Below are 72,089 nucleotides of genomic sequence, written 5' to 3'. Positions count from 1 at the left end.
CAACAAACAATCAGTTCTCTACTTCAGTTTTCTGACCAGCTAGATGGTTGATTTCCTTGGTTTTCTTAATTCTGCCTTACTCATGCATACTTGTGGCTGGACAAGTGGCATGGATCTATTCTAGTAAGAAGGTGGGAATTTTGTGGTGAAAGAGCTTGAGATAAAAAGAGAAATTTAAAGGGAAAAACATAAAGTTAGTGCATGGCACTGGGGCAAGGGTAAGCAATGCACACCTCCTTTAAAGAGACAAAGTCGTCTAGATGTTTCTTCATATTGATTTAAGATAAACCACAAGCTGTAACATTAATCTTCTTAATGATGTGATTTCCCCTTAAATTTACTTTAATTTTCTGGTAATCATATTTACCTCCCTCTGTTCCAACTAGCTACTGCTTTGAAAATACATTTTATTTATTTATTTATTATAAATAATAATGAGAGAGAGGGAGAGAAATGGAAAGAATGACCAGTCCAGGACCTCTAGCCACTGAAAATGAACTCCAGACACATGCAGCACCTTATGCATCTGGCTTTACATGGGGAGTTGAACCTGGGTTCTTTAGCTTTGCCTGCAAATGTCTGAACTGCTAAGCCATCTCTCCAGCCCTACCTACTGTTTTGTTTTTTTTTTGACCACATCGAAGAAAAGAGAAAGAACCAAAACAACTGACTCCACAGACGGACCACTCCTAGGTGAGAAGGTGACAGCTTCATTCATCAGGTCAATGATGTTCAAGAAGCAGTAGATAATGACCCAAGACCATGACTTTGGTTTGCTCTAGAATGTTCACCAAAGGTCCGTGGGTTGAATGCTCATCTTTCAGCTGCTACTGGGAAATAGTGAAAACTAAAAGAGGTGTATTTTGGTAGGATACCACAGGACATTCAGGGTGTGCCCTAGAAGGGGGTGGAGGATGCTGGTTTCTCCTGGCCAGCATGTATGCAGCCAGCTGTCTGCTCCACTGCATTCTCTCAGTTATGGTATCCTGCCTCATCACAGGTCTCCAGGAAAAGGAGTCCACTGACCAAAGACTGACACCTCTAAAACCATGAACCAAGCAAACCTTTCCAAGCATCACTTTATTTCTCTCAGTCTAACCCTAACCCAGGAGCTGGGTGGCACAATCACTAACACTGTGAGAAGACTGCAAACAAGGCTGGTTTCAAGTTCAATGGCAGCCTCACCTTTAGTTCATATAGTTTTTTTCTTTCATTAATATATTGTTACTTGACTGTGCTATTTTTAATGCAGATGAAAGAAAGTTAAATCAGTAATTTTTAAGGTTATTTAAATAATATATATGATATGTAAATACACATGTGTATAAAAGTAAAACAAATAAACTTTCTGAAGTTTAAGAATAGAAATATTCAACCTAAAAAGCATTTTATTTTCTGGGAGTCTGTTTAATACAGGAAATGGTGAACTGATCTGGATTCTGCTGGCTGACATGTATTTTTCTACTACTTCTGCGATTAATTTATCTGTGTTTGGGAAAAAACTATCGATTTATTTCCAAGATCTTAAATGCCTGTATACACACATACAACCACAGGTATGCAGCAGCAGCCTTATAAATCTTGATTGCCATGGCTGTATGAATGCAGCAAAGGCTCAACACAGATGTCTCTGGAGTGAGCAACACATCAGAGTGAAGTCCTCAAACTACTGACAACTGGCTTTTAGAATCTGCCTCCAATTCAATTAGTTTTATTGATTTCAAACATGTTGCAAGAGAAAAAATCTGTTCAGTTTTATTGATTCTGTAGGAGAAAACCTGTCTTTAAAAAAAAATTCAGAATATTAAGTGGGAAAAGTTGTCTTCAAACATGCTTCTATGAAGTATCTTTAGTTAAATGTGGAAAAATGACAGCATTCTACAAATGTCAGATGTTCTAATATATTTTATAATTTTTAAAATGCTACTGGTCTGTCCAGTATGATTAACATCCCTTCAGAAAAAAGTAGACACTGTCACATTTTGTGATGGCCTTTGCACACTATGTCATTTCGGCAAAACACCACATGATACTGAATGCAATGTGTATAAGCACGCGGCCCTCGGGCTCCTGCAGATAACTCATTGCGTGTGTGAGAAGTTACACCCTTCCGTATCTGGTATGACACCGTTGTGCGATTTCAAACTGTACTCCTTCCACGATTGAACAACAAATCACAAGCTACAACACTTTCATTTAAACAAGCAAATTCAAATGTTCTTCAAAGTAAAGTTAAATATGATAATTCCCTCACATTTCTTAACCATCTAATATGCTTAAAATCATGCTGCATTCTTTTTTATTAAGAAACTTTGTATGGACACATCGTGTGTTGGTATCATCACTTCCCTCCTTCCTGCCCCCACTCCACTGAGGGCCTTCCTTAGTGGGGTTGCTGGTATTCACCATGGGTTGTAGGTTATGGGTTGTGAAGCAACAGTCAGTCACTGTGGGGGCGGGGCAATGGCCTTGGATAGTCAGTCCCTCTTACTCTGAGGCTCTTACAATCATTCTACTCTCCTTCTACAAAATCCTCCGAGCCTTGGTGAGTGTGTTTTAAGCTGTGCTTTGTGACATTTTAAGTGTCCTCAGTGGCTGTCTCCACCACCTTGGCAGAAGTTGTCAGGCTCACCATGGAAGCAGAACTCTCTCATCCGTCAGTTCCTCTGTGGTCCCACCTGGAACCTGGCTGACGTGTGGGCGGTTGTTCATCTCCTCTGTTCTCGCCGCCTTCTGCTCCCAGTGAGCTAGCTTCCCGCAGGCTAACTCCTGGCTGCAAACTTAAAAAATAGTTTTATTTATTTATATGTGGGGAGGGGGTGTGCCAGTGCCTCTTACATCTGCAAATGACCACTCAATACAGGGACCACCTTGTATGTCTGGCTTTATATGGGTATTGGGAAACTGAATTCAGGCCAGTAGGCTTTCTAACCAAGTGCCATAAGCCACTGAGCCATGTCCGCAGCGCCATGCTGCGTTTGGTTTTTTGTCTGTTTGATTTTGTTTTTTGTTTTTTCAAGGGAGGGACTCAGTCTAGCCCAGGCTGACCTGGAATTCACTATGTAGTCTCAGGATGGTCTCGAACTCATGGTGATACTCCTACCTCTGCTTCCCAAGTGCTGGGATTAAAGGCGTGCGCCACTGTGCCCGGCCCATGCTGCAGGTTTTATCTTTCTGCCTTTTTCGTTTTTGTAACGTAGCTGACAGTGTTTTTGAGTGCTGTGCTATCTTCATGTGGTCGGTACTATTAAAATAAAGCATCGAATTATGGGCAATTTATAAAGAATAGACACAGTTCTCACAGTTCTGGTGGCTGGAAAAGCCCACAGTTGGGGAGACAACAAAGGCAAGGCTATTTGCTTTGTCCCTACATGATGGAAAGTCTAGAGGCAGCATAACACTGTGCGAGGCCTTTTCCTTGAGGGCTTAACCACGCCCTCCCAATGGAGTCCCTACAGCCTAATCACTAAGAACTGTGGGGATGCTTTGCGCTGTTCTCTAGCAGAAGACCGTGATTTAGCTCTCTGGGAGTACTCCTGTAAATCTAGATGCACGATCCGCAGGGTGCATGTGGTGAGAGGAAACTCTGAGGGCAGGCCTGCCCTTCCTCCTCACTGGAAGAAGAGCCTCTCTTTGTTACTGCTTTGAATTGTTGAAGTGTCACAAGACTGTATAAACTTTCAGGGGAAAACAAAAACACACAAAAAACATTGCCCTTACAATGGGTTAAATATCCAGTATATAAATTCAACTTAAATAGCCATTAAATAATGTAAGGTAATATGGAAGAAGGGAACAAAGTTCCACCATGAGTTGTCCAAAATAGGACCAAACCGCTTCTGAAGGCTGTCGAACAAGTGCCTTCAGGAAATACGCGAACTGTTTGACTGATCGCTGACACAGCCCTGAGCTGAAACATATGCTGCGATTTAGTAATAGCGCTACCACGTGTGTTCCTAACCATCACGCGCACACGCTTTCACTGACACGCCGAGACTGAAACGCCCATGGCTGCTGTGCTCATGAACTGGAACGGCCATCACCAGTGAATGAGAGAGGAGCGGCGCTGGGCACTCATCGACTGGAAGACGACGCAGCGATGAACAGAACCGCAACGCCAATGACTCAGATAAACATGTGCAAGAGAGGACACGGGACAGAGATAGCTCATTTTCTCAGAGACATATGCATTTCCTAGTTGTTGAGTCCCATGAAGAAAATATAGTACTGTGGCCAGTTCAAATTTGGTCTCGTTCTTGGACATGGGATGTGGGTGTAACTCAGGTTCACTTCAAGCAGGAATCTTAGCCCAGGCAACTTAGTGAGAGTCTTAGCTAAAACAAAAAGCAAAAAGATTATTGGGAGTATGTAGGTAGCAGAGTGTGTTTCCTAGCATAAAATAAGCCCTGGGTTCAATACTCAGTACTGTGAAAGAAAATAGAAAGATAGTAGAAAGAGAGAGAAAGAAAAAAGAAACTAAATATAAGTAAATATGTATATAGCCATTACTGAATATTGGCTTTTACCTCTTGTTTAATGTTTTTCCTATAACAAAAGGGTAGTTTATGACATTTTCCTATAGCATTTGACTATGAAAGGGGAGAAAATAGTGCTTCCCAGAGAAAAACTGCAAACAAGACATGGGGCATAAAAACTATTTTTCAAATCCCTGGCCTGTTTGGACCAGAGATGAATGCACTTTCAAACTTCTGTGCTCGTCAGGAAGCCACCTACACGCATCCCTGCCCTTTCTTCAACCCCTGAAAACCGAAATGGTTGTTATGAACATTCTGACTTGAAAGTGAATTGCTCAATGTTCAAAGTTTGGTGTTTTTCTTAAAATAAAAAGAGACCCAAGGGCTAGAGAAATAGCTTAGTGGTTAACAGGCTTGCCAGCAAAGCCAAAGAACTTGGGTTTGATTCCTCAGTACCCACATAATGCCAAATACACAAGGAGGCACATGTTTCTGGAGTTTGTTTGCAGTGGCTAAGAGGCCCTGGCACACCTATTCTTTCTTTCTCTCTCTCTCTCTCTCTCTCTCTCTCTCTCTCTCTCTCTCTCTCTCCCTCCCTCTCTCATAAATAAATAAAAATAGAATGTTTTTAAAAAGAGAGCTAAAAAACAAAAAGAAATACCATCAGATCCTACAGATGAATAGGTGTTAATTGGGTGAAGAAAGCATTTCAGTTCAGCTCAGAAGAGAGAGGGAGGGAGAGGGAGAAGGAGAGAGAGAGAGAGGGTGAGGGGGAAAATGATCAGAACAACAACCACTGAGTACCAAAACTTCCACAGCTTTGGATGGCGCGCTATTAGGCTCCTTCTTTCCCAAAGCAAAGGGAAAATCGTAACAGTTAAGTAGAGATGACGTCCTTGTATCAACCCGTTCAACACGGTCTCTGTGGATTCTGAATTCTGGTGACATTTGGCATAAGCCAGTACAAGCTTTGACGGACAGGAGATTATTAGGGTTACTCAGCGGGGATTAAGCTAGAAGGCTGGTGGGAAGATGGAGGGAATGAGTCACGTTTGAGAGAGACTTCGCAGGAAATTGAGAGACAGTGAGTGACTGGACAGTTGACGTAAGGGTGAATGTCGAGTCTGACTGGGCTGAATGTGAATGGATGATATTCAATGAGTGCGGACAGGGAGCTGTTTTGAACATTTGACGTTGAGCTTGTCAAATTTGAAGTTCCCACACCGTTTCCTTATTGATGCGTATGATTTATTGGTCCTCTCATGCTGCAGTATTTTTGTTGAGTATTTTAATGTGTGAGTATGTTGTAATTTGCCCACAACCTTTCCCATTACCCTCACTAATGTCATGTTCAGATGAAGTGTTCACAAGCTTGAGGCTCAAAGTTGAGTTTAGTTGATCCTCAGCACAGAGTGAAACTGTAGAGGTGACGTGTTATACCAGGTACTCACTGACGTACAAACAGGTAGTCAAGCAAATAGCAATTTGAGGGGCTGTATAGCAATAGAGACTGGACTGAAGCCTACGGGACAGCTAGAAGGTGTCTACATGTCAGCGTCTTGATGCACATACGCACTGGGAGATGAAAGCACCGGTTGTCCCGTTCTCCTCTTTATGAGATTCCTGTCAGGGTTTGCTCATTTTTTTTTTTTTTTTTTTATGTCTTGGTTTCTCTGATACAGTTTTAAGATGCTCACATTTAACAAACTTCTATGCACCCACCATCAAAATGGAGCTTTCGCAAAGTCTTCTAAAAACTTTCTTCTGGTTAAGTGAATTATGTAATAGAAGTATGATACAAATTGTCATTACACTGGAAGCATATTTTCTTATGACTCCAAAGTGTAGAAGTGTGTCATCTTGTCATCTGTAGTAGATTGAAGGTGCAATGTCACCCTTCGCCTTGTGTGTTTGTGATTAAGCCTCCTGCCCAGTGCCCAGCTTATGGAGCCTCTGAGAGGTAGAGCCTTGCTGAAGGAGGTGTGTCCTTTGGGGCAGAAGGTTTACTAGGCCAGCCTACTGTGACTTCAGGGTCCGCTCACTCTTGCTGCTACCTCCCAGCTGGCGTGACAAGATCATATGGACAGCCTCTGTTGTGCCTTGCTTTCCTGGCCACAAGTAAACCATCCCTCGATGCTGTAAGATAAAACAAACTCTTTCTGCCCATCAGCTGCTTTTGGTCTGGTGTTTATTCTAAGCAACAAGAAGGCAACAGCTGCAGAAGACTGAGGCTTCCGCTGTGGTCACAGATCACATTCTGTGCCAGTTCATCTTAACAGAGGAACTTACTCAGATGTTTGAATAACGTCCTGGATGGCAACAAGAAATCTACCAGAATAAATAAACAGAAGTTTTCATTGTTCACCAACTTTTCTGAGCCTGAGGAAAATGGTATTAGTTTATTTATTTGAGAGCAACAGACAGAGAGAGAGAGAGAGAAAGAAGAAGAGAAAGAGACAGAGAATGGCCACACCAGGGCCTTCAGCCACTACACACAAACTACAGAAGCATGTGTCACCTTGTGGATCTGGTTTATGTGTGTGCTGGGAAATTGAACCTTGAACCAGGGTCCTTAAGCTTCACAGGCAAATCTTTAACTGCTGAGCCATCTCTCCAGCCTGAGGATGATTTTCTTATAGCAATGTGAACATGAGAACAGATGAGGAAGCAGTGCAGTGGTTCACATGATGGTTACCTAAGGACTTTGGGAAGAGTATACTTCAGTGCCACCATATCCTGAAAGACGGTGGTGGCCTCCTGCTGTTTGGGACCAGATGTCTTGTCCCAGCCATGGAAACTGTGACTGCTGCACTCTCCTGTTTCTGCTCAAGGGTTCGTTCTGTTTAGAGGGGAGCTGCTTTACATGAACAAAAGTCATGCAATCAAAAGAAAAAGAAAGATTTCAGTAAAACTCCAAGGTCAATTTTAATTTAAAAAATTACTAATCATATTTGAATAGGAATGTAAATTGAGGGGTGATATTTTCAGCTTACTAAACATAGCTAATGCAGCAGAGAAGCAGTAAAATCATTGCCTTATTGAAAGTCGCAGTTCCTCCTTCTGTAATATCTGGTGCAGGCCAGGCAAGCCACAGCAAATCCACATTAAATACGAAGACTGGTAGAGGATATTTGGCCTCTGAGGTCTCCACAGCAGCAGGGGTGGGATAGAAGTGGGTTACTGAATCCTAAATACCTCAGCTCAGAAGAAATTGTCATCATTATGATAGAGATTAGGAGCAAGGTAACCTCGTATTTAGGCAGATCATTGTTTAAAATATATTTATTATTTACTTGGAGAGAGGGGGAATAAGGACAGAGAGAGAATGGGCACACCAGGGCCTCTCAAACAAACTCCAGATGAATGTGTTCCTTTTTGCATCTGGTTTTACATCAGTACTAAGGAATGAAACCTAGGCTGCTAGGCTTTGCATGCAAGTGCCTTAACCACTTAGTCATCTCTCTAGGCCCTAGGCATTTCATTTTTAGACTCATTTGTACTTAGGATGTATGTCCAGAAAGGACAAAATGTCTACATGTGATGGTAAACAGTTTGAAAATTAAAAAGCCCTCTGACTCATCAAGATGTTCAGCTGAACACTTTTTGTTTGTTTGTTTGCTTGTTTTGTTTTTCGAGGTAGGGTCTTACTCTAGCCCAGGCTGACCCGGAATTCTCTCTGTAGTCTCAGAGTGGCCTTGAACTCACAGTGATACTCCTACCTCGGCCTCCCGAGTGCTGGGATGAGAGGCGTACACCACCATGCCTGGCACCTTTTCTTTTCTTTTTTTTTTTTTTTTAAATATTTTTTAAATTTATTTATTTGAGAGAGACAGACACAGAGAGAAAGACAGGTAGAGAGAGAGAATGGGCGCACCAGGGCTTCCAGCCTCTGCAAACGAACTCCAGATGCGTGCGCCCCCTTGTGCATCTGGCTAACGTGGGACCTGGGGAACCGAGCCTCGAACCAGGGTCCTTAGGCTTCACAGGCAAGCACTTAACCGCTAAGCCATCTCTCCAGCCCACCTTTTCTTTTCTTAAAAACCCAGTTTTTCTACCTCTTTGGAACCTTTGGGGGGCTCTCACTAAGTTTGTGCTCTTCCACCTGATCTCTTGACCCATTAAGATCCCCACGATACATTCAAATTAGCAATACGCTCATCCCAATTTGATGCTTAACTTATGTTAAGACAGGAACCAATCAGGCTCATCCTTAAGATACAAAAACCTTGGGTTCAGAGGGCTTCTTGGAAACCCACTTTCTTGGATCCCCCTCTCTGCAACACAGAGCCTTTCACTGTTACTTCTCAATAAAACTTGCCCTGCTTGCCCTTCTGTCCATGCTTTTCATTCTTCATGTATGTGAGGAAATGAACTTCAACCCAGACAATCTGTACCAACTGCACATGGATTTCATTGTTCAGAATTAATCACATGAACTCAACAGAATTTTAAGGGGAGCTGGGGAACACAGGAGATTCAAACTGGGTGAATGGTGGCTTTCTGCACCTGTGATCTTACGTGGGGTAATTTTTCCAGGTGGTTGTATTAACTTTTTGAGGGTTCAGATAAATACTTCTCAAACATTTGCTTAGCATAGACCTTGTTTTTCTTGAAATATTTAATTTGTGCTCACCTATCCATTATGTGCACTCTACCTCTTATAATGTTCAGGTGAGACTGATCTTTCTCCAATAACAACCGTATATTTTGTGATAATTAGATGAGAACGTACAGATGGAAAAGGAGAGGGCAAAGAATAGGTGGATGCGGGGAAGGATGTGGCAGGAGAGTGAGGAGGGAGAAGGGAGGTGGAGAAGCAGGCAAGCTTGGGGGAAGGAGGCAGCACTGGGTCAAGCCTCCACCCAGCCACAAAGAGTGCTTAACGTTTTCCTAGCACTGGGGTGGAGCGATGGCTTAACAGTTAAGGTATTTGCCTGCAAAACTTAAGGACCCAGTTTCAATTCCCAGTATCCACATAAGCCAGATGCACAAGGTGGCATAGGCCTCTGGAGTTCGTTTGCAGCGGCTGGAGGCCCTGGCGTGCCCATTTTCTCTCTTTACCTCTTTCTTTCTCTAAGATAAATAAAATTAAATTAATTTAAGATTTTACTAGCACAGTATACTACGGGTTGAAAAACAAGACAAGGTCTAGAAAGTCAGAGGTTACATATGCTTGTAAGCCTTCCAGCATGAGTTCAATTCCCATCACCCACATAAATCCAGATGCACACATCTCTCAATCAATATGCACCTACGACAGTAAGAGACTGAGGCTGGAGCATTGAGACGTTTGCAGGCAGCAGCAGTAAAGCAAGAAGGTGGAAGGGGAGGAAAAACACCCTTGGGTTGTCCTCTGACTTATGCATGCTTGCTGTAACACATGAACGTCCATCCACACTCATCATGCACATACATACAAAGATATACCTGCAAATAAATCACAAATTTATATATAAAAACAGACAATAGGGTTCAGAGCAACCACAGCCATTGGGAGGTGGGTGGCAGGGAGGATTCCCAAATCCTATACATAAGCCAAGTTGGCATCTCTGCAGACTGCCTAAACCGTTCATAGGAGTGGCAGACACCAAGCCCTTCAGGTAAAGTACATGAACTGTCTTGAGGTTTGAGCTGCTGCCCAAGACAGTTTGCTACTTGAAGCAAACCAAATCAAAGGGATGACTCAAGCAAACAAAAACACCCACAGTCCTTGGAATCTTGGAATGCAAGGTTTTCACTCCATATAAGGAATGTTAGTCTAAACTAATCAACATATGAAGAAGTAAGCAAACAAGGCCCATCCTCAAGGGGAAAGCAATAGATTGACCTTGATCCAAGGTGATCCAAAAGTCAGAGCCAGAACAGAATGTTAAGGGCAACTATTACAGCAATGTTTGCAGACATAAATTAGGTTTGCAGAGAACAAAAAGTCAGAATTCTAAACAGAAATGCCAAAAAAATGGAACAGAAGAACATAATTACATTTCTAAAACAATGAAAAGCACAACTTCAAGAATAAAATGTTCAAAGACTTCATAGCAAAATAGAAATGATAGGGAAATACTCTATAAACATAAAAAAAATTAAATGAGCTAGACTATACACCTAACAGGGATAGGTGGCATAGAATTAGTCATTAAAGTGTCATCGTAGTCCCCAAAGGAATGACAATAAGGAATAAGGAAGAAAATATTTCTGAAGAAATAGCAGGCAAAATATTCTCAAATTTGGTGAATGATCTAAATTTTTATGTTCAGAAAATTCCATTAACATCAAACAGAATGAACGTAAATACTGTCTAGTTACACCACTGTCAAATGTTTGGAAACCAGTGGTAAAATCTTGAAGGCTGTCACAGAAAAATGACACACTGAATATAGAGAAACAGTGGGTCAAATTGTTGTAGAGTTCTCATGAAATACTGAAGAGGCAAGCAATAATGAGGCATGTTTAAGTGCTGACAGAAAAGCCATCATCCCAGAATTCTATGTTCTTATGAAAATAGCTTGGACAAATGAAGAATAAAACAAGACATTTTCCGATTTACAAATATATATCTATATAAAATATACAAATATATATAAACATGTATATGTACATATGTATGTATGTGTATATATATATATATATATATATATATATATATATATATATATATATGGTTTTTACCTCTAGCAAATGCATCACTCCATGTAAAGATAAAGCTATTCTGGAAATGAAAATAAGCATAAAAAGATACCATGTAAGCAGCAAAGCTAAGGAGATCATAGTGTTTATATTAAAAGTGGATAAGCAGTCATACCATGTACAATCTAGCATCTAAACTAAGGATGGGATTAAAAATTTGTCATATAAGATAAACTGGCATGGGAAGACAGCTCAGTGAATCAAGTGCTTGCCGCACAAGCATGAACACTTGAGTCTGGCTCTCCACGTCCCACATAAAGTCGGATGAAGTTATACTGTGATGAAAGAGTGTCCAGAGACGCCAGAGATGGGTGCGGAGACAGGAGAGCCCTGCAGAAGCTCACGGACCAGCTAGTGGGGAGAAGGCAGTGGTGGAAAAGGAGACCCCGCTTCTGTCAGGGTGGAAGGTGAGGGCGGCACCAGAGCTTGTCCACAGGCGTCCACATGGATGTCCTGGCATTGTGCACCTGCACTTTCACAGACACCCCACACAAAATAAAGAGAACCAATTCATAATAATAATATCACTTTATCAGAAATGCATAGTTTCATAAATATTTATACACGTGATAGAAATTCAAAGAGCATGAAGCTACTTGTGAGAAATGTCATAGAAAATGATACAAAATAATGAGGAGAATTGATATTGACAGAACACCCTGCCTCATAACAATGCAAGATTATAAGTACACATAGTCATTTTTCCAACATAGCCACATATTGAGTCAAAAGTTAGTCCTTACAGACTGAAACAGTGTAAAAATCATACCATATATGTCTACTGATTAAATGAAATAAAAACCTAATAGCATAACACCTCTAGAAAAGTCTTATATGTATTAATAAATACTAAAACATCAACATAATCCATGAATCAAATAAGAAGTCATAGAGATATTTCAACTCTTTAGATTTAACTGGAAATAAAAAAAAATGCAATAGGGGCTGAAGAAATGTCTCAGCAGTTAAGGCACTTACCTACAGAGCCTAACAAGCTGTGTTTGATTTCCCAGTATCCACATAAAGCCAGATGCACAGTGGGGCATGAATTTGGAATCTGTTTTACAGTAGCTGGATGCCTTGGCGCTCTCTCTCTCTCTCTCTCTCTCTCTCTCTCTCTCTGTGCGTGTGTGTGTGTGTGTGTGTGTGTGTGTGTGTGTGTGTGTGTATCTTTTCTATCAATCTCTACTTGCAAAGAAATAAATAAAAAATTTTAAATAAAATCTTCAAAATTTTCTTGGTGCATTTAAAGTAATACTCAAAAAGAAATGACAAAAGTAAATAGGAAGAAATAATAGAAAATAGAAATTAGTGAAACAGAAAGGACAGTTTCTTTGAAAAGATTATACATCTATACAGGGACGGACAGTGTGTGCCTGGTATCTTAGCTGAGACAGGGGAATTGCAAGGTTGAAGCTAGCCATGGTTATATAAAAAGAAAGACCTTCCACAAGAAAGCAAGAATGAAATAGCAGAGGATAGGCACAAACATAACTCCTCTGGATAAAGATTTTCTAGTTTTATGTTTTCCAACTTGAAAATGTTGATGCACCTTACAAGTAACAAAAGTTGTACCTCACCAGATTCTGGATGGTTTACCCCACAGCACTCTGACTTTTTTTCTTAAAAGTCCCCATTCTCTCTCTTTCCCTCTTTCACACACACAAGCACACTTAAAATGACTATACATTTAATTTAATGTACATATGTATGCTTAAAATCTTAAATGGAAATCTTGCCCATGACTCTGGAATGATGTTGACTAAGTTAAACAATGATTCAGTAAGAAAGCCTGGCAAGCGTCCAGGCAAAGCACCTAAGCTGAATAGTCTGAAGCCAGCTTTCTTGATGTCGCTCCCCTTCCCGAAGTGTTTCATCACCTACTTGTCTCCACAGCACTCTCAGCTCAGTAAGGTCTATGGCGTGATGTAAGGTGTCCTGCAAAGGCCCACGGGGCCAAAATCTGCTCCCCAGATTAGAGCTCTGAGAGGTGGCAAAGCCTTTCCAAGATAGGAAGTCTTTAGGTAATGGAGGAGGTGACCTCCAGAGGGACAGTGGGACCTCAGTCCTTCTTTCTCTTGCTCTCTAGCTCCCAATCGCAGGCCTGGCGCAGGCCACAAAGCGACAAGGACAGTCAGCCATGGACACTTATTTTTTCTAAGTACATTATCACATGTGACTTAACATAATGGAAAAACATGGCTGTTTATTTTGCCCTGGTGCTGGAATAAATCAGAAAGCTCCATTTCTTTAGTCTGCATTATTTATATTTGACCAGGGTTTCTCCCTCGTATTAATGGGTCATATCCCTAATATTATTTATATTTGACCAGGGCTTCACCCTTGTATTAGTGGGTCATATCCCTAATATTATTTATATTTGAACAGGGTTTCACCTTAGTATTAGTGGGTCATAGCTCTAGCATTAAATTATTTCTTTATATTTCCCTGTAGAGTTACCTACCATTTTCTTCATGGAATTCACGGATGTAGGAGATAAATAAATGTACAATCTGTAAGTATAAGGATGATCCCCAAGAGAATGGCATTTTACCTAATATATCACCATCTCTATGATCCAGTCACATATCACAACACAATTTAATATAATTCATCTGAATTTAATTCTATTAAATTGAGGTGCCACAACTTGTCTACATGAAAGGAAAAGAGGCATTTGAGGTGCTCATTTACCTGAAGTATTTATTCCCAAATGTTGTTAATGACTAAGACACCCATTCATAAAAATAAAATTGGCAGGCCACCTGAAATCAATTCAGCTCAGATTGAGTATGGTTGCTAGTCACGTGTGAAAAAGCCACTGCTGGTTCTATCTCACCCAGCCTGTCAAGCTCACTAGAGTATTGATTTCACTAAGCACATTCAAATTTAAATTTTTAAGAAGAAGAGAAAATACCAAATAAAATGGGGCTAGCATAGTATTTGAACAGAATAATAATATTGCAAACATGAAGAACCATAAATTCCCTCAGGTGCAACTTGTGGAAATTACCTTTAAAAGGATCATGGAATATGGTTCCCTTAAATAAAGCTTAAAATTAACAATTTTCTTTCTCAACCAAAGTTATAAATCTATGCACTTTAAGCACTATTTTATGCCTAGGGAAGTGAGCAGAAAAACATGTGGCACTTAAAATGCATATGTACTGAATATTGACTTCATAAGCATCAGCTTACTTGAACTGAGAAGTCACTGGGTGTACTGCATAGTGTTAAGCATTTGGCAAGGTAATTCATCAACTAAACCAACTTCTGCAAAGGAACTCAGTTCCCAAGATGAATAATAGTGAACTGATGAAAACACGTTTGTCTTCAATTCTATTCAGAAAGGGGAACAAAGGCTCACCACTCACTTCCATGTGTTCCAGCACTTATATACGAATGGGTGAACAAATTTTATATTTTAATACTTTGGGGCTCTGTCTGTGATCTAACATACGCATAGGATCATGACTCAACTTTAATTGTTACCCTCTATGTTACAAGAGAAACACACCCCAAGAGTGGTGTGGAATGTCAATACCAAGGAGCATGGATCCTGTGAATGACTTACAGCAGCAATTTTGCAAACCACTTGCTCTATTTCCATTCTGGCAAAAGAAAGAAAGAAAGAAAGAAAGAAAGAAAGAAAGAAAGAAGGAAGGAAGGAAGGAAGGAAGGAAGGAAGGAAGGAAGGAAGGAAGGAAGGAAAGAAAGAAAGAAAGAAAGAAAGAAAGAAAGAAAGAAAGAAAGAAAGAAAGAAAGAAAGAAAATATCCTTATCCCTCCATCTTTTGCAAGAACTCGTATCCACACGCAGAAAAGCCAAATGCCTCCTGCACTACAGTGGGAGCTTGTGATTCAAATCTGGTGTAGATAGGTATCACTCTTGGTCCTCTCAATCATATTATGTAAAGTAGAAGGATATTTTATCTGGCTCCCAGCTGACCCAGTATAAAATGTTGGCACAAGGACTGAATGACTGCAGTGAACCATCCCACTCGAAGCAGAGAGAAGAAAGCAAACACAGACACAGGTCTATGGTAGCTCTGAAACCAGGATGAATGTAGTCTGGAATCCTTCACCAGAGACTGCAACGTGTTTACTGGTTAGGACTCTTCTACTTGCTGGAGTGGAATCCATGTTCTCTCCAGAATCCCATGCTACCCCCTTGAAATTTCTGGCTTCTTCCTGGAGCACCACTCATTTCCCATGAAAGGTAAGTGGCTAGGTTGGCAAGCGAGGAAATATCTAAGTATATATTTAATAGAAATGTGGTATTCCGAGGCTTCCATTTCATTTGAACCATCTTAGGTATTTTTGCAGTGGCCACATCTGCTTCCCAGGACATCACAGAGTATCATATGACTCTTGCCCACTGAAAGGTCCTAAAGCTGATTCCACATATTTTGTTTTATTTGGTTGTTATGGAAGCACTCCAAGTCTAGGTATCATTTTCTCTGTAAGACTTCCTGCAAAATAAATTGCCTCCCCATATCAAAGCAGCAATCATTTCTTGAGCTCTCTGCTCTGTAGGTCACGTAGGTGGTTCTGCTCTGGGCTGCCTAAGCTTGTCTCATGTCCTGCACACATGTGACAAAGTGTACATCAACAGTGGCTTTTTACATACCTGGTACCTGACAGGAGAATATTTTCACGGACAGTAGCAGAGGTCCAAAAGCAGGAAGGTGAGTCCTGGTGTGGAAATGCTTCTGATATATGCTTCCGTTGAGTTTGCTAATAGATGTATATGTGTGTGTATATGAAGTGCATGTGTGTGCACGTATATAGTGTGCATATGTGTACATGTGTGGTGTGTGCATAAGTATGTTTAGTTGTGTGTGAGTTCACATATGTGTAGGAGCACATGTGTGCACATACGTGTAGATGTTGACCTCAGATGTGTTCTTTCATCACGCTCCACTATATTTACTAAGCCACTGCCTCTCACCTGAATCCAGGGCCCACCAATGCAGTTAGTCTTGGCAGCCCACTTGCTCAGGAGATCTTGAGTCTTTTGTCCCAAGTACTTTAATCAAACATGGGTCACCCCATGTTTCAAGGGAGCAGCATTTACGGGGATGCTGGACATTCAAACTCAAGTCCTGATGCTTGTGTAGCTGGGGTTCAGTGACTGACTGATCACCCCATCTCTGGACTTACTAGTGTTATACTGGCTAATAAGTTATGTAGGCAAGCCAAGAAATTCTTGTAGCAATTTTTTTGATAACATCTACCATCAGCTGTTAGGAGACTGTACATAAAAGAATGAGAAATTGCCTAGTTATTACAGCATGACCAGACCCAAATCATGTGAAATTTCAGATCATAAATCTGGAGACTTATTACCTAAAGACATATAGAGACAAGGTGGATTAATTTGGATTCATAAGGGTGTAATTTAGTGGGCTCCAAACTACAGCTTACATGAATGATGAGTCAGAAACACAAGGGAAAGAATGCAATTCCCATAGAGGCATAGTGGTTAAGATGATTGCCTGTGAAGCCTAAGGACCGAGATTTGATTCTCCAGTACCCAAATAAGCCAAGGTGGTGTATGCATCTGGCTCCCATTTGCATTGGTTGGAGGCCCTGCACTCCTATCCTCCCCCTCTCTCTCTCTCTCTCTCTCTCTCTCTCTCTCTCTCTCTCTCTCTCTCTCTCTCTCCCTCCTCTCTCATTTTTTTAAAAAGAAAGCATTTCTCCACTCAGACTATCATCATCTTACACAGTCACAAACCCTCTTCTAAATGCAGCTAGACATAAGCAGTTCATTTATTTGTTTATTTTTATTTGAGAGTGAGAAGAAGGAGGAGGAGGAGGAGAAGGAGAAGAGAATTGTCACACCAGGGCCTCTAGCCACTGCAAACCAACTCCAGATGCATGCGCCACCTTGTGCATGTGGTTTACATGGGTACTAGGGAATCAAACCTGGGTCCTTAGGCTTCACAGGCAAGCACCTTAACTGCTGAGCCATCTCTCCAACCCAAGCATGTTCATTCTTTGAAATAACTCTTTTGTGGGATTTATTGGTCAGCCACCAGAGGGTCTTAAACAATAACTGCTCTCCTTTTCTGAGCTTTCTCTACTCAAGAATTCAATAGAACTAGGATTCCTTGTTTTCTCCAGATACAGGCACTCATACTCCCAGGTTTTTCTCCCGTAAGAGTAAGCCTTGGTGTCAAAAAATGTCCAAGCTTTTGTGTAAGCACTTAGGAACACTCCTATTTTGTTCCTGTAGAACTCTACTAAGGCAACTAGAGATCATCCTATATGCAATTACCTTTTCTACATCCAGCTAACTAGACTGTTTCTGAGATGTCCACAGAAGTATGGACACAAGCAGAGTATTATGCTCAGCTATGACCTTCCTTACACAATTGGAAGGAATGTGATTTGAGGTCACTAAACAGATAAGCCTTTGCTTAGGACAGAGACTGATACAAGAATGAAATAACTGTAAAATATTTAGGCCCAAGAGCCTAATATGACCTGAGATTATACCAAGGCCAGCATCAACTTTCCAGGATGCCAATTTGTTTGAGTTTTCACTTTCTTAGGAATGCAAACAAATATAAGTAAAATTTCTATGTATCTCAATGAAGAATTCAAGGTGAAGCAAGGACCAGGATAAATGTGTAGAAAACTACAGAAGCATAGAAAGCGAAGAGAAGAAGAAAAAGATGTTCTCTATTAAGAGGAAGAATTTGCTGTTTTTCAATATCTTTTACAAAGCACAGCACAGCCAAGCTCCAGTAACAAATTATTAATGAACTGTTCCCTCCAGGAATTAAGGGTCATTTAACTCTCGAACCATTCTATCAACTAAAGTGAATTCAAAAATTCTTTACTCTGTTTAGCTTCCATATAACATGGGGAAAATTAGTCAGGAACTCAGGGATACAAATGGCTATAGTTTTCTTGATACCAGGAAATCAAGTCCTCTTTAGTCCCTGTGGTTTTGTATGGAGGGTGAGTTAGGAGACAGCAGTCCCAACTCTCCCTAGGGAAACTGGACGAAGTCATAATAGAAACAGCCTCAGTGACCTACATCTAGCACCTGGGCAGGCAGGAATATCTTGGGACAACTAAGGCCACCTAGTGACTTAGATAGTACCAGTGCTACTGGTATCTGCTTTGAAAATTAGAATGCCTCTACATGAATTCAAGAGCTCAAAGGCTTAGAAAAACGTGTTGTAAGAGAACATACATAATCCTTGTTCTGTGTCTGAGGGACATGTTGCAGAACATTACTAACTATTGTGGTTTGAGTACAAAAGTAAATTATATTAAAAATAAAATTGAATAATGAATTACAAAAATATAACTGCAATTGATAAAAATTGTTAAGGTCAATTGGCTTAATTTCTCTTACATTAATTACTTTTTACACATTATGGAGATAAACACTATCATTAGTAAATATGTGGTGTTGATTTCATTGTAATACACATTCTTATATAACTAATCAGTATTGGTGGTACTTCAGCCTGTGAGTATTTTTGTTTTGTCATTCTTCTTGAATTTCATCATTAATATGCAAGCATCATGGCATACCTAAAAAGAAGCTAAAAGAGATAGCTTGGGGCTAGAGAGATGGCTTAGCGGTTAAGGTGCTTTTATGTGAAGCCTAAAGACCCAGGTTCGATTCCACAGTACCCACCTAAGCCCCATACACATAGCGGTGCATGTGTCTGAAGTTTGTTTGCAGTGGCTAGAGACTCTGCTGTACCCATTCTCTCTCTCTCTCTCTCTCTCTCTCTCTCTCTCTCTCTCTCACTCGCTCGCTCGCTCTCGCTCTCACTTTTGCTCTCGCTCTCAAATAAATAAAATACTTTTTTGAAATTTTTTGTTAATTTTTAGTTACTTATTTTTGTTTTTGTTAACAACATATTTTGTATGGGTGCATCATGTGTTGGTTTCCTCTTTTCCTTTGTCCCTGCCCACATTCCAGTGGGGACCTTCCTCAGTGGGGTTATAGGTATTCTCCACGGGGTTATGAGTTATGCATTGTAACAGCAGCAGTCAGTGACATTTCACCCTGTGGCTCTTAAACAATCTTTCCACTCCCGCTTCCGCAAAATTCCCTGTGCCATGTTGAGTGAGTTTTAAGTCTACTTCCATGATAAGCTCTTAGGAGCCTTTCGATCTATGTTTTGGTGGGTGTTGAGTACCATCGAGCTCTGTCTTCTTCACCCTGGTGTGGGTTGTCAGGTTCACCATGGAAGCAGCACCCTTGCTCATCTCCCCACTTCCTCTGTAGTTTCATCTGTGTCTTGGCTGAAGTGCAAGAGGTAGTTTATCTCCTCCAGTCCTTCTGAGAAAGAACAGATGCTCCAACAGAGAGTGAGTCAGAATAGCTTAAATGGATAAGAATCGGTCCCCAAAACAAGACAGGTTTCTGCCAAAGCACTTGGTTACCCACTTGAGGCAAAAGGTAAGACCTCCATTTCTGAAGACACTATGTGCTGCCAACGTAGAGCGTGAAGAGACCTGGCTGAAATTCAGCAGAAAGCCAGTCCTCAGACAGCCTGTCTAGTGCTGGAAAGTGCTGCATGGGCTACTGGGGGAAAGTGGCCAGCATCAGTCTGAGCAACCAGAGGTCTAAGCTACTCAGAAGAAAACACCTGACAGGATGCACATGCCAATGCAATAGTGGTACACAGCCTTGGTGGGTAGCCAATAGCTTTCTGATTGGCTAAGAGAACAGTTTAGTGTAAGGGAACCCATATCTGGAATTGGAAACCAGATCAGAATCCTATGGAGACAAAGATTATGCTCTCCAGTTTCAAGCTCTCACTAGTCTTTGGCTTCAAGAGGGGTTACATACATCAAACTCTCCCTAAATTAACAATAAAGTATTTTTTTAAAAACTTAAAAAATGAAATATCCTATACTATGTATCTCTTTGTACTACAGTTTCTTGCAAAGTATAACTACTGATAGGTGTTTTCCAAACATATAGAACATTTGTATAATAATGAGCTTGATGCTTTTTCTGATTGCTAATATATTTCTTAGTGAATCAGGAGAGTATTTTATTAGAGATGCATGGGATATGTTTTACCTGATTAATACTAGAGCTAAGGAAAAACGGTCTGCATTGAGTAGTTCCCTCCCCAAACTAATAACTCCTCAAAATAAACACAATTTTGCCCTTCAGAATTTGCATTTTACATAGTAGATCATTTGAAGTTCAAAACCACTGAAGATAGCAACTTATTTTTGGTGCTACTGAATGAATTAAAATGGAAATTTTGGCTGACGAAGTCCAAGAGCAGAGCTGTAATCAACATGGTTAGGTTTGAGGAGTTTTCTTTCTTTGTTTTTCACGTGAGAAATTGAATGTTTTTCAAAACGCAGAGCTTTTCATATCAGACTCTTCCCCAGGAAGTGCACAAACTGTGGTCTATCTTCAAGCATTTAAGTGAGCAACATTGTTAATGAGAAGCACAGTGTAATGCAGCAGATCTCTGGAAATTTTCATATTATGTAATCAAAGATACTCATTGAACAGAAACTCCCCATTTATCTTCCTCCCCAGCATCTTGCCTTTTATTCTATTTCTATAAAATTGACTAGATTAGACACTTGGCGTCCTTTGTGATCGCCATGTCCCATTCAGCCTGTGTCCTTTCTGATGCTCCGTGTTACAATATGGACACAGGATTTCCCTCGCATTGGTGCTTAATGGCCCTCTAATGCATGCATGCCCCAGCTTCTAGCCATCCACCCACTGGTGGACACTCAGGTTGCTTCCACACCCAGGCTATTGTGAGCAAGGCACCATGAGTGTGGGAATGAATGCAAGTGTCTCTTTCAGCTTCTGCTCTCAAAGCTTTTGGATAAATAGCTGGATGTGGAGCTGATTGCTCAGCCACGCAATAATTATATGTTTCACTTTGTTGAAGAATCTGAAAATGGTGATTTCTAGTTGCCTTTTCCATTTTATATTTCCACCCAAAGTGTAAAAGGAGCTTTGTCTCTCCACATCCTTGTCCACACTGGTAGCTTTAGTTGTTTTTGTTTTTTTTTTAAATATTTTACTGCTTATTCTAATAAGTTGTTCGGTAACTGTAGGTTTTTGTAAAAAAAATATTTATTTATTTGAGAGAGATAAAAACAGGTAGGCAAAGAAAAAGAACGTGTGCACCAGGGGCTTTATCCACTGAAAATAAACCCCAGATGCATGCACCAACTACATCTGGCTTTACATGGGTACAGGGGCATCAAACCCAGGTCCTTAGTTTTTACAGGCAAGTGCCCTAACTACTGAGTCATCTCATCATCATACTAACAGTAGGGTGTAGGGTTATTTTTAATATTTTATTTTTATTTATTCGACAGAGAGAAAGAGGGAGAGAGAGAGAATGGGTGCACCAGGGCCTCCAGCCACTGCAAACAAACTCTATACTCATGCACCACCTTGTGCATCTGGCTAACATAGGTCCTGGGGAATCAAACCTGGGTCCTTTGGCTTTGCAGGCAAATACCTTAACATCTAAGCTATCCTTCCAGCCCCTAGCTGTAGTTTTGATTTGTACTTCCCTGATGATCATAGGCTTCAAAATTCTTTTCATTAGACCTGTTGGCCATTCCTGTTCTAAAAGGAAATGATGTATACTTAAGTCCCTTCCTGAGTGTAGAAGTGCCTTGTGTATTTTGAATAAGTGAAACAATTGTTAATTCATAGCCACAAACATTGAATCAAAGAATAGAAGATTAATTTGATGAATAATAAATGTTTCTGAGATTAGCCTTTGTAATACCTTGAATTTTGAGGCTTTGACAAGAAAAACAATAGTGGTATGCTCTAAGAATCCTTACGGAGATGACAGAAAACTGAAACTGACTAGCGCTGGTGTGAGTTTCTTCACAGGAGCTTTAAAATCACACACACACACACACACACACGCACTTTCAATCAATCCCGCTTATGCATTTAATTATTTTATGTTGGTTCTTACAATGTGCTTTATTATGACTTTAACAATAAAGTTATGTAAAATAATGATAAATTCTAGAATCTATTAGGTGAGATTAAATAGTTTGCAAATCAGAAGCGAACAAGTGAGAGGAAACTAGAAATTCATTCCATACTTGCACAAATAGAGGATGTATACGAGCAGTCTGCACTTGGTACAAATTTATAAAAATAACACAACAGAATAATTCAGCAAATATTCCTTGTGCAATTTCAAAGATTACAAGAATGAATAACATGGTCCACATCTTTTATAAGCTCATGCTTTAGGAGGGAGATTAGACCTGAGTAATAGATACAAATGAATGCCCTCTATGTTTGGAAGACATCATTATAACACATCTGTAGAAAGTGTGAGGAAAGACCACTGCACATACTGGCATCTAAACACAATGCAAAGATAGAGCCCCACCTTGAACTAAGAAAGCACACTCTTTTGGCACAAGGAAATTTTTGATATGTCTTGCCCAGAATCCCTCACAAGGAGATAATGCCGTACTCTGAGCTGAGCAGAAGAGATTACACATTCCAGAAAGTAGTAACAGAATATGCAAAAACTCTGGAGGTTACAAGTCTTGATGTTAACAGAATCCAAACAGTTGGGTCGTACTTCAAAGGAGGTGATGGACGGGGCTGACAACTAGTGACATGAGGCAAATTTAGTCAAACATAAGAGCTTTGTGGACCTCGTAAAGGAGTTCACTTATTATCCTGTAGCTGTGAAGACACTTAACAGTAGAGAGACACTCTCATGGGCATGTTAGGGTAATAGCTTTCACAACACTGGCACATGAATTTGGGGAAGTAGCAGTCAGTGGGAGGTGTTTATAATGAGACTGATACAGAAAGACACATAAAGAAAAAGGGTCTGGGGCTGGAGAGATGGCTTAGTGGTTAAGGTGTTTGCCTACAAAGGCAAATGATCCCTGTTCTATTCTCCAGGACCCATGTAAACCAGATGCACAAGGTGGCACATGCATCTGGAGTTCCTTTGCAATGGCTGGAGGCCCTAGAGTGCCCCTTCTCTCTCTCTCTCTCTCTCTCTCTCTCTCTCTCTCTCATAAATAAATAAAAGAATATATATTTTAAAGGGTCTGTGTCAGGCATGGTGGCGCACGCCTTTAATCCCAGCACTTGGGAGGCAGAGGTAGGTGGATCGCCGTGAGTTTGAGGCTACATAGTGAGTTCCAGGTAAGCCTGGAATAGAGAGAGACCCTACCTTGAAAAACCAAAAAAATAAAAAGAGGTCTGAAACAGGCCAGGAAAATGGAAGTGGAGAAGAAAAGAAAGCCAGTGATACTGTAGGGAGCCGTATATCTCAGTGAAAAGAGTGGTCTTGGGAGGCTTTGTAAACTGTAACTTTTCTACCTATAAACAGAACTCTTGAAAGTATTAAGTGGGACATGGACCTAAATAATTATCATGTTGTCTGGAACAGAAGAAGAACACAGGAAATGGTCATTTTCTTCCCTTGAGGATAAGTCAGAAAGAGGTTAGTGACTGGCTGATTTGAATGAAGGAGTGGGGGGTGGGGTATGAGGTCAAGGGAGACTGCAGAGGCCGGGGAGGGGGGAGTGGGAGAGAGACCAGTGTATTCTGAGGATGCATCAAGATAGAGGCACAACCACAGAAGCAGGTTGGAAAGAGGGACATGATGGGTGGATGCAAAATGAAGGAGCACCTGTAATAAATCCCCTTCAGTGTTGAGCTCTCAGCAGCCTGTGAAGGCCTAGAGAACAGTCTGGAAGCGGGGGCAGAATGATTGTGAGAGTCCTAGGGTTTGAAGGAGTATCTTGGGGCTTTGCTCTCCCTCTCTAAAGAGACTGATGGGTACATCCATGAGGACTCAAAACCCCACTGAGCAGGAAGGTCCTCAGCGGAATTGAGGCAGGGGAGAGAGGACTGGAGTATAGCTTGATTGGAATATCACCAATGTGCAATATGTTAAAATGTTTAAAAATGTGCTTAAAAAGTAAGTGCAGAGAGACATTTTAGAAGTTGTTTGAGATCCCATTGACACTTAGATTAATACAGGACATGTAATTTGAGATGGCTAGGCACTGGATAGCTGAAACTAGAGCAAGAAATGTTTATTATGTCAAGACCAAACATGGGTATGGATAGGTGAGCTTTGAAAATGGCATTCATTACAATAGTCAATGTCAATAATATTAACTGATGCGCCAGTCAGCTAATCAGTCCATCTACATTCACTAAGTCACCTAGCAACTTTATTTCGTGGAATCTTGAATAAAGAGGAACAGAGGAACGGACATATAGAAATTCTAGGCAATTACTACAGTGTTAATGCTATTAATAACAATAATTCTATATGTCAGCACCTAATGAAATAATTAAACATGTATATGTTTTATTTTCTCTATGTATGAGAGACAGAGGATGGGCGTGCCAGGGCCTCTAGCCACTGCAAATGATCTCCAGAAGCATGTGTATCTTGCTAACATCAGTTCTGAGAAATGGAACGTGGGTCCTTAGGCTTCACAGGTAAGTTCTTTAGTCACTAAGCCTTATCTCCAGTCCATGTATGCCTTTTAAATTCATGTCCAAATGAAGTGCACTGATCCAGTCTTTCAAGGGGACACTGGCATCTGATTATCTTTGTTCTATAGAATCTTAAGGCTGTACTCAGAGCACATCAACCAATTTGAAAAAGCAGCAGATCTCAGAAACAAGCTCTCTCCATAGCCGGTTGAGAATTAGAGACAGTTCATTCCAAAATGTGTGTCTCCTGCTGATTATCAAATCGTGCAAGCCCTTGTCCTTTCAGAAGAAGCTCCATGTTGAGAGGGGTTCTGACCTTTGAAAATTTTGGTGTGAGAATTACATTTCTTTACTAAAAATGCTGAACTATCTTTATGAAAAAAGTCACATGAATCTCTTAATACATACTGGTAATACTAAACTGCTGGTTTTTATTGTTATAAATATAAGACAAAAGCTCTTAAATAAACTTATGTCTAAGAATGAAAGTATGAATAAAAACTATAAAAATAGAGAGGTGAAAAGGGGGTATAGTTGATTCCAAAGAGGGAGGGAGTGAAAAGAAGGAACTGGAAGATGAGGTCAGAAGGGGATGGATGGAAGAGGGGGGAATGTAAGACTAAAGATACGTGATAAATAGATGTCACGTAGATGATTGGTAGATGGATAGATAGACAGACAGACAGACATGAGAAGAAGTTGATGCCTACTTCCTCTCAGATATGTCAATCAAACTCAAAATAAGCCTTAGGTACATTTCACTAATACTTTTTTGAATTTTTTAACGATTCATTCATATTTATTTATTTATTTATTAGAGACAGAGAGAGGGAGAGAGTGAATGAGAATGGGTGCGCCAGGGCATCTAGCCACTGCATACGAACTCCAGATGCATGTGCCACCATGTGCATCTGGTTTACATGGGACCTGGAGAATCAAACCAGAGTCCTTAGACTTTGCAGGCAAGCACCTTAACTGCTAAGCCATCTCCCCAGCCCCGTTTATTTTTTTTTTAAGATTTATTTATTTATTTATGAATTTTTAAAATGAGTATAAAAATAACAAGTTTTAGCCTGGAGAGATGACTTAGTGATTAAGGCGCTTGCCCGTGAAGCCTAAGGACCCATGTTCAATTCTCCAGATCCCACCTAAGCCAGATGGCCAAAGGTAAGGCAAGCGCAAGGTCATGCACGCCCACTAGGTGGCAGAAGTGTATGGAGTTCTATTGCAGAGACTGAGGTCTTGGATTGCAAATTCCCTCTCTCTCTCTCTCTCTCTCTCTGTGTGTGTGTGTGTGTGTGTGTGTGTGTGTGTGTGTGTGTGTCCTTCACTCTCTCTAAAAATGTAAAAGTTAAAAAAAATTAAACAAGTTTCCTTGTGGCAGTTTCAAACGTACTTTGTTTAGGCTGATTCTTTTCCCACACTCCCTCCATCTCCTTCCAAATCCCTGCCTGCACCTGTCTGTGCCCGGTATTCACCTTTCAGCTTTCATTTTGCGTGTGTTCTTCTGCCTGCTGCTCCTCCTTCCTTTAAAGCTCCTTTTTCTCCTCAGACCCTCTTTCCAGATTCATGACATACACCCACACCCTCTCCCACTATCTCAGAACACATACATAAGAATTAGAATCTAAGATTTATAGATGAATACGGAGTTTGTCATTCTGAGCTTGGGATGCCTTATTTAATAGATTTTCCAGTTCCATCTACTTCCCTGCAAATTTCACTTTTCTTTATAGCTGAATAAAATTCCATTGTGCATATGTACCATATTGTCATTATCCATTCATCTCTTGGAAGACATCTAGCCTGATTCCATTTCCTTGCTACTGTGAATAGAGCAGCCATAAGCTGTTATAGCTGGATCATGTGATGGGCCTATTTTTATTCTTGTGAGAAACCTCCACACTGATTTCCTTAGTGGCTTTAGCACCATCTTATGCTCTCACCAGCATTCAGTCTTAATCAAAATTATATTTAACCTGGAGCTGGAGATATAGGTCAGTGGTAGAGTAATTACATAGACTGTGACAAGTCCTAGACTAAATTTTCAGTAGTGTGTGTGTGTGTGTGTGTGTGTGTGTGTGTGTTCATGTTCCCCTAAATGTCCTTAGTATCAAGTCTGGCTACGAAAGGAAAATTTAGTAGTAAGCGATTTTATGGTGAAATGTTATTGAAATGTTAGCTCTAGTATGGTATCTATGCACTTGTCTAGACAATTAAAAATAACTGTAGAATATATACATATCAATTGTCATAAACATTTGAAGTACATTCATAGTTGTTATTTTATCATCAATAAGTGGAGTTTCTAAGTCTTTTTACGAAAAACTGACAGATTTCTTGTAATTATTAAATGTTTCAATAGAAATATTTCTTTAAAATCATCACTCCATGCATCTGGCTTTACATGGGTACTGGGGAATCGAACTCTGGTCATTAGGCATTGAAGACAAGCACCTTAACCACTGAGAAATCCCTCCAGCCCTCTTTAATCAATTGTAACCTTCAGATTTATTAATGTTTATTTGAGAGAAATATATTTCTCAGCATTCTTTTTGTAGAAAACTGAAGCAAATCTGAATTAAACATATTTACCAAGCATGACGTATTTTTCCCACCAACATCATAATTAGAACACTGATTCTGATCCCATAAATCAAATAAATCCTAAGCCAGGCTTAGTGGCACATGCCTTTAATCCCAGCACTTACAAAGCTAAGGTAGGAGGATCACCATGAGTTTGAGGCCTCCCTGAGACTACATAGTGAAATCCAGGTCAGTCTGGGCTAGAGTAAGACCCTACTTTGAAAAACCAAATTACAGATATATATATATATATATATATATATATATATATATATATATATATATATATATATATATATGTCCTAATAGTTCAAAGCACACAGGGATATGATAAGAAGCTAACTATTTTTATAGAATTTCCATGTAGTCTATAAATTAATTCATGATTTTATAAAACGTTAAAATATATTTACCATCAAAAAGGATAAAAGAAAACCAAGACCAGATATCCTAGTATGCTGATATGAACCAAGCCACTAGCTCTTAACAGTAACTTCTGTTATTAGATACTTTTGGCATGAACATGATGGTACTGGGTGCTTCTAATTGCCATTGCACGTGCCTCATCATGGTCCAAGGAAATGAATGGCTGCTATTTTAAAAACATGCTTCATAACTGTAGTATTAATGTGCGGTTCCTGTTACAATAAATATAGATTTGCAGGAATTTAAGTTTGAGTTTATCTACTCATAAGAGTGAATAAAAAATAATAATAAATAAAATAATAAACAAATAAATAATAAAAAATAAGAGAATATGAACTGACACGTAAGTTCCTAATTTTATTAAGCATGCTACTTTCCTCCTGTCCCTCTCCAAGGCCACAGCCTTTATTTTCTTAGAGAAATACAGACAGGTTTTGGATACACTAGTATGAAAACAATAGAGAGAGATCTGTTTACTTTCGGATTCATCTCCAAAGACAAAGGCCTCCAGTTAATGCTAACAAAAAGCTCAAGGTAACAGCCATATGCCATTCACTAAGAGAGCCTGGAAATACCAGTATCTCTCCTTTACATACATCTGTGGCTTTCACTGTACAAGTTCGGCAGGGAGAGCAAAATCCCATGCACAGGAGTCCTGCCTCTCTCAGGATTGCTGATGTCTGTCACTTTCCGTATACATGCAGCAGTCCTGGCAATGGCTTTGGAGTGGGATTCTCTGGGATGAAGGCAGGTTAGATGGTCCTATCTGGCGAATCATAAATTCTAGCATAGTTCCACATCCCAGCTAGAACAGGGTGCTTCCCCCAAGCCCCTAAGGTCAAACCAGTTTGGGTACAGAAACTATATGCTTCCTGTGCCCATTCAGGGCACAAATCCAGTTCAAGACAATTGCAATTCTGTGCCATAGATAAGAGATGGCTCAGTGAATAGATGCTATCACTGTAAGCATGAGGACTGAGTCCAGATCCCCAGAACCCATACAGAGTTGGACTTCTGAGGGGGCATCTCTAACATGATCCCAATGTACTTGTACTATGAGATGGGAGAACCAGACAAGAGAGTCTTCTGGAAGCTCACGGACCAGCTAATTTGTATGCATCAGTGAACAAGAACCCTTGCCTCAAACCAAGTGGAAGGTGAAAACTGACGCTCAGTATTATCCCCTGACCTTTACATATGGGCCATGACACACACCTAAACACACACACACACACACACACACACACACACACACACACACACACACACACAAGTATGGCTGCCTTATGCCTCAAGGTGTTTACAATCCATTCTTTCCTTTTTATTAGCCAAAGGTATATAGGGGTGGGAATCTACTTCTGAAGTACCCCCTTGAGAGAATGGACAATAGCCAAGAAAATATTATTTCATTATAGTAACCACACATAATAAAACATAATGTGGTGATTTTCCAAATGTTACAAAATAATGCTTTTACAGACTTTTACTTGCAAAGTGTTGACTTTAAAATCAGTTGATGCTGCACGGCCATTATCCCACCACTCAGGAGGCTGAGGCAGGAAGATTGGGAATTCCAGGCCAGCTTGGGAAATGTAGGACCTATTTCAAAAAGAGAACAAAATCAGATTGAGAATACCAGAGTGAAAGCTCTCAATTTCCTTGAATATGGAAGGTGTGTGTGTCCCTTCTTCTCACATGGCTCCGCATTGTGCATGTCACTTGGGAAGAGCAGCACTTTCCCTGAGAGCAGCACTTTACTTCAGGCGAGCATGTACGTCTGCTCACAGAGCATTATTGAAATACCAACTTATAGCTGGCAGTTCTACAGAGAGCTCGCATTCCTAGTGCGACAGACAGACTCGGTGTATCTCCCCAAAGCCTGAAGCATCCTCCTTGAGTAGTTCTGGACTGCTCAGTGACACTCAGTAGCATTTCACATAATTGCATTTCTCGTCCTGAACTCCTGTTCATTCCGTTATTTTATTTGTTTACAACAGCTTTCAGTCTGTTCATGATTCATTTCATATATGCATATTAAATTCAAGATTATGATGAGAATCAATGGAGATGCATGAGGACAAAATACTTAACAATTTGCAAACCTAAATAATCCCTTTTCATTTTCTCATGCCCCCTACGTGCACCATCTGCTACCTCCATTCCTGATGCAAGCCCCACAGAACCTCTCACCTGCTTCATCTGACATCTTTCATTCTGGCTTTTATTTGAGCTGTATTTTCATGGTCTCACTTCAGTTAAAGGTCTCTTACAGAGCAGTAGATCATGAGGAAGGAAATGAAGACGCAACAAGCCAGTGAGTCAAGGGAGCAAGAAGACCAATGCAACACCCTGAGAATGAAAATAAAGTGCAGCCCAAGTGTCCCTGAGGTGCCCACACAGACCACGGAACATTTGTAAATGGAACAAATTTTATAGATGGGTTTTTTAAAAATGAACTGAGGTTATCCTTTGCTAGGCTGTCATGCTCTTTGGAGCTCACAGGCCTAATTTTATGTAAAAATAAGGTTATATCAAAACAAAATTGTGACTACCCATTTTCCTAATTAGTGGCTTCTTTGTAAATAAAACATTTTGTTTAGGTAATTACTAAAGTAAATAATTAAGGTTTCATTGAATTGGGAGGCTGGGCTGCTTATAACACCAGAAGTTTTGGCTCACTTAAGCACCTGTAATTTAACTAATCAGGGCTCTGTGAAAAGCACACTTCTTATCATCATTGGGCTTTTTAATTTTTTTTTATTATTTTTCAGATAAGCAAAAGGTATCCATGGGATCATATTGTGTACTGCAGGACAAAAAATAAACTTGTGCATCTGTCATTGCAACATTAATATTGGTAATTTTCCCCTGGAGAATCATCTTAATGAGGTGATTATTAATGTAAGGAACCTCAAGAGTATTCATGGAATCTCTGTCAGCTTCTTCAGTAGGTGACTGAAATGATCCTGCTTTTCTGCTGACATTTACACCATCCCCGGGCAAATTGTTGGCGTAAATACTAAGGGATGTTTAAGCTCTGAGTTGAGCAGTAAAGCAGGTCACATAAGCAACTTACACAGTTCACTCCAGGTCTCACACATTTGATTGTCATGGAAAAAATTAAAATATGTTTAAATTTTTAAATTAAAACCAATATGTAAAAGCATTCATGGAACATCGAGTCTTGTTTGTCTAAAGTTTCTTTTCTTTGTTTTGTTTCATAATTTGGCTTTGTAACTGTATCATTTTGTGACAGAAACCATGTATGGGAAAAGAAAATAAATGGATAACACAGATACACACATAATATATATGAGAGAGAGAGAGAGAGAAAGAAGGATGGATGCTGAATGAAGTATAATGGAAAAATTGACTGATCTAAAAGTGAATTTGGCCCAGGATAAAAGCTGATCCATCCTACTTATACTTAAATCTAGGGGAGCAAAGCCTGACAGTGGCTGTGTCCATAGTCAGCCTGTTTTCTGACCTGCCCAGACCCCAGCTGAAAATGTGACCTGCTCTTCTGCTCTGCCCTTGCTACTTACCATGAGAATGTCTGATAATGCTCTTTCAGCTTATTGTCTCAAGAGTACGTGTTTATACAGATATGAGTTTGAAGAGGATAAACAAGAGAAAGATCAAACACATTTTTTGAATAGCTCCTCTGTGCCTTACAAGAATTCTCTGTCTCTCTTTCTCTTTTTCTCTCTCAGTTCTTCAAGATAGCAGATGCTTTTAGCCAGGTATTCAGGAGGAGGAGATGGACACTTAGAAAGCAGGAAACACTTTCCCAGTGCCATTTCAGTAGCATCATTTTAGAGGGGTTTGAATCCACATTGCTATGATCTCAGAACTCATATGTTGCCCCACTTGCCCTCACCAGGTAAGCAGTAATGTACACCAGGCCTAGAACCACAAACAAGCCGGAAATTGTTGACCAGAAAATGAAGTGTATTATAGACAGGACTATGACCTTAGCAACCATTGCTACCCAAAGAACTTTCAAAACCCTATAATTGTGTGCACAATAAATGACTAGTTACAAAATCCCTGTGACATAAGTATTAGCCTCTTGTCCCAGCTTGCAAGTTTGATGTAGTTTGTGTGCATGCATGCGTGTGAATGTGTTCAATTGTGTTAGATATGTCAATCGCTCTCATGAAAGGTCCTAAATTTAGCTAGATTTAGCTCGGTGCAGGGACACTAGACAGGTGTTGTGATTTGGATGCAAAATCTCCTCCTTGGGCTCATATGTTTTGGACATTTGGTCCCCAGTCAGTATGCTGTTTGAGAAGCTTGTGAAGTCTTGCTGGAAGAAGTCGGTCAATGTGGGGTGGCCTTTGATGTGTCAGAGCCCAGTCCTACCCTGTTCTACCTCTGTTTCCTGACTCTGGCAAGATGTGACCAGTTCTGCTCCCACTTCCAACACCATACCTTCCCTGCTATGAAACTTCCCCTCAAAATTATAAGGCAAAATAAGTTCTTTCCTTCCCTATGTTCCTGCAGGTCTGGTGTGTGTTTATAGCAATAAGAACGTGACTGGTACAGTGAAAAGACCAACAGAAAAAATTGGAGCTGAGAAGTGGGATTGTTGCTGTGAACCTGACCCTGTTGTTCTTGGTGCTTGGGAACAGGTTTGCTAAAGGATGGTGGAAGATTTTGCAACTGACTGGAGAAGCCTTTTAATGCTATGGGTAGAGTTTAGAGGATCATTCTGGTGGACATTTGGGAGACCAGAAAATCTGGAAGAAATGTGGACTGTGAAGGCTTGACCCATGAGGTTTCAGAGGGAGTGAAGACTCTCACTATGATGTATCTCCTAGGATATTCTGGCAAGGGATCTGGCTGCATTCTTCCAGTGTTCTGAGCATTTGAACAAAAGTGAGTTCTAAAGAAATGGACTAATTAGTGTTGAAGAGCAAATTTCAAGACAGCCCAGCATATTCAGTATGGTGTGACTTCTCTTAGCTGCTCTTAAGCAGATCTATGGAGAAAGGAAAAAAATGCAGAGCAGAAAGATATTTTAAAAAGTGGAGTATAGAAAGAAACACGAACAAGTTTAAAGTTTCAGGCCAGGAGACTATAGCCAACAGAGTAACTGGCGTTGTGAAGGAGTTTAGAGGCATTAAAGACAAATATATTCCTGTTCAGTAGGATAAAAGGAAAGGTGACCTGAGAGGACAAGAAAACACTCTGAAGGCTCTACCTAGTAAAATTACAAATGCTTTTAAAAGGTGGATGCCTGAAGGGAGAATGCTAAAATAATTCCCTGCCCTTCGGATCAGAATACAGAAGCTGTTCCAGCCGAGATAGAAGTTGGGGTGGAGAAGGAGGAACTCCATTCTAAGCTAGCAACAGAGCTTGGAGGCCTATTCCACATGGAACTGGGTATTTTATGCATTAAAAATGCAAGATTAGTGGTGCAATGCATTGTTGGACCACAGAGAGCCGCTGAGGCCAAAATTATAGAGTGGGGTCAGAATTCCTGCCAGGATGTCCTGCGAGGTCATGGTGTGACTCTCTGAAGGGAGCACTAGATTGTCAAGGAGATCCCAGGATGTCAGAAACATCAGAGATGCCAGGAACACAGCACATATTCCAAGGAAAGTTATAGGATCAGAATGGAGATGGCCCACAAGACAGGCTATGTATATAACAGGCAGCATGGCTGGAGAGATGGCTTAGCAGTTAAGGCACTTGCCTGCAAAGCCTAAGGACCCATGTTCAACTCTCCAGATCCCACTTAAGCCAGATGCACAAAGGTGAGGCAAGCACAAGGTCACACATGCCCACTAGGTGGCACAAGCATCTGGAGTTTGACTTCAGTGGCTGAGGTCCGGGTGCACCAATTCTCTCTCTCTCTCCCTCTCTCTCTCTCTCTCTCTCTCCCTCTTTCTCTTATTAATATATTTTTTAAAAGGAAAACATAAGCTGGATGTGGTGGCACACTCCTTTAATCCCAGCATTGGGAGGCAGAGGTAGGAGGATTGCTGAGATTTTAAGGTCACCCTGAGACTACATAGAGAATCCCAGATCAGCCTGGCCTAGAGTGAGACCCTACCTCTAAAACTAAAAAAAGAAAAACAGAAAAAACAGAGGCCCAAACCAAAAATTGTCTTTCAAAATAATCCTGGTAAACAGCAACAATTTGATGAACACATAATTTGTACTTGGAAGTGATACCTATCCTAGTAACTAGAAAAACATGGTGTAGATTTATGATAGAAATGAATGAATCAGAAACTATCCACTGCAATCTCAATACCGAGAGGTAATTTTATCATTGCAAACATTTCAATATATTTCCTTTCCATCATGTCTTTTTTTTCCCCAAATTGTACATCTACTTATTCAAAATTCCATTACACAAAAACTTGAGCACACATTTTGACTAATGTTGTAAGAAAAGAAAACATCAGTGCTTTTCGCCAGCATGGGAGAAGAGCCAGGGAGCAGAACAGGGTATACTCACATTAGTTTCACAGGAACACTGGCCTCTGATAGCCACAGTAAAAGTAACATGGCTACCTCTGGCCCATAGTCCTCAGTGCTGACTACAGATGGAAAATACCTGGGGGATTTTAAAAACTCCAGTGCTTCCCAGACCTGCCCTAGAACAATCAGAACATCCTAGCATCAATACCACAAAGCAAGTCTAAAAATTTACATTAACAAACTATGCCATCATTTGAAGTTTTTATCTCAAACACTTTAAATAATTCTAAATTGTGAGTTAACCTTGATCATCAATTTGGTGGAATTGGGAATCACAAAGGAAACACATCTGAGATGGTGCCTCTTGAATGTACTGACTGAGGAAGGAAGACACACGATGTCTATATTCAGCTTTCCAGGGGCTGGGTCCTGGACTGAATAAAGGGGTGAAAAACCTGAGATCTAGCATTTATCACTATTATTACTACTAATATTTACCATCCGTTTTCTGACTATGGATTGAATGTAGCTAAATGCGTCCTGCTCCTTCACCTCACCTTCCCTTCCATTATTGACTTCATCACCTCAAACTGAAAGCAGCAATAAGCTTTCTCCTTCAGTTGCTTCTTGTCAGGTATTACATGCAGACTGATTAACACAGTCATCTCATGATATGTGAAAGGACTTTGAAAGCTTCCACAACAAAGAAACTATAAATATATAACATATATATAATATATAATATATAAATATAGGTATGTTTAACATAATTTAAACTTTATATAATGTGTACATGTACAGAAACACCAAGTTACTCCATTCATATGTATAATTTTTGTATTTCTATTAATCAGTGAAAACAAATGTAAGTTTAGAAAGGAGAATCAACTTAAAGCACAAGAAAAGTTTGACATCATTTTTTTGTTACACACTTAAATGTTTACAAAAGATGAAATATCTGGTAATACTGATATAAGAATAAACGCTGTTGTTCTACTCTTTTAAATTGACAAAGAGGGGAAAAAATCAGCAAAAATAAGGGTTCACGGTGCACGTGGACACTCAAAGATGGAAGCTGTTTATGATGGCACACGACTTTCATCCCAGCACAAAAGAGGCTGAGGTAGGAGGACCTCTATGTGTCCAAAGCCAGTCTGGTGCTAAAAAGTGATTTCCAGGTCATTTGGGACTACAGTGATACCCTGCCTCAAAACAAAACAAAAGATGACACTCAAAGATTGATATCTTCTTGGCTGAGGGATTTCAAAGTCAGATGAGCAAAATACTTTATGGTATCACCCATAAAGACAAAGACAAACTTTCAACAATTTGAAAATAACATTGGTACCTAATATTAAGGATACTGCTGAGAAACTTGCTGAAAAATATATACATATATATATTTGATGCACTCATATTTATTTAAAGTTATCAAGAACAGCACAGAGAATGGACAGAATTGTAAAACTACTATGAACAAGGCCCTGGGGGATTACTGAAATGTCAAGACCTATAATATTGCCACATAGAACTGACAGAACCCAAGACGTACAGCTTGTCACCTCCTGACTTCATAACATGCAACCCAATGTGCTTGGGAATTCCATTCGCATCTCAGCATCTACCTTTTACCAAACATTAAGAGCTACAAGGGCGTGGCATAGCGCCTTTGGCTCCATGACCACCGGATTTCAGCTTCCAATGGCACAACCCCCTAACCCATATCTGCCCAGGGAAGAGAAAAGAGAGCTCATCCCCTCAATTATGACACAAAGAATAAGGCCGTGGACCAATGACAACGGGCACTGCTGTAAAACTCTAAGGCAGCGCTCCGCATACTCAACATTGCCAGCCTTCCTTACATGCACCATTTCCTTTCTCCCAGTGGCCATCACCCCTCTGCGGGGACCTGCGCGTCAAAGGAAGCGTGAAGCAGGCATAGAGCTGCAGAGGATGGCAGGGCGTGACGACGCTCTGGTCAGAACGGACACTGCCAACAGACCGCTTCTGCCCAAGATTACCGAACAGGACACAGTTTCTAGTTCCCTAGTTTTTTCCACCCCCCTTTCTCACTCCTAACCCTATTTATGAACACCGTACAGATTTTTTTAACATGGGATGTTTCACAACTTGCGGGTCATCCTTGCTCAGGGCCATGCGAGCGTTCTCTGCATTGTTCCAATTGTAACATATGTGCTGCCTAAGCAAGTACTCCACATAAAGAGATTTTTTAAACAAATTCTCCATTGTCTCTGTCTTGCAACCTTTTATCCTCCAGTTCTTGCACTTTGCTTTTCAAGAGTAACTCTTACGTTCATTTTTCTCTTGGCTACTATTACAAATTTAATTCATGACTGCATCTGTCTATCATCCTTTAAACAACTACGTTCATAGCATAAAAAAATCATGACTCATTCCTTTCAACACCTAAAAAGGCAGATTTCATTTTATAGAGCCCTTCTGATCCTTACATTTCCTCCTCGTTATGAATTTCAAATTTTCTTTTTGTAATTTTTTTTTAGTGGCACCTGTTTATACATCAACAAATGCCTTCTTCCCAGTCGTCATGACTCTTTCCACAAAGCCCCGCGCACTAGGTGACGGACGCTAGCTGGAGCTTCCTTGGCGGAGCTTCTTGTGCTGCTCTCAGCTGAAGCCATGCAGACAAGAAAGAACAATCATCAAAACCTTCCTCCAGGGCTGGAGAGATGGCTTAGCGGTTAAGCACTTGCCTGTGAAGCCTAAGGACCCCGGTTCGAGGCTCGGTTCCCCAGGTCCCACGTTAGCCAGATGCACAAGGGGGCGCACGCATCTGGAGTTCGTTTGCAGAGGCTGGAAGCCCTGGCACGCCCATTCCCTCTTTCTCCCTCTATCTGTCTTTCTCTCTGTGTCTGTCGCTCTCAAATAAATAAATGTTTTTAAAAATTAAAAAAAAAAAAAAAACCTCCCTCCATAAAGAAACGAGCCCTGGCTCCCTACTACTGAGGGCAATACATCACCAGGAGAAGGTGTGTCCTTTGTGTCCAGAGGGCGGCCTCCACCACTGGGCGGCACTCCCAGGCCCAGGTCTGCGTCCTCTGAAGACACTCTTCGTGGGTCTTGCTTTTTCTCTAGATGTTCTGCCAACTAGGTTAGGCTGACCACATTGTGTGGGCATGAACAACCGCCTGTCCTTGATTTCCTCTCAGCTAGCCAAGACGAAAGAGGGGGCTCTAGAAAATGCTTCACCATAAGCTTTACGCCTATGTAAACACTGTACATCAAATAGAGCAGTATCTGGGGAAACCGCCTGGCTAGCTAGAAGTATTGCTTTACTCCTAAAATAAGACAAGAGGACGTGAGTAGTTTAGGATTCATTCTCATGCCCTTTGGTTAAAACGTGATGACTTAATAGCCTTCTACTTTTATGTTCACTCCCTTATAACTAATTGGAAAAACAGCTTTCACAAGTGAACCAAAACCCACGAAGTGGGCAATTTCAGGGAAGACATGGAGAAGCACTAAAAAGCCAGGGCCTTCCCGATATACCTCTGAGGGCAGTTGTCCTCTAGATGAGAGAACCACGTGGCATTTTTGTTAGTATTTGATTTGCTCTCCAAAATTTCCAAAGAAACCTTTTGTCCAGTTGAAAACAAATCGAAGAAGCTTGTCTGGGAGTTCCGAAATGCTGCATAGAGGATGTGGATGACGCTCTTGCCTGACCAATTACTGCTGCCTCTCTTACTGCAGGGATGCCCCCCAAATCCTTTAGATCAGAATTCTTGGGGTACTCTCATGGCCTTTGCACTGGGTTTGCAATCCCCATATGGACAGCTCAAAGTACACCTGTGAAATCCAGCTTCCTCATCTAAGGGTAAGCAAAGAATATTGTTATTTACAGATGAATCTTGGAAAGAGGATCAAATTGAGTCAAATTCCTCTGGAATTTCATCAGCTGAATTTTCTCTGGTCCCTTTTCCTGCCTTTCCACTATTTCCTAAGCGTTTCAGTATGTGATTCCTCTGATCAGAATCTGTGCTTCCTCTCCACCCCCCGAGGTAGGATTTCACTCTAGCCCAGGCAGACCTGGAATTCACCATGGACTCTCAGAGTAGCCTCAAACTCACAGCGATCCTCCTACCTCTGCCTCCCAAGTGCTGGGATTAAAGGTGTGCACCACCATGCCCAGCAGAATCTGCTTTAAATATACATATATATTTATTTGAGAGAAAGAGAGAAGGAGGAAGGGAGAAAGAATGGGAATGCTACCATTTTCAGCCACTGCAAACAAACTCCAGATGCATGAGCCACCTTGTGCATCTGGCTTACATGGGTCCTGGGGAATTGAACCTGGGTCCTTAGGCTTCACGGGAAAGCACCTTAACTGCTGAGCCATCTCTCCAGCCAGGGTCTGCTTTTAGGAAAGCTGACCCAGCTATGTCAGGAGTAACACAAGCTACAAACTGGTCCTTGTCCTCTATGGTTAAATTCACATTATGAAACCCACACTGGACCATTGTTACAGTTCTTCCGCCAATACTCTGTAAGAAAGCACTCATGCATTACTCCCTCACTCATTCATGCTGGTATTGGACACCTGCTCTGAGTTCTGGCAATGGCTGTCCCAAGGACTAAGACAGATGCATTTCTGTCCCCACCCCAAGGCTTTCCACTCAGTGACATTGCCCCCTCTGGCACTTCCACTGTGACATCTCTCACACTGGGGATGTCAGTGAGTGAACCCACATGAAATCCACAGGTAGCAGGTGTAGCAATGGGCGGACCAACGCTAAGCACCATTGACGCTGCCTTTTCCCACCACCCAGGCACATCGCAGTGTTCAGATCTCAACCACATACAGGAGAAAGTGTTCTAGCAGCCCTGGACAGAAGTAAAAATAATCATTTCCTCCAGGAATTATCAGAGGATTTTTCCAAATTTATTTTTTCTTGGGAATCATTAAGTTGTCTCCAACATGTCCAAACACCCAAACATTTAAAAACAAAAATTTATATTTGGATCCTCTCCAGAAATCTGTTTTTTTAAAATATTGCCTTTTATTAAAAATCAAACAATACACTGACTTAATCTATATTGGGTAACTATTGTACTGTTTTTAAGACATAGGAAAATATTACTAACAAATGTCCTTTTAATTCCTTAGTGTTTTTAGTTGTTCTGAAGACACCATTTAAGTAACTCAGTTTGAATCAGAGAAAAAACTAAAGACACAAAACATCAATAATTAATTAATTTGTTTGTTTATTTATTAACTTTAATTCTCATGAGGAAGCAATAAAGGAAAGTGAGAAGAGCCTGGGATCTGGATTCTAAACACACATGCTTATATCCCAGGAATACCCCATTGCTGTAGGCTTGGGTAGACTTATGTGATGTTCAATACTAAACTTTCCCTCTCTACATTGAGAAAAACAATAGCATCTACCCCACAGAGATGACTGAATTGAATTCTGGGGATAGTGACAGGGGTTCAATGACTTCACTCTTCATAGAAAAGCAGCCTGCCTTAGTGCACCCTGCCTTCACGCGGGGCTGTTAGTGACAGTGTTCAATGACTTCACTCTCCATAGAACTGCAGCCTGCCTTCACGCGGGGCTGATAGTACTCTCATCCTAACATGATTATGGCTATAGGATGCACTTCATTTATTTTCGAAGAGAGGAAAGCTTAAACTCATAGCTTGGTTTAGACATAGATTCCTTGAAATCCATTTATGTACAAATATGTGACAGTATAAGATGTGTCCCTGTTAGAAAGTGTCACACTGTGGTTTACAGAATGGGAGAATCTGCTTCTTCAATCACCAGAGTCCCCTAGTTATACACATAAACACACAGAGAGGCCTCTATTCAAGAAACTGCACTTTTGTCTTTCTCTCTGTGTATGTATATATGCATATATGCTTAAATAAACTACATACCCACAAAAACTGTGCAAGCTTAACTTTATGCAATATTGAGAGTGCTTTAACTTTCTAAAGTTAACTAAACAGACAGAGAAGTGTTTACTTCATTCGCAGTCCAATGCAATCACTTTTTAGCTTTTTACAGGAAAGAAGCCAGAATTCAAGAGTAATGTTTTACATAGTTTATTAAGGCCAAAGTTACAATACTTCCTCCAATCCAAAGGGAAAATTAAGAGTGAAAAAGTATAAACTCTGACAAGAGCTTCCTGGGATCATTAATGGAGCATAAGTACTGCTGCCCTCTGGGGAAAACAAAAATAATTCCTAGGACGGGAAAATGGAGACAGATTTCCTTCACAGAAATTCTCCTTCCCTTCCTTCCTGTCATGTTGGAGACCTAAACATCCCTTTTGCTTCACTTGGCATGAAGTCCTAAAATGAGATAATTAGACGGTGGGTGGGTGGGTGGGTAGGTAGGTAGGTAGGTAGATAGATAGATAGATACATAGATAGATAGATAGATAGATAGATAGATAGATAGATAGATAGATAGATAGATAGATAGATAGATAGATAGATAGATTAGATAGATAGATAGATAGACAGACAGATGTCTTCATAGAGAAATGGGTAACAATTGAGTCCTGTTTGTGAACATGTTGGCACACAGAATATGTAGTTATAAGGGCCCCATTTTAGCAAGCCTGACTTCACAAAATGACCATTGAAAGGCAATCCTCTCTCACACATGCTCTGACGAGAACACTCAGTTTATGTGCACAGAGGGAAAACACAGCTTTTACCGCACAGACCGGGAGGCTTGGGTTAAGGTCCTTGGTGACCACCAATGAGTTAAAAATGATATGGTATGCTCTGAGTGTTGATTCATAGTAAAATTTGCTTTGATGAGATTCAGTGACTCACAGAAGTGCCAACACACTTCCAAAAAGCTACAATGGCTCATAAAACACAGATGTAAAGGTCCATTCTTCTATTTTTGTACTTTGGTTGCCATTTCCTAACAAAACTGTTTATCTCCGTAGTCTATACTCTGTACAATGATTACTGCCTTTTCATTTCTCCTCATGCATAATTATCAAATCATCTTATTCCAGACACCAGTGATCCCACATTCTTTCCTTCCCATCCTTCCCTGCACTGCGGTTCAGCCTGTTCCCATCATGGCCCCCCACCTGTAGCCCCGACACGTCTTCCATGCCTTCCTTTCCTCCACCACCTTCCCTCCTTGTCCTGCCTGGCAAGCTGAGGAACATGCCACCGTTCTGCATGTGCGTCTTTCACTCACAATATATCAGCAGCCCTGTATGGTCCAGAAGAATAAATGCCTAAATCAAATAAAGCAAGCATTTATTACAGAAAACAAATGCCAAACACCCATGCTTAACTTCTACAGTTATTTATAAGTTAAAATCCCCACTCTTTTACATATCCAAGAGCGCACGTGCACACACACACACACACACACACACACTGACTAAAATAGTCTGAGGATATGCCAATCACCTCTTAAAATTAATTGATTATTATTTTTTGGTATTTTATTGAAGAACCCAATCCTTTCATTTTTTTTTCCTCTCAGGAAAAAAAATTAAATTAACTTTCTCAAGAAATGTCTACATCTTCTGTATAACTCACTTCAGTTGCATGAAATTTAATTCAAACCTTGACATTTCACAAATTCCACATGACCTTCAGAGAAAGGGGGTGGGGAGGCCTTAGGCAGAAACCCTCCGTTCCCTGTTAGCACTCTGAGTAGTAACGCCTAGAACAGTTACGCATGTGTCCCGATTCAGTTCAAATGAAGGAGCCACGTGAAGTTAAAATTAAAGGAAAATATTTTGTTACATTATAATTTAGAGAATTTATTTGTTAGAAAAATGACCTATTCAAGTTAAAAGCAAACAGCCAGCTTTAGATTTTCTTCTTAGCCCCTCTTTTGAATCAGCACTGAAGAAATGACAGATCAGAAGGAATCAAGGGTTTGAAAAACTAGCAAAGCTAAGAGAGAGTCCCAAGCAAACAACTCTGGTCACATCTGTGACAGAGTATGTCCAAGGTGGTGGTCTAAGTTTTATTCTTTCCTGGATTAGTTTTGGATCATCGTGGTTTAGTCCATCGTCTTGGAAATTCCCTAATTCCTAGGCTATCTGGCTTGGGAAAAACAGATGAATGCTGTGGTCAGCTGATGGGTAATAATATACAAAGCATGGTGGGGCCAGGTACTGATGTAAACAGAGGTGTGCTCCTCTGGGCTCCAAAGTGCAGGGTTTGTGTGAAACCAAGGCCCTAACTACTTCTAAGGTTGTGTCTATTGGAGGTGACTTCAAAATGAGTCCCTCGCTGTCTGGTGGTCGATGTAATGGCTCTGAAGTACCTCGGGTGGACACAATTCTCCGTATTCACTTTCCTTGAACGCAAAGGTACTGCTAAGCCTATCGCTTTTCTCAATACACATTACAACTTGAAGTGGGAAGACATCTGAAAAAGACAGAAACTTATAAACAGATAGTTATAAGAGCAATCCTTTCAAAAAATTTTAAATTTACTTGTGATAGAGAAGGGAAAGAGAGAGAGAAAGAGAGCATAAATATGGGCACTCCAGGGCCTCCGGCTGCTGCAAACACTTTCCAGATACAAGTGCCACTTTGTGTGTTTGGCTTTATGTGGGAACTGGGGAGTTGAACCCAGGCAGGCAGGCTTTGTAAACAAGTGACTTTAGCTACTGAGCCATCTCCCCAGTTCAGAAGTGCAATCATTTTAATGAATAATGAACTATACAATGCATACCTCATATTACATTATTAAAATACAGAAATAATTTTTAAAAAGCTTGATAAATATTCTCAAATATACAGCCAGTAATACAAAGTTGGAATGAATCACAAAAAGGAAATGCAAGTGTTAGCTCTGAAAAATAGAATTGTTGTTATTAAAGATAAATAGTAGGATAAAGATAGTTGAGAAATGATTTAGTTCTTCGTGAAGTATATTAATCAGCTCTTCCTGAGGGGAACATGAGAGGAAAATGAGAAATAAAATATATGAAAAGTTGATCTATGAAGGAAAGGAGCTATAAACACAAAGACATCAGGCATTTTAGGGCTGGGAGGATGGCTCAGCAGTAAAACGTGCTTGTGTGAATATAGGTATAATAAATACATAATATCAAATACAATAAAGGTAGTGAAACATGGAAGACTGGCTCAACCTATGTTCTCAGTACTTGAGAAGCTGAAGCAGGAAGATTTTTATAAATTTGAAGACAGCCTGGGTTACATAGTGAGTTCAAGAATAGCTTGGGTTAGTATGAGCATGTCTTGAAAAAGCCAAAAAAAGAAGTATGAGGGCACCGGAAATCCTAAATTGAATGTCAACTTTGATGACAAGTCAGCAATGAAGTAAGATTTTCACAGAAATTAAAGGAATCAGTTTAAATCCAAAACTTTAAAGCTACACAGATTTTTATTTACATGTGAAGTAGAAACATGCCAAAACTACATCTCCCACTTTCTTTGAGCTCATTTGGCTTGGCTGGCCAAATTTAAGGCTTGCATTGTCCACTGTTGTTTGTCTCCAGTGATGACTTCTCTCTCTCCCATGGAGCTGCATGTAGTGTAGCTGTCTACAAGAAGGAAGTTTCCAGCTAAGCTTCAACAAGATTTCTCAGTGGCCTTGAAGCCTAAGCATGTGGAGTCTTCAACAAGAGGGTCTTACCATCTCTTCCTGGTGGGGAAACAAGAGCCTCGGCAATGACCTGTACTGTTTGGGGGGCATCAGGGACCTCTCTGGAAAACATCTCACTGGAAGGTATCCCATCTCTGGGACTGAAGGTTTTCTAGTAACAATCTGTGGCTTCTGGGCGCATATGGTTTTAATTAACATGTTTGTACTTATGGATGTGTTGGCTTTGCTTTGGAATGCAATTGAAGAGGATGGAATTATTAGCACTGTTTTGGCTCATTATAAAAATATCATTTTAGGGCTGGAGAGGTGTCTCAGTTGATGAAGCACTTGTTGTGAAAGTCTGAGTACCTGAGTTAAGATACCCATAATGAACATAAGGTCTGGATTCTATAGCAGATGTCTGTAATCCCAGCATGCCTAAGGCAAGAAGAGCAGCAGAGACAGGAGACTCTCCTGGAACACAATGACCAGTGAGATACTCTGCCTCAAGCAAGGTGAAGAACAAGGTACAGTACTGAGTTCATCCTCTTACCTACAGACATGTACCTTGGCATGTTCACATGTGTACTAACACACATGAACACACATGTAGACAAACACATACCCAAAACACCATTTTATGTTTTCTGATTTTGTGTTTACCTTTGTCTTTCATTTAACTATCAACCTTACCACTTTGATAAAAGTTCACATGTTCTTATTTTGCATATTTTCCTGCTTGGATAACATTTATATTACACAATAAGAAAAATGTATAAATGTATGCAGCACTGAAAAATGCTTAATACTTTTCATTTAGTAAGGGCCCCAGTGAAGTATTTCACTCACTGCAGTCCTTCAGTAGACAAACGTTTGATTGCTTCCATAGCTCTTAAATGTGTCTAATTTTGTAAAAGTGGTCTCCTGTGGAGAACAGAGCTACTCAAAATTATTGCTATATAAGCACAGTCTTCAATGTCACAGGAAAGACAGTTAAGCAAGTTTGTCAGTGTTTATTTCCCTTTACAACTTATGGAATAGTTTGAAGAATCTTAGGACTGGTTGTTCTTTAAAGGTCAGGCTGCATTCAGCAATCAGTCCATCTGACCTTGGACTTGTACTGTTTGGGTGGCTTTTAAGGATGATTTCAATGGCATTACTTGTTACAGATCTAGTTAAGTTGCTTATATTCTCTTGTTTAGATTTTGTACACCCTTTGTATCTAGAATTTATCCATTTCTTGTATACTTTATAATTGGATGGAATATAGATTTTTAAGGGACAGACTAATGGCAGTCCTCTGAATTTCCTGTGTGTCTGTTACAATTCCTCCCTTTTCACCTCTATTTTATTAATTTGGTTCTTTCTTTTGGTTACTTTTTCTACAAGGTCTTGTCAGCTTTGTTTGCATTCTTTTAAAAATAGGTATTTATTTGAGAGACAGAGATTGAGAAAGACAGAGAGAGACAGAGAGAGAGAATGTGTGTGCTTGGCACACAGGGACTGTAGCTACTGCAAATGCATTTGAGGTGCATGTGCCACTTTGTGCATCTGGCTTTATGTGGGCACTAGGAAACCCAACCAGAGATGTTAAGCTTTGCAGGAAAGCACATTAGCCACTGAGCACTCTCTCCAGCCCCAGGGAATACAATTTTAAAATTCACTGTGCATCTTTCTCACTTTAGGAGCAATAGCTACCTTAAAGAAAATAAGTAACAACAAACCCAGGAGAAGATGTGAGTAAAGGAAAGCATTATACTCTGCTGAAGGGAATGTAAAGTTGTCCTGCCCCTGTGTGACTCAGTAAGGCGGCTCCTCTGGAAGTAAGGCTAGAGTTCCCACACGACCTTGCTGTGCCACTGACAAAACGACCCCAAGTCAACATCCCGCAGACGTGTTTATTAATGCACTGTTCACGGAACTCATGGTAAGGAGTACAAACGAAGGAGTTTTATTCAACCAGAAGTATTAAATTATACCATTTGCTAGAAAATGGACTCAACTCAAGATAATCATATTAAGCAAAATAAGCCAGAAACATATAGACGGTCACCGCAGGTTTTCTCTCTCATGTGTGTATTTTGCATTTTAGATACATAGAGCCATAGGCATAAAGCAGAAATGAGGCTAAGGGATGAAGACTACTGGCAAGGGGAGAAGGGAGGAAAAGAAGAGCGTTGGACATATGATCAAGAATCGGGGATGTTTCTGGCCTACACTATCTCCTTGGCTTGACAAGGACTGAGGTTGCCCAAGTCCAAATTTTCACCTCCCACATATACTAGCTGGGAGCCTATAACCCACTCCTTAGAGGACAGACGCCCAAAAATCATAGGAGCCCTGACAGCTTCAGAGTTAGTGAAAGAAGACTCCTGCCTAGAGCAAGTCCAGGCAGCAAAGCAATGGATCAATATACCCTGCATTTCACCCTGCTTCACTATGGCCTCTGGGGGCAAATGAATCAACTATAGCTTATGGGATGCCACAAGGGCATACGCATGTGTATATAACACACAGACACACACACACACACACACACACACACACACACACAACATTACATACAAGCAAAAATAGAAATATAGGATATACTTGAAATTTTTCATAAAACACAACTCTATATGCAATGAAGATATGCTAATTTTAAAAAAGACTTAAGGGCTGGAGAGATGGCTTAGCGGTTAAGCGCTTGCCTGTGAAGCCTAAGGACCCCAGTTCGAGGCTCGTTTCCCCAGGTCCCACGTTAGCCAGATGCACAAGGGGGCGCACGCGTCTGGAGTTCGTTTGCAGAGGCTGGAAGCCCTGGCGTGCCCATTCTCTCTCTCTCTCCCTCTATCTGTCTTTCTCTTTGTGTCTGTCGCTCTCAAATAAATTAAAAAAAAAAAAAAGACTTAAATCTAACCTTAAGTGGTAAGTAAAATCTAATAAGGTACACAATGTAGTTATCATCAGGGCCTCTCTGTCCTTGAAATGAAACACATGACTATTATTAGATTCTAGAGATGGTCTTAAATGTTAATTTTCTGAATGTGATTATAAATTTTATGTTCAAAAATATATGTGAATTTACAAAAATTATTTCTCATTTTTTACTTTCATATGATAATCACACATACATAATTTATAGAACTGTTATATGACAATATAGTGATTTGGAATATGTTTAAAGAACAAATATCTTTTTAAAAAAAGTTTTTTGAAGATGTTGGGCTGAAAGCAACTCTTTCTGGAACTAATTTATAGCTCTATCAGGAATTGTTTGTAGGCTGGAGCTATGGTTTAGCAGTTAAGGCACTTGCCTACAAAGCCAAAGGACCCAGGTTTGATTCTCCAGGACCCACATAAGTCAGATGTGCAAGGTGGCGCATGTGTCTGGCACTCATTTGCAGTGGTTGGAAACCCTGGTGCACCCATTCTTTCTCTCCTTCACCGTCTCTCCTCTCCCTCTATCTATTTGCCTCTTTCTCCTTCTCTTGCTCTCTCTCTCAAATAAATAAATAAAAATAAAATATTATTTTAAAAAAGAATTTTTGCTTTTTAAGGAATAGAACTCATTCCAGTTAGTTTAAATGACAGATGAAAATTCATTCTGGAGGGAAAATGGGTGCCTGTGGAAAGAAGTAACTGCGGCTGCTACCAGTGTTTCTAGAAGCGCTCTACCTCTGACTACACTCCCCACCACATTGCCGTCTATGAGAGCTCAAAACCAGACCTGGGAAAGCTACCACTAGGCAAGGTGTGCAAGGATACCCTCACTTCTTTCTGGGGTTTACACAGTCATTTTCTCTGCGTCACTGAATGCTTCCTTTCACTTTTAATCACTGTGAATTCCCACAGTCTCTACTGCCCCTTACACAGGACATGGGTAGCTTAATCAAGGGGAAACAATGGTTGTCTCGTTCCCAAGCTCTGACAAGCCAAGCATGGATCAACAGTTTGGCTAAGGGGGCTGGACAGTGTGTTGAAGACCCCTGAGTGGGAACTATGGATATTAATCCTTGAGCAGCACAGGTGAATGTCTCAAGGAGTCCCAGTTCCTCCATCTTTGGCCAAATGGTCTTCTTCCTGTTCCATATCACAGGGAGTCATCTGTCCCCAGCTTCAGGAATGGAGTGCTCAGTCACTGAGCTCTTTCCACCCTATGGAAATTCTGCTCACTTTTATGCATCCTCAGAGGGCTGTAATATAAAGAGTGATCATTTTCTGATAGGAATCAAAACATCCTGAGCATACAGGAGAGCCATAAGAAGAGGAAAATCTTTGTTTGGAAAATTATTTTTAACATCACCAGTACCATGAAAAGGTACTAAGTACCACATCAGAGGAACACAGACTTTGCTCTTTTACTGTTTTGTTTTTCCAGGTAGGGTCTTATCTCACTCTCACCAGGCTGACCTAGAACTCACTTTGTAACCCAGGCTGACTTTGAACTTGCAGGAATCCTCCTGCCTCAGCTTTCCAAGTTCTAGGATTGAAGGTATGTGCCACCACCTTTGGAAGTGCTGATTTGCATTGTTCATTTTTCCCCTTGTGGTTTATTTTCAGAAAACAGTCTTTCTCTTGAGATAAAAGAAATTAACTTTGAAAGGAAGGAAAGCTGCTGTCTGGGTAATGGAAGGAAAGAAATTAGGGAGCAGGGGAGACATGGTATCATTGTCATAATTACATTCGTCCTTTCAAGCCTCCTGAAACTGTTTGATTCTGTAAACAGGGGTCAGGAGGAGCTGTTTACATTGGAGTGAAGGAAGCTATAGTCCACCTTCAATCCACAGAGAACCTCAAGACTTACAGAGCCATTTGGAGCACCAAGAAATGGCATCACGGATATGGGTATCAGAATTCCAAAGACAAGAAATGCCCAGTGAGGTAGCTGTGAATACTCCCTCTCATGAGGTTCCGAAGGAAATGACAGTCTGGGATGTGTCCACACACAACACCACAGTGTCCCTGACATACTTTCCCAGTCTCGTCTTTGACACCATGAGAGACTCAATAATAACTTCATGAGTTTTAAACTGACGCCAAAGACACCGCACGCCCAGGTGAATCCTGAGTCCATCCTCTTTGTACTCATAGCTGTAAATAATTATCCATGTGGCTTTGTGTGTTCAAATACATTTCCTCCCTTCATTTTCAAGACTCCAAGAAATTTGGTTGGCACACTACATGTTTATCAGTAATTTTAACATTTACAAAGTCTCAGCAAATTTGCGTTAAATAATTGCCCTGCTGCTCTGTTCTTTTCCTAATTGTTAACTAACAAGATTATGGCCCCTTCTATTCAACAGGAAACAAAGCTGTAAAGGGACTAGACCCACTTGATTTTTTTTTTCTTTCTCTTGAATTGGTTCTTATAATGAAGCTTGAATTGTTCTTTTCCAGGCAGTAGTCACTTGGGTTTCCTGGCAACAGTCACTTGGGCTTCCAGGTATTTCCAGTCCAGCTTGTAAGATTCCTGTGTGAGGATGCTCTGCAGGCACTGGGTGCACTGGTGTGAGGGAACTAACATGCTTATCCAGGGACTGACTTACGTTCATGGTGGAGCGAGCTCTTTCCCTTATGGGGGACAAGAGCAATCACCTTGTTGCTGAAACAATCCAAGTTGTGTCTACTTTGTAGTGATTTCTGAAAGCAAGGGAGAAAATGTGTTGCCAAGGAGACCAATAATGTGCAAGAGGAAGGAAGGTTGAAGGTACTTGTGGGATGACTCCTGCCTCCCTCTCTGACTCACAGAAGTTCATAGAAGTTTCTGTGAGACAGAGATTCCATGAAGATACTGTTAAATCCCCCATGGTCTTCATATTGCATTCTATGCCAATTCCTATCAATCCAGGAACGTTGGTGTATACTTTAAGTAATTCCCTTAAAGGCAACAAGAAGCCTACTAGAATTACTAGAATGAATAAACAGAAGTCATAATTTTTCAACAACTTCGCTGAGTCTGTGTAAGGTAATTTACTTACAGCAATATGTGAAGGGGAAAGAATGTGGAAGCCGTATGTTTGCTTACAAGAGAGTTATTTAAATCCTTTGAGGAAAGTAAACTTCAATGTCAACATATCCTAAAAGATCACAGTAGACTTCCATTGTCATCACATATCTAATGCCTCCATGAAAATGATTACATTTTAAATGTCACATAATTTTCCATTATTTTAAAAACCTAACAGACTAGAGAGATGGGTTAGCAGTTGAGGGCATTGGCTTGCAAAGCCTGGAAGCCCAGGTTCAAATCCAGTACCCACATAGGGCCACATAAAGTCTCTCTCTCCCTCACAAATAAATACTGAAAGTTAAAAAAAAAATCTAAAATCTCTGCCTGAGGTTAGTGAAACAGTCTTCTACACACAGTATCAAGTTATGCAACAGAAAGGAAAATGACCCAGGGTCTGACCACAAGTTAAGAAATATGTGAACAAGAGAAAAAAATTCCATCATAGGTGAAGTTCAGGCAGATTATTTCTCTCGAGTGGCACAAATTAGTAAGTTCATAGTCAAATCTGTCTAAATTCTCACTCTGGAAAGATGCTGATAGATTACTAGTTCTAGCAGACCAATAGTGAAGGCACCCATGACAGGTCAAACGTGTACTGCAATCCACAGCGTTGATGGATATGATGTTGAGCCAACCGTGTGCACTAGGAAGGTCGTTCAGCTTCTGTGGGTCACTGGGAGCCCCATGTGGGGCAGAATGGATGGCCTTGAAGTTACTGCTTAGCCGGGCAAGAATGAAGCATGAGTCTCTCTGATGTTTAGCCTGGGTCACAAAGCAATTCTATTTGTTTTCTTTTTTAAATTGCTCTCAGTCTCTGAAAGAAATATCTCTACACACTCTGCTCTTGGATCTTATTGACTCAAGGCTACCAAACTCCAAAGTCAATTAAAATTCCAAGAGCCAGTAATGAACCTATTTAGAGTGGACACAAATCATTTGGTAACTGGCACATTTTGCTGGGCCAGTTGTGTCACAGGTTGGCCATTTCAGAAACAGCATTTCCCCTAAGCACACTCATTCAATACATTAATAGTAAATTTATTGAAGTTGTGGATACTTTCCAAGTACACAAAAAAATATGCTCATTGCTTAGTGTACATCACAGGATTATGTGAATTGTCAATGGACTTTTGCTTCTTTAAAACTTAGATCTCTACCCACATCCAAAATCAATTAGACCACGTCAGTCCTTAACATCTCACTCCTCACAGTTTATCCTCTTGATGGTGCTGAGATGTGGTACTAAAGGAGCTGGTCCATAAGCTGCTATTCCACGGACACTGATGCCTCTCGTGGACACTGAGGCTGTCCATGGACACTGACACCTTCCATGTCCGATTCTCCACATGCTCATAAATATACTCTCCCTTAAAAAAAAGGGGGGGCCTTTTAATTGCTAATTGAGTAAGCATCAGTAGATAGCTGTAAGCTATTAGATTAAATCTTCAAGGGCCACTTTCTATGTTTGTTTTTAACTTTACCATCAAATATGTTTTGAACAGGACAAAAAGTATACATTCCTATAACCTGAAAAAAATAGGTGAATTAAACACACACACACACACACACCAAGTGCAAGCATGCATTCAACCACGTGTAGATTGTGTGGTTGCTTTACTTCCAAGGCAGCTGAGGCATCAGAATGCTGTTTGAAATATATACAAGCCTCCCGGCGAGTCTCACACAAAGACCCAGGTACTGTTTGAAAGGTTTTTCTCTAAAGAGGGCAAAGCATGCAGCAGTGGGAAGACTGCCCACTGCCCCTTATTTAACTGCGTCCTCAAGATGTGGATGCCGACTGAAGAGAACTCCACAGAAAAACTCGTATTTAGTCTTCAGACTATATAGCAATGCTTCAAATTCTAGTTACAGAAAATATCAATGATCGTCATAACTATGAAGATGAACAGATTACTCCAAAGTAAAGAACGACCAGGATGGAGATAGAAATGCCACATGGTTTGTATACGTTAGGCTGCCTTTCAGACCCACGTGCAAAGAACATTTTAACAAAGGCAGCTCTTTTTTGTTTTCCTTTTATTTGATTCTTTATTGATATACATACTTGAGTTTGGTAACCCTTCCTCTCTCCTTCCTCTTCCCCATCTTCCTGTCCCCTGCCCTGCTTTAATCCTCTCATCCTTGGTAACTTCTGTATTGCTTAAGAACTATGACCTTCCCTACACTTCTCCCAGGAAGCCTCTCCTGTTTCCCCTCCACCCATCAAGTTTCCTAGTACACTACACTCGTAACCCGGCCGTAACACATGAACATAAAGGTTCTAAGCGGGGCTCTGTATAGGACAGAGAACACGAGGGGTTTGTCTTTCAGTGTCTAGCTTTTACCCCACTCAACATGATATTTTCCACTTCTATTTCCAGCAAAGTTCATAAGTTCATTGTGCTTCAAGTTTGAATAAGAGTCCATGGTATACATGTATATGTCTGCATTTTCCGTCCTCCCATTGAAGGGCATCCTGGCTGATCCTATGTCTTTGCCATTCACAGCAATGACCATGGTTGAACAAGTTTGTCTATAGTCAGACATGGAGTCCTTGGAGACACCTGGGTTACATGTTTCTAATTTTAGCTTTTTTGAGAAACCTTCAGATTGTGTCCCATAGTGGCTGGACAAGTTTACACTCCCACCACCAGTGAACAAGTGTTTCTCTTTCCCCACACCATCATCAGCATTAATTTCTTGTGTCACAATAACAGCCATTCTGATTGGGATGAGGTGGAATCTCAAAGTCACCATAATTTGCATGTCTCTTGGGGCTGGAGGGATGTTTTAGTGCTTAAGGCATTTACCTGTGAAGCCTAAGGGCCCAGGTTTGATTCCCCAATACCCACAGAAGCCCAGATACACACACAAGGGGATGCATGTGTCTGGGGTTTCTTTGCAGTGGCTAGATGCCCTGGTGTACCTATTCTCTCTATATCTCTGTCTCTCTCTCCTCTCTAGATGGATAAATAAATAAAATTTAGTTTGCATGTCCCTGATGAGCACAACACTACAAATACTGAAAACTCAGAAGTGACAATTTCATCATGTACCCCAAAGGACAATGTTTTCAGAAGAAATGCCACACTATCTTGCTTTCACTACTGCTACCACCTTTTTTCTTGTTTAACTTATTTTATTCCTAGAAGAATTTTTTGGGTTTGGTTTTGGTCCTATATGTTCATGCTGTTTCTAAAATGTAATTGATAAGTAATCATGTATATTTTAGAGAGCTAGTAAGATGCTTGAGTGTCACCAGTAAGCGGGCAATATATGTCTGTTTTGTTGACTTTGAAAAGTGATTTATTTATTTGCAAGAAGAGAGAGAGAGATAAAAGACAGAGAAAGAATGGGTGCACCAGGGACCTCATCTACCACAAACGGACTCCAGATGCACGTGCCAATTTGTGTGTCTTGCTTTACGTAGGTATTGGAGGATCAAAGTCCAGTTGCTGGTCTTTGCTGGCAAGTGCCTTAACTGCCAAGCCAGCCCAGCGCATGTCTTTTGTTTTTTGTTTTTTGTTTTTTTCTTCTTTGAGACAGGATTTCATGTAATAGGGGATGGCCTTGAACTCTTGCTTCTCCTGCCTCCACTTTATAAATGTTGAGATTATAGGCTACAACATTATGCCAAGCTTAAGCCGTTTATTTCATCCTTTCATTACAAGTTTATATTTCATTTTATTCTTAGCTTTTTAAAATTTTTGTCAAATAATCCTTACCTAGAATACACCAGTTTGTCCTTTAAACGTAGAGGACACTAATATGAACAAGTTCTGAAAGCAACTTGACTTCATATAGCTCATGATGATGCACAGGGTAGAGACAAGCAAATAAATAAGCAGTAATAAGTCCTACTAGGGAGCCGTGCAAGGGCTGATATAATAATTGCTGGTGAGCATAATTTGGAAAGGGCAGCCAGGGAGGGCTGCTTGGACAGAGATCGGAAGGTCTAAAGTGAGCTTCTCGTTCCCATCACTGACCCAAGCTGCTCCGGAACAGCAAGCCCAGCGCGGTGTCTCACACATGGTGAGTTCTGCATGAACTTGAAGAGAATTGAAATGTTAATTTTGTACCAAAATGTCTCTTTGTGTGATCAATAGATGAGTAAAAAACATGATTTAATGAAATCTGTATTTGACAGAAAGCTGACTTAAACCTAAAATAATTACATGTACATTAGTCTAAATCAAACTGATGAACATGCTATCCTTTGTTTTACTCAATTTTGTATTTAATTAGGTCATTAACATGTCTGGTCATTGGGCAACACTTTTACAGATTGCTAATTACAGTTGAAATATAAATGTTGGACCATGAATATTTAATTTCTTACTCATAACAATGACAATTACAATTTTTATAAAATAATTTATAGTCACAAAGTGCTTTCAATCATGTTTCTGGAATGGATTATTGCTATATCTTGGCACTCAATCCTTATAACTCTGTCTTTAACATTCTCATCACTTACTACCAGTCACATATAACCTAGCCATTTCACAATTTTGAGCTGTAAAGAGATATCCTTGCATTGGTTAATTCTATTTCATTTTGGATCTTTAAAGGACAAGGTAATTAGTGATACTCATGTTCTTTTTGACAAATCAAACTCACTTTGAAGGTTGAATTCCTAATTAAGTTAATCACATTTAGAGAATTACCATTCTGTTAATAATAATGATTATGATTATCTAAAAATTTTACATTATATAAATGATCATTAATCTTATACTTGCATCAAGAATTCATTGATAAAAATACAGCAACATAGTAGCCATCTTGAAAAGCTTATCTACTGATAAGAAATAACACTCTGCACTCAAGATGAGGTGAAAATTTTGTTAATTTGAGTTCTCCTTTCCTACCTTCAACTAAGACTACAAGAGTGATTCACACTGATGGAAAATTTAGTCTTGTCAATATCAGGTCTGGGGCAAGTTACTAGGTGGTAGTCCAGGTCAGCTGAGAGCAAATTAGTGATATCAATGTCACTTCTACAGAAGGGCATGCAGTGACTGATGGGAGTTAAAGGATGATATTTCTATTAGATCTTAAGATGGCTGTAAGCTTTCTGATTATCCATCCACATGGAGCAAATAGAGGAACAATAAATCTAGAGATCTGAAAATACGAAAGTTTGGCGTCAGTGCAGAGATTTCTTCCCCACACTGTTGGAGGCTGGCAAGACCAAAGTCAAGGGGCAGACAGATGCAATGTCTAGAGAGAAAACCTACCTGCTTGCTTTTATTTCTTACTATGTACCTCAGGCCAGCTTAACACATGAAATCTCCCTGCCTCAGCCTTTTAAGTGCCAGCTATACCTATCAGAGAATGCGCTTCTTCAAGATTTTCTCCTTGCAGCCAATCTCTGTCATTACAATGGGCAGGGATATCTCACATGCCTCCTGTACAAGGGCACCTGTGTACTCATGACCTAGTCCCATACTAGAGTCTCTATGTGATAACTCCACCATCTTAGGAGTAGAGTAGGATTTCAATGTATGAATTTGGGAAGAACATATATATTTACAAACAGCAAGTCTGAGGAACTACCTATGCTCTGCATTCTAATTTTAACCATTATGTCCTATCTTATCAGAGGAGGGTGTCTGCTTAGAGATGAATGAAGTGTCTTTTACCCAATAGGTCTAGAAGGAGAAAATGTAGAAATTGAGGTAGAAGTAAAAAGGGCAAGAAGAAGAGCCATGGAATATGTTTTTTTATAAAGTCTGAAATAGACATTATTTTTAAAAGTAATTTGCACACTTGAATTATAAACTTGTTGAAACTCTATAAGCAATTATAGAAATAAGTCTGACCTTGAATAAAAAATATTTGTTTAAAACAGTCCTCCCATTTTGCAAATAATTTCTGCTTTTAGCTCCGTCGATTACAGTAAGATGAGAGAGAGCCCATTACTCTGCATGCTTCAGTTTAATGAAGATAGTTACATAGTTTTTCCATTAGTCCTCTGAATATAGAGGCAATTTTGGATGTTAAAAGATGCTGACTAGGGGCTAGGGAGACAGCTCAGTGGGTAAAGTACTTGCCTTACAAACATGAAGACCTGGATTTCATCTCCAACACTAGTATTGAAAGCCAGGTGTAGTAATAGGCACTAACTAGCCAATGTAGACCAATTGGTAAGCTCCAGGACAATGAGATACTATGTCACGCCTTTAATGCCATCACTCAGCAGGCCGAGGTAGGAGGACTGCCATGAGATCGAGAAAAGTCTGAGCTGCAGAGTAAGTTCCACGCCAACCTGGACTAAAGAACGATACCCGAGGTTATCCCATGGCCCCCACATGCACACACACGTACACACTCTGAGACACATATAAATATGCAAAGACATATTCGTGCACAAGCATCAATATGCTCTCTGTTATGGTTGGCATGTGAAACCACAGCCTGTGGAATCAAGCATGAGAGATCTGGCCTGAAAATGACTCACATGTGAGTTTCTGTGTCTTCTCTGCACAGACTTCAGAAGTTATGTCAGAATGATGGAGACACAAATGAAAGATGCCTAGCTTAGGAACATACCTGCTTTGAACTTTTTGTGAACAGAAATCAGGTGGCCACAAGTGAATGGGTAATGTGAGCATACCTGTGACCATAGCTAACCTGAATTTAATAGAGACTCAGAAATAACTAATATTCAAGGTGATAAAGGTAGACTAAAGTATAGTTAGAAATTATTTTGAGAATGACAGTGAGTGCGTCAATGTGGAATTTCATCCAACTAGGTGTATTCTACACGTCCTCTCATTTGATGACACAGGATCCCAAGAGGACTTCTGTGCCACTGGACCCTCAGCTTCAAATGACTTTTCATTAGACATTGTAGACAATAATAGCGAGCTATGTAGTAATTTCTTGGACATCAGCATCCCTCCCCCCCACCCTCTATCCATGTATATGTCTTACTCAGCTAATTCTTGTGCTGCTGAAATAGCAATACACATTGGATACCACAGTTGGGTTCATAGTTTGGGCAACCCAGATGAGCTCAACACTGTGCTTTTCAGCCACACATTGTGACATGGGAGCCAGCAATGATTCCAGCAGTGGACTTATGGGGAGAATGAGCCTTGGGAGTCTGTGACTCTACTGAGTCAGTCAGCTTTCTGTGACTCTACCCAGTACCCGAGACGGTCAAATTATAAAGTGAAAACGATCTGTTTTGGCTCACAGTTTCGGAAGTATCAGTTCATGGTTGTTCCCATTTCTTAAGGGCAGTAGTAAGAGCGCATGGGAGCACATGGCAGATTAAAACTGCTCAGCTCTTGGCCTGGAAGTAAAGAGAAAGGCAGGGGCTGGGCCCCCATATCCTTCAGAGGCACACCTGAAATGATCTACTTTCCTCCACTAGGCCTTGTCCTTTCAAGTTTCTACTAAGTCCCAACAGCAGCTCTTAGGGACTGTGATAATTAAATCTTTGTTGTCACCTTGATCAGTTCAGGAATCAAGTAAGATATGGCCTCTTGGGAAGGATTACTTGGGGGAGGAAAACCTTCACTCACAGCGGGCAGTCCTTCAGGGGTATAAAGAGGGGCCCTCGCTACTTGCTTATAAGCACATCTAATCTATTACTGCCATCCTTGGTGGACGTCAGAACCCAGCTAGTTTTGTCTTTCAATGTAGACTGAAGACCAGATGCTCTCCAGGAATCCTCCAGTCCTTCAGCACTAGAGTGGGACTGCTGAGGCATTCAGCCTTGTGGACTGAACAAGCAACTATGTTCTCAGACTCTTCAGCCTACAGACAACGTTGTTGGACTGCCCAGCCTGTGCCATGTCAGCCAATAGAACACATCCCCACTATACTAAGCATACATTTTATCAATTCTGTTCCTCTAGAGAACTCTGAGTAATACAGGGATCAAATCTTTAACTTGTAAGCATTCAAGATACAAGCCACAACACTTCTGAAGGAATAGTGTTTGCCTGTCGTGTTCCTATCTAATAATAATATGATTCCCCTAGGTACAAAATCAATACTTCTACTACAATTTGTAGGAGGGAACAGAGTGATCAATTACAGAAACTAAGCAAAGCAAAGTGATTATACAGGGTTGTAGTGCCTCTCTGAGCATTACGTATTAAACTCCAAATGTATACATAATGGCCATAAAGAGATGAGTGTGTCCACCTGAAACACATGCATAGTCTTTAAGGATAAGGATAAAAATGAGTTTCTTCTCTGAAAACAATTCACTTTCCTTTTACTAAAATAGAAAGTAAAATAATATATCCACAGAATCTGCTTATGGAAACACATTTGTATTCCTTTGGCCTTGTTTCTGATTTTTTATTTTAATCTGTTTTCAGAATAGCATTATTTTTTTCTTCTAAATAGCATTTTGTTGAGACACACTCTCCTATTTACAGAGTTATTTTTTGTAGCCTCTGTGACCCAAAATTGTGTTGTTTAGATGCAGCTCGCTATAAAACATTCTGCTGGAAAGGAGATAGAAAAGCATGAAAAAAAACAAAGAACACAAGACAGAGATTTGACTCCAGTGTTTTGTGTTAAGACATTTGCTATTTCTATCCAGGTTAGAATACCTCAGAGCAAAGTGCTTCAAATCAAAGTTTTGTTCCACATAAATCTCATATTGTTGACAGAAATCAATTTAATGACCATGGTGCTCTGAGTCTGAGATCTCCTACCAGCAGAAGAAAAAGGGGCCCCAATGTACAGCATGGCATGGCCTTCACTTCCTTGCGCTTCGTTTTCAAGAGCAAGAAAAACACACCCAGAATGTCAGTGTAAATGCAGGTCTCAGTAATTTCAAATCCAGATTCATGACCAAGACCATGGAGACCACTCTGAGGCAAAGATGGAAGCTTTTATTTGGGGAAAACATGAGCTCCAGGACTGATTCTCAAGAAAGGAGCAGTTGACTTTGAGATTACAGAGTAGGCTTTACAGGGCTCTTCAGTTGGGGGAAGGTGAGGAAGGGAAGGAGCTCCTTTGTTCTTTATATTAGCCATTTCACATAGCTACAGTGTGAGACCAGAGCAGTGACAAGTTGTTCTAGGTGATAAGGAGACAGGAAACCTAGACCTGGGGTATCATTAGGCAAGGAAGGGATGATGATGGATGGTTGGTTCCTGGAGGAATGTGGATGACCCACTTCCTTATGTCTCTGTTGCCCTCCTGCTGTGACTCCATTTAGTCCCGACCTAACAATTAACAATAAACTGCTGCATAGAAACACAATCGGCTAATTGATGCAATCATATTTGATATATGCACACTGTAAGAGGATTGATTTCAGGTGTTGACCTCCCCTCATAACGGAAGCTGTGTTGGTAAAGCATGATTTATTCCAGAGCTTCGGCAGAGGCAGACACTGAGCCCATCCCAGGCATTTTAGGTGTTTTTGGTTTGTTTGTTTTTCTGATGGTTAGAATAAGTTGAAGTGATATATACCATCAAGATGGAAAAGTTGATGTCAGAGAAAGATGACGTCTGCCCACGGCCGCATGTTATATTTACAGTATTTGAAATATTTAATGAAGAATAACCTGACTTGGAAAGTGCTCAGACAACTTGATCAAATGAAAATAATTGTAGCCGGGCTTGGTGGCCACACCTTTAATCCCAGCACTTGGGAAGTAGAGGTAGGAGGATCACTGTGAATTTGAGGCCAACCTGAGACTACACAGTGAATTCCAGGTCATCCTGGGCTAGAGTGAGACCCTCCTTGAAAATCTAAACAACAAAAACTAATAATAACTGTAACAGTAATCCCACAAGATAAAACATAAATTAACCCACAGGAGATTATCAGAAGCCAAGGCTGTAAAGCAACTATGGCTAAGATGTTCAGTAAATTAGAGGGAGGATAGATTTGGAAACTTAAAAATGAAATGAAATAAAAATAAACTAATTATGACTGAAATATTCATCCTCAATAAATAACCTCAACATCATACATGACAGAGTTGTAGAAAAACAATGAAGCAGAACACAAGAGGCTAAATAGGGTAGATCTACTAAAATATACTATATATAATACATATTCTTTATATACATACATATATTGTCTTTACTGAAAGACTACACAGAAATGGGCTCAGAAGTGGATTCTAGAGATAGAACTAGGGCAATGTTTCCTGAGCCCAGGTGATCAGGCTTCTTGGCAAGTGTGCAGATTTGCAGACAGAATACAACTTCTCAGCCAAGAAGAGCCACTGCTCCCAACGGCATGTTTGCAAAGCCCTGTTTGCTAAACACTAGCTTATCAGTCACAGCAGGCCTCAGGTCTGATCAGGTCTGGCTCTGTAAATCTGAGAGCCATCAATAGCGTTTATTCACAGCACCACTTTCTTCCTCCTAACATTAACTGATAAGTATAATTGGGAAAAATTTTGTGTTCTTTGGAAAATTGATAATTTAATTATTCAGTCATATCTGTGCTGAAGTCAGTCACAATCTTTCAACAAAACTATATTTTTGTTCTCTTCAGAAACTAATGTTTTGCCTCCAATCAAGGTGGAGATTGTTATAAATATTTGACTAGGTAGTGACCATAGGTACCACATATGTATTGAGTTAAGTAAAATATCTTTCCCTTAATTTGACTACTGTATATTAAATAAAACTCAGCTTTAGATAAGGATTTTGCCCTGCAAATTTTCCTTAGTTTATTTATATTATCACTCAGATGTTTCCTGAAACTTTTGTTTTCCTGCATTTGCATAAATCTGTTTCTACTTTTAATAAACTAATATTTCAGTCCTAAAAGAAGACTCACTCAAAACACTGTATTCACAAGGTAAGGCATCTGAAAAACTTTCACATCTGAAATATGTGTTTCTCTGAAAATAATAAAATATTGAGTGGCTATATTTTTCTGTCCACTTTCTGACCTTGAACTAAGGGAATAAGAGATTTATGGTTATGCCCCTTTTTCTTTCTTTATTATTTTTTTTAATCTCTGGAAATTCCTCATCAAGAACTGTTAGTCATTTAAAACCGTGCTTTTTTGGCAAGCTAGCTAGTTTGTCTGTTACAATTCATGAGCAGCTTGCATTCTGGCAGAAGGTACAAAATCCCCAAATTAGAGAGAAAGAATGTTAGTAGTCGTAGCATAGCAAGCATCATGAATATTAGCATATGTGGCTCTTTCCCCTTTGTTCCAAATCCCGTGGAGAGGATCAGCACTGGCCAAGGTAGATCTCTGAACACAGAGTGATTTTCACAAATGGAAACAATCCCTTATCACTGCCGGTGCGTCCCCTCACCTTTCATTCTAGCAGGACCAGACAGTGAGTGTGCTTAGCCTTTGCTACGAAGAAAGGTGATACCTTTTTGAGGTTCCTTGTTCTACAAACACCAAACGTTAATTCTGAATAACAGGCTACAGCCTACTTTGTGAGATGCAAAAACATTAATGTCACAAGACGATAATGTACTTTCAACTGTACAAAAAATTATTTGGTAAACAAAATAAAACAAGGCATCAAACTGACCTAGGTCTAAACTCCCACACATGCTCCAAATAATAAGAGGAATTTCAAGAAAAACGGTTGTGTGAATGGATCTGATGGTTTTGTATTTGATAGCCCTTTGCTTGCACTGGATGAGTCCATGAACTACGTATACATGCACCTTATGGATGAAATAGAACTTCCTCCAGCATGCTCGCAGCTAGTGACAGGCTTGGTTTGATTTCAGCCAGGTCTCACTGCCCTCCCCTCTTTCTTCCATAGGAAATGGTAGAGCAAGTTGCTCTAAGGTAGAACCCAAGTGAAAAGATGAGCATGTCACACTTGACTTTAGCTCCAGTCCATGGCGGGGGGAGGGACCTGAGACTCTGGGGCTCACTGACCAAAGCTGCAGTTCCAGGTTAAGAGAGTGTTCTGGTCTCAAGGCAGTATGTGGGTGAGCCATAGAGAAGGGATCTGAGGTAGGTCTTTTGGCAGCTGCATGCATACACCTGGCATATGCATCTGCATACATGCATCCATGCACTACACATGCATACACCACACGTAACGGACCACACCGCAATACTCTACACACACGTATGCAAAGATAAAAATAAAATACAAGTAAAAGGCTAACAGTACATTTCAGCCGCAGAGTGCATGCCTAGCATGAGTGAAGCCCCAGGTCTCTCCTAGTATTTAAAACAGTTGGGCTCACAGCCAGGCCAAATGAGCCAAAGGGTACAACAGTGGCACGTCTGTCATGGTGTAAACCAATGGCTGACTGGACTGGAGGCCTGCTCCATGGGAGGGAATACATCCCTCATACTGAAAACCTACAACAGGGGTAGTCATGAGCCCTAGAGGTGTAACAGCTGCTGCTATCTGGCTAAATGTATATACTATGCTAACCAAACTGCTCAGTAAGCATTTCTCTTAATGTTCATACCCATATATTAATGCTACTCTCACTTTTGGTGAAACTTCTCTTTTCAGATGGCAGTGACCTTGGGATGACTCAGAAGGCATCATGGTGCCGAGAAAATGTGACAGAGCAGTGCCCAGCACCGAAATATCTCTATTACACTTTCCAAGGCTCAGGGTTCATTGGGGAAGAGGTGGCAGAAAGAATGTAAGAGTCAAAGGAAGAGTAGGACTCCTTACAACGTGCTCCCTCCAGTCTCAAAATGGCCTGGATATCCATGACCTCGCAGTGCCTGACACTACCTACACAAGACCATCATAATAGGAAGAAAAGATCATGACATCAAATTAAAAGAGAGACTGATTGGGGGGTGGATATGATGGAGAGTGGAGTTTCAAATGGGAAAGTTGGGGGGGAGAGGGTATTACCATAGGATATTTTTTACAATTATGGATGTTGTCAATAAAAATAATAATAAATGAATAAATTAATTAATTAAATAGTTATGCTCAGGCTGGGAAAAAAAAAGAAAAGAAAAGAAATGGCAGAGCAGCCGGGTATGGATGCACACGCCTGTAATCCCAGTACTTGGAAGGCCACTCTGAGACTCCTCCATAGTGAATTTCAGGGCACCCTGGGCTACAGTTGGACCCTACCTCAAAAATAAAAAATAATTTAAAAAATTAAAAAAGAAAGAAAGAGGGCTGGAGAGATGGCTTAGCGGTTAAGCGCTTGCCTGTGAAGCCTAAGGACCCCAGTTCAAAGCTGGATTCCCCAGTACCTGCGTTAGCCAGATGCACGAGGGGGCACACGCATATGGAGTTCGTTTGCAGTGGCTGGAGGCCCTGGCGCACCCATTCTCTATCTCCCTATCTATCTGCCTCTTTCTCTCTCTGTCGCTCTCAACTAACTAAATAAAAATGAACAAAAAAAAATTAAAAAGAAAGAAATAGTAGAACAAAATACCTTGAGTTCTAGAAAGCTGGATCAGTGGGGAAGAGTGCATCTGAACAAAGATGAGGTAGTGAGGGGGCCTGAAACCACTGGAGATGGAATTTCAGATCCTATGCCAACAGTGGGTGTGGCCACACCCACCTGGAACTGCAGTCCGGCAAAGGGAAGCAGAGACCAGGGAAGGGCCCTGGCTCCTGAAAAATACCCAGCTCCTGGTATCAGTGAGAGATTCCAGCTCAAACTTAGAGCAAGCAGAAGAGCCATAGAGAGGGACATCCAATCTTCTGGACACTTCAGGCAAGCACATAGGACACTGCATACACATCACACCACATTACACACACACACAGAATAAAAAGCACCCTGAGCTCTTGGTACCTTACGGGGATTGTAGAATGAACCAGATAAAGATGAGCAGGGCAAGGGAGGTGGGTTGAAGGGCATGAGGGTAATATTGAGCATTTGTGCAAAGAGTACAGTGAGTGGTAATCTCTGAAGCCTCAGGATTAAGATGAGGAAGAAACTTGTTGCCCGTCATGTCTACTTTTACCATCTGGGAAGTGGTTGTGTTATAATAACAGACCTTCTAGAATCCAGGGTTTAATCTCAACCTAGTGGGAAGAACCCCCACCCCAGCCAGACCATGGCACCAGTAAAGAGGAGTGAGGTGTGATATCAAGGGAACATCATTCTTCGAATGAGTCTACCCCAAGGCTAAATCTTATTTACATTGCTAAAACAATTTTTGATGACAGTGGGTTTAAAAAGAAAAAGCTCTTCAATCCTCAGGGATTTTGTTTGTCTATAAAAAGATATTTGTACTATTTAGCTGATAGTTGCAAAGACTAAAGAACATAAAATACTTTATGCCCGAGAATTCCATGGAGCAGGTGCACATTTCCATTCCCTGGGGTTCTGTATTATCCAAAAGATGCTGACGGCCCTGGTAGCACTCTTCTTCAGCTGGGTAGGAATTGAGCTTGAATTTACTATTATTCTGAGGTATTAAATTGTGTATCTCACATGTCACTCTCCTTTTCTGCATACTGTGTTTCCTCTCTCCATTTAGCCTACAGGTCTGCACTCATTCCATCCAGCCAGGAGCCAGCAGCCCTTGGCAGTTGTATAACCTTCTTCTACTCTGAGGGAGAGCTGCGTTTTTACTTTTTTATTTTTTTCCTGTGCTCCTCTCCTCTCCACAGGCCTCTGGCACAAATCCTTCTTGCCAAAGTTCTTCATAAAGCAATGGCCCAGATTAAGTCATTGAAGTGAATCTTCTTTTTAATTATGTTATTCACAGAAACATTAAGCTCTTTTCAGAGTGCAGCCTGGCTCATTCTTTCAAAAGATGTGATAGCCTGGGTTATGTGAAAAGGCCCCAAATGAGGCAGATTATAAGTGGCTTGATCTGCTTCCTTTACCACTGGGAGATTGAACCTGGAGCTGGTCTGTAAAAGGCACCCTGAATATGGTGATAGGTGTTATCCTGGGCTTTTACTGCCACTTCTCCGTTCACAGAAAATACCTTTAATTCACCAGCAATTTCAGTGTGTGGATGAGGAGGAAGAGGAATATGAACAGGGCAGGGGAAGAGAGTGTGAGCAAGAGAGTGGGAGCAAGGGTTAGAAAGGGAAAAAAGAGGGGAAGAGAGAAAGAGAGATAAAGCTAGAGAGATCGAAATTCAAGGAAATCCATAGGCAAGATTAAAATTAAAAACACATCTTGTTGAAGTGGATTCTGAAGTTAGTTTTCAGTTTCAAAGGATGCTCAACATTGGACATGACCTTGAAAATAGTTAGTTCAATTTTTTTGTTTTACAGCTGAAGGAAATAAAAGGTTTAAGCTTGCTAAAAGCTTGGAGTTGAACTGCATCAGGCTGCTCCAGGTCAGTGTGATTTCCATTTTAATGTAAGCAGCAGTGGGTCAGTCAAGTAAGGTATAAAACGCTTACTTTATGAGCCCTATAAAAAAAGTTTCATTTTACTCTAGAGATGTTTTCATCAGAAACCAGAGTTCCCAAATCCAAAGCTGACACCCACCTCTGCTTCCCTGAGGAGAGTGCAGTAGAGTCCAGGAGAGGAAGACGATGCATATAAGGACCACGTATGATAATGAAACAATCTCTCACCTGGCCAAGCAGAATGAGTCTCTGAGATAACCCTAAGCATTGCCCTAGCATTAAGACTTCTTCTGAACAGAAAAGAGCATGCTAGAGGAGCATGCCAGGGTGGTGTGAAGACACAGGAGACCAAGGAATGTGAATCTTCACAGAATACTTCATTACAGAGGCAGAGGAGAAGAAAAAAATAAAAAAGGAAAAGAAGAAAACAGCAGGTGGAGCAGAAGAGAAGGCCACCAGGAAGCGTTCACCACTGACCCTCAGCAATACCCTCCAACCCAGCGAAGCAAAGGAGATCCTAGTGTCGCCGGTTTTAAGAGCAATGGAAGGTCTCGAGTCAGCGGCTCTCCAGTTCATCATCTTGGCACTTGCAAAGAACTGAGACACACAGACACAGCAAAAGGGCAAGTTGAGCAAATTTATTTTAGGGAAAAAAAAAGAAAGCAGAAAACCCTCAAGTTGGGTAAGGTCCTGAGTGGGTAATCCATATGGTGACTTGGATCAGTTCTCACATAACGTTGGGGTTGTGAATTATGTGTCAAGTTACAGTACGCTCTACTGGTTCAGTTTAAATGTGTACAGTAGAACTTGATTGGTCAGTGGTTGGACAAAAACACAGATTCAGAACTTGCTTGCCTTCAAAAATAAATAAATGCCACAAAAGTTTTCCTAATCACCATCTTGGTGAGTAAAATTTAGCTTTTTTTGAATTTCTCACCAGGGCAGGTTGAGACCTACGTTCTTTGGGGCCTGTGTACTATGAACTGAAATTGCCAGAAAGTGCTAATTCTGCCTCAGATGATGCTGAATGGACAGATGAAACTCCTGTGATCACAGAGAGAAGGAATATTGCGAGTCAGAGCCAAGTTCCCTAGGGCTGCCTTTAGCCGCTTAATAGTCATTTATTGCCCACCTATGTGTCTGACCTAACATCCTGGTGACTATCAGTGGAACAGGTGTGATCCTTTTGGAATGTAAGAACAGACCCTGCTTCCACAAAACAAAGGGTTAAGAATGTCATCAGACAGCATCTGAAGCCTAAGGTGGAGATTCCCCCCACCCCCCCCCCACACACACACACTTTGCTGTAACCTACCTACTTGATGGTCAGCCAATGTATTTGAAAAGTGCCTTGATTTATTACTTTTGTTCTGTAACTATAAAACCTTTATGAAATTGTTAACATGTTGGAACATGGAATTTGGGGTTACCTAAATCTGTGTTCCCTGGACCATGGTCACTCATATTTGGCTCCAGAATAAACTCTTATCCCCTTTGAGGAGGGAGCTGTGTTTTCTGCTTCGACCATACCTAACTAACTGCATGCAGAAAGAAAGGGCTGCTTTTCTCCTAACCCCTATCACAATCTATGTGCTCTTCCTAGTATGATGGTTATGCGTCCCCGAGACAAGACCTACAAGCAGTCCTCAGAAGACAGATCAGCTCTCTTCCTGGCTGTGGTGCTGAGTAACAAGTGACAAGGTGGGGACAGACTTGTTTCAAAAGGGTCATGCGTCCTCTCTGGTGCAGTAACCTGGAACACATCCAAGAAAAGCAGTAATATAACCAAGTGCCATGTCAGCCACACATGTACACACACTGGGACTTGAACAAAACATATATTTTGTGATTTAAGCAAATGGCTAGGTTCTCCCTTCAATGCTTCACGAATTTGCCTTGAATCACATTAACCCATCGGTTGATGGATTTGGCCCAGGCAAAATAAAATCTGATTTCTAAAAGCTCTTGAAAGAACAAGTTCTTCAATAAACCTCAGATACATGTTTCTACTCTACAACTGCTCAGATGTCAAGGGGTCCATTTAAGTAGACCAGTGGGAAGACCTCAGTTCCCAGGGTCCCAGGAAGAAATGTAGTAGATTCCTCTGAACTGAAAAGAGGAAAGACGCCATGGGGAGTCATGCAATCATCTGGGAGAGATGAAACTTGAAGGTCACGCAACCATTCTACAAGGTTATGTTAATTAGAAACTAAAGTATTCCTTCATGGGAGGGTTGGAAGTTCCCCAAGATTCAGGAAGTCAGCAAGCCTGGGAAAGGGTAAAGCGCCCACTCTAAGACTACATGGAGGAAACACCTTCTTGGAGAAGAGACCCCAATCTGCATGCATGTTGTGCACCGTGCCCCAGAGATGCAGCTTCCATGAATCGTTTCCTATGTTGAGGTGGGCTTTCTGGGGAGCGGGACTCAGCTGCCTGTGAGTCGAAGCAACTATGGGGAGGTGATCCGCGGGGATGGGATGAGACTTCTCATGGTGTGGCTGGGTTTGACTCACACAATGCTCCTGTAAGGTACCCCTTAACCTGATCTATAAGTAAACCAATAAACCTATAGGTTCACTAGAACTGGCTTTGGTGTAATGATCCTTTAGTCTGTCATTTTTTTTGTTTGTTTTTTTTCCAGGTAGGGTCTCACTCTAGCCCAGGATGACCTGGAATTCACTCTGTATTCTCAGGGTGGGCTTGAACTCATGGTGATCCTCCTATCTCAGACTCCCAAGTGCTGGTCTGTCATTTTTGCCCTATCTGGGAAGAAAACTTGTGGTCACATCACTTCAGGGGAAGAGATTTCCCCACAACATAGTTCACCATTACATACTGTGGCCTCTGAAAGGAAGAATGAAAGCACAGACAGGCTTCATTGTTCAAATCACCCACATTAAGACCTGCTGCAAATATCTGTATCTGTTATGTCCAGAAGCAGAAAAACAAATTAATGGACAACTGTCACAGCTCTGACCTTTAGTTTATGAGCTTGTTACTACCCTCGTAAACAACTCTCCTTTACAATGATACAGACTTCTGCTTCCATTTCAAATCAAAGCTGTCCAAACAAAACACATGTTAAATGAGTACATTCAGGAGCAAAGAAAACACACAGCTCCCCAATAGTCATGGAGCACACTTTCCTGCGTTCCCTAAATTCCAGTGCCAATGTTTGGAAGACATCTGCTAGCTCTGTAATCATGCATTCAGAAAAGAAAAAAAAAAAGTGCTCCAGAAACCTCTAATCAGAAATGTTGAATCAAAATCAAATCATTTCTCCTCTGTGTATAGCACAGGCGTGAGGGGATGGATCCACCTGCCTGCAGAGCGACGCCAGCTTGAAGGGAGCTGGGGAGGAGAGCGAAGGGTGTGCTTCAGACGGAGCTTGCCACCAGCAGCATCTTCGGAAGATGCGCAGCACACTGTCCTGAGCTGGGGCGAGTGTCCCGGGAGAGGGTTGAGTGTGTCCGGAACTGTGTTTCCTTCTCCTGGTCTTTCTCATAAAACTCTTAAGTTTTCTAGATAGAATTTTTTAAATGTTTATTTAACATGGGGCTTAATTTATCCTCCTTCTCCCAAAAGACAGCTTAGCAGGTGTCCTTTCCAACTGCAAAGGACACCCCTCAACTCCAAGACAGGTCTAGAGGTTCATATTTTTGTCAGGTAATTTCCCAATCTCAGGACTTTTGGTATCCATTAGGCTGCCTAAAAAAGCTAAGCCTTCCTTGTGGATTTCATGAATGAGCCAGTCACCTCACTTTACCGTAAGATGAACTTCAGATAGCTCTCTGGGGCATCTGGGGCACCCTTCTGAGTTGGAATATCATCACCCGGCTTTGGAGAAGGCATGGGAAGTCTATTCTCTCGAAAAAGGTGAAGAAAGTATGACCTTCAGAATTCAAGTGCCTTCCTTCATCCAGTCAATACGTAGCAAAGTCATAACGGACTCAAGGTAGTCCAAACATAAAATTCCAACCCTTATTTCTACTGCCACATTTTTACCTGACCTTCCTGCATTGCCACGCCACCTGCCATGGCCTCTAGAAGGCATGATTCAAGCAAGAGCAATGGCCTCTAGACACTTATGTCTTCCCAAAGACCCTATATTAAAAAAAATAATAATGTTCCTCCAAGGACTCCACCATTCCCATCTCCAAATGGATAGCTATTTATTACCACACCTCTCCTCTACTTCCTCTGCTTATAATTGGGCTCCAGTCCCTTATAGCACACAGGACAGATGATAACTTCTTAAGTCAGTGCATATCTGGCTCCCAGGTGCTTCCATGCCCCCTTCAAAGTTGCTGCGCCAGTGTTGGGCTCCTTCCCACTTGGCCGGTGAAAAAGCACACTGTCAGGAGTCCTTTAGAAGCAGGAACCCACTTTACTATTATCGGCTGGTGTTTATATAATGTTGAGAAGGAAGGCGGAGACTTTAGGGTGGAGTGAGATATAAGGGCCAATAGCATACCGCGACCTCTGAGATGATTGGTTCTAAGCACGCATGGGGGGGGGCGGGAACGACTCTAACTTCCTGTGCACAAGTGGCAGGCCAGAGGCCATTTGGCCTCCTGCTGAGGCATAGCTGGGCAGAGGCAGTTAGGCTCAGGAAGTTCTACTAGGCCTCACTTCCAGGCCTCTCAAGGCCCAACATGCCAGCATTTTGGCTGCAGTCTTCCAAAGATAAAACAGCGTAATGAGCAGCTCACAAATTTCTCCCAATCCATGAGTGCTCTGAATTCCAGGACCACCCAGTCCCCAATCAGAATCTCTAGGAGCAGACCACTGTCTTTGCTAAGTAACAGGTTTGTTTATATCAAATTCACCCACTGCACAACGTGCCCACATTGAAATGCAGGTCAGTGTCATTATTTATTGAATTGTGTCATTTCCACAATCTTGTTTTTGAACTTTTTCTTCTCCCCACCCCCATGAGAAGTCACCCTCCATTTGCCCCTCCTTCCAGCCCTTGATAACCACTGATTAGCTTTGTGTCTTTATGGATTTTTCTAATTCATGATAATTCACATAAATGGACACATATTGTATGTAGCCCTTTGTGTCTGTCTCATTTCTTTCATTTAGCAAGATGCTTTCAAAGCTCAAATGTGCTATATTGTTTATAAATATTTTCATTCCTTTTTGTTGCACGATATTCCATTGTCAAGATATGCCATATCCATTGGTCAGTAACTGGTTTTGGTGTATCATAAGATTGGCCTTATAAGATGACTTGAGAAATAACTCTTACTTGGGATGAGTAGAACAATGCCTCTTCCCAAAGATATATCTAACTCCAAATACCAGGTCCTTTGAAATGGGGCTTTATTTGGGGATCATGAGTGATCCCTCATTCCAACAGCAATGCTTCCAACATGATTTTACATGGAAAATCATCTCACTAATTTCAAGTTAAGACCTTGAAATGAGATAATCCCAGATCACCTGAGATATAGAGTAGATCTAAAAGCAGTTAAGACAAACGACAGGGAGATCAGAGAAACAGATGCAGAGGGGATAACATGTAAAGACAGAGACAGACATTGGAGGCCTGTTGCCATGAGCAACAGAAACTGGAAAAGACAAGACAGGATTCCCCCATGCAGCCTTCACCAGCACACAGTGTACCTGACACCTTGATATTGCACTTCTGGTTTCTAGGAAGCATGAAGGTACATTGAACTAAACCATCAGGAAGGTGGTGGTTCATTGTTGAAGCACTGATGGATTAAAACTTTCATTCTTTGGAAAGACTGATGTAGTGTTTGGCAGGATGTGCCTTAATGTCATCTGATATGAGTTTATCTTCACAAGGATTTCTCATGTGCTGACTCAATATCTCTATATGTCATAACCCTATTCAGAAATCCTGTTTCTTTATAGTTACTTTCAGTTGCTTGTATTATTCTAGAAATGTATTCACTCTAAGTTATTTAAATGTTGGGACACAATTTTAGCCACCATTTAAACTGCTCATCTCATCAACATCTGACCATAGCCCACAGACCTCCCAGTAGGACCCATTTCTGAAATGTACCATCATTCCCCAATAGCATCACCGTGAAAGCCAAGTCTTTAATACAGAGATCTCTGTAGAGCATTCCAGATCCAAACTTGGTCTCTAGGGAGGCTATTGAGATAGGATGGGAATTTTAAGAGGTAGGATCTAATGGGAGGTTTTCATAGCACTAAAAGGCATGTCCTTGAAAGGAATTGTGGAACCCCAGCCTCTTCCTACCTCTCTCTTTGTTACAAGGCTCATGATGAAGTGAGCCGTTTTATGTTCTCACTATAAATTGCTGCCTCCCTGTAAGACCAAAAGCAATGGGGCAAACCAATCATTATCTGAAGATCCCAAAACAATGAGCCAAAATAAACCTTTTCTCTTAGTAATTTGATCATCTCTAGTATTTTGTTACTGAGACAGCATGATGACTCATATATTCCCAATGATTTCTTCTTTGACCTACAAACCACTTGAGTAGTTTGTTTATATTTCATGTTTGCAAAATTTTTAAATTACTTTCACCTATGCATCTCTACTTCTATTCTTATGTGTTTACTGAGTATACTTTACATGTTAACGCCTTGAAGTTCGGCCTTCTTAGGAATACAATCCTTATAAAATTATAAATTTTAAAGAACAAAATGGTGCTAACATTTTTTTTAATTTTGTTGTTACTTTTATTTATTTATTTGAAAGCGACAGAGAGAGAAAGAGGCAGAGAGAGAGAGAGAATGAGCACACCAGGGCCTCCAGCCACTGCAAACAAACTCCAGAAGCGTGCGCCCCCTTGTGCATCTGTCTAACGTGGGTCCTGGGGAATACAGCCTCGAACCGGGGTCCTTAGGCTTCACAGGCAAGTGCTTAACTGCTAAGCCACCTCTCCAGTCCGGTGCTAACATTTTTTGCAAAAGTGAAGAAATTTGATGAGTTTATTTGCAAAGCAAAAAAGACTTGTAAAGCCAGAACTGGTGCCATGTGCCGATAATCTCAACACGGGAGATAAGTAGGCAGAAGAATCACAAGTTCATGGTCATCCTCAGCTACATTCTATTTCAAGACAGCCTGCCCTGTCTCAAGTACAAAGGCTTTTTAACATTGTGTTTACTGCAAATTGTTACATGAACAATATACAAATATTCAAAGAAAATAAACTTAATTTCTCTTTTTTA

The 72,089-nt window shown here is 40.7% G+C and overlaps 1 non-coding gene across 1 annotated transcript; it reads right to left on the bottom strand.

The window, feature by feature from the left end:
• Nucleotides 1–36,201: 36,201 nt before the first annotated feature.
• On the bottom strand, nt 36,202–36,306 carry LOC123453886. The gene has a single exon (XR_006633060.1). It is a non-coding gene; the product is annotated as a U6 spliceosomal RNA (small nuclear RNA).
• Between the last annotated feature and the right edge of the window lie 35,783 nt (nt 36,307–72,089).

This window comes from Jaculus jaculus, chromosome 12, assembly GCF_020740685.1.
Source record: "Jaculus jaculus isolate mJacJac1 chromosome 12, mJacJac1.mat.Y.cur, whole genome shotgun sequence".
NCBI lineage: Eukaryota > Metazoa > Chordata > Mammalia > Rodentia > Dipodidae > Jaculus > Jaculus jaculus.
The sequence above is the reverse complement of the archived record's forward strand: the minus strand, read 5'-3'. Positions and strand labels throughout refer to the sequence as shown.